General features: G+C 39.4%; 1 protein-coding gene and 2 long non-coding RNA genes across 4 annotated transcripts in view; 1 reads left to right on the top strand and 2 right to left on the bottom strand.

Moving 5' to 3' along the window:
- Nucleotides 1–14,683: 14,683 nt before the first annotated feature.
- Nucleotides 14,684–34,683, bottom strand: LOC121639139 (P2X purinoceptor 3-like). The gene is made up of 13 exons (XM_041984364.1): nt 34,674–34,683; nt 34,131–34,305; nt 33,342–33,477; nt 33,088–33,159; nt 32,273–32,339; nt 27,687–27,780; nt 27,093–27,170; nt 26,869–27,010; nt 17,757–17,893; nt 17,374–17,467; nt 17,148–17,213; nt 15,583–15,660; nt 14,684–14,809 (listed from the first exon to the last, which is right to left on the bottom strand). Exons 1-13 carry the CDS (start codon nt 34,681–34,683, stop codon nt 14,684–14,686), a joined length of 1,275 nt encoding a protein of 424 aa, XP_041840298.1.
- Nucleotides 34,684–68,304: 33,621 nt separating this feature from the next.
- LOC121638902 lies at nt 68,305–71,277 on the bottom strand. Its single transcript, XR_006010101.1, has 3 exons — nt 71,230–71,277; nt 69,477–69,592; nt 68,305–68,342 (listed from the first exon to the last, which is right to left on the bottom strand). It is a non-coding gene; the product is annotated as an uncharacterized LOC121638902 (long non-coding RNA).
- Nucleotides 71,278–71,480: 203 nt separating this feature from the next.
- The window catches only part of LOC121638903, a 1,807-nt gene continuing 1,198 nt past the window's right edge, over nt 71,481–72,089 (top strand). For both annotated transcript variants that reach the window (XR_006010103.1, XR_006010102.1), the window contains exons 1-2: nt 71,481–71,528; nt 72,084–72,089. The exon at nt 72,084–72,089 is cut by the window's right edge and continues 102 nt beyond it. This is a non-coding gene — a long non-coding RNA (uncharacterized LOC121638903). The remainder of the gene's footprint in view (nt 71,529–72,083) is intronic.

Below are 72,089 nucleotides of genomic sequence, written 5' to 3' on the forward strand. Positions count from 1 at the left end.
GCACTGACAAACGATAGTGTGCACTACAGAAGGTAGTGCTTAGTGTGCACTACGCACTACCTTTCAGTGCACTCACACTCTTTGAAGTCTGCTTAATGTTCATGAAACGGGACAACCTACCTAGCCAACAAGAATTTCCCATAGCAACAACACAGGATGTTGAATCACTTAAACTTCTGAAATTACTCATAGGATACTTCAGTGGATGCTGAACACTGACCGTTAAAAAAAAGAAAAAAGAAAAAAAGGTCTCAGGCTCTGTTGTTTTCCAGCCATTACACACATCATTAACCCCTTGAAAATCCACAAATATGAAATATTACCGAATTTTAACGTCACCATTTAACAGACATGCCTTTAAAGTACTTGGTTGTGTAATGTTTATATTAAAGTGTGGTAAAAAAAAAAACATTCTGTTTTTTTAACAAAACTTTATTAAAACTAAATACGTAATCTTTTGTGCTTGTTGCTGATTCGCCACCGTCTTGTGCGCATGGAATTCTGGGAGAAAAGAGGCTCCCTTCTCCCTTCTGAACTGACAACAAAAAGACTGAAGGGAGAAAACTTACTGCTTTGCTGCAAGAAATCTCACCACTATAGGGCTGCTTAACCATTGATAACAGAACACCATAGTAATGATGTTTCTTGATTTTCTGGCCATGCAATGATAAAGTTCAATAATGAAGCTGAAAACATTGTTTACATGTTTACGATGTTTGTCAATATCAGGACATTTAGATTGAATTCTGAAATAATTATAAATAAACAGGGAGTTCATAATTATCTGACTGCTGGTATTGATGAGGAAAGTAGGAATGTGCAGTAATTAAGAAAATTGAAGATGCAACAAATTGTGATGCATTGTGGAATTGAACTGAATCGTTGACAAGATTATTGTAATCCAGTTGTGAGACCAGTAAAGATTCACAGCCCTATGTAAAGCACAGGGTTGTTTCCGTCAATCACAGGAGCATCAGCAGCCATGGCAACAAAAAAGCATGATTCTCTCCTTTCTACTCTCTCATGTTTTTTTTTTGTTTTTTTTGTTTTTTTTTTTTACTGTTTACAGACCATATCCTCATCCTAACCGTCCCGTTCCTACCTGCACCTGTTGGTGGAAACAAGGCTTTAAGGGCAGTTTCTGCAGGCCAACTGAGTATTTAACAACTTCAGCAGCTCAATTGCATGCTGATCAAGATGCATTCTTCTTTGCATTACAACAAATGTGCTGTGCTGTTTTAAAAGTTGACAATGAAGGTGTGCAGTTTTTTTCTTCCAGTCCTGGTGAAGCCGGATCTGACGGGCTTTGTTAAGGGCAGACACTCCCACTCTAATGTTCATCGACTTATAAATGTTATTCAGTTTTCTCAAAATACTAATTGTATGGTTCTTATAATCTCATTGGATGCTAAAAAAAAGCATATGACCGGGTGGAATGGGGACATCTGTTTGAAGTTCTGGGTAGGTTTGTATGGAATCTGAATTTATTAATTGGATCAAACTACTGTATAGGACTCCAGCTGCTAGGGTATTGGTAAATGGTTCGGCATCAGAGGTTTTTCTTTTGGGTAAAGGGATGCACCAGGGGTGCCCCCTCTCTCCCCTATTGTTTGCACTGGCGTTAGAACCATTGGCAGAAACTATAAGAATTGACCCAGGGATTTGTGGGATATCCTTATTGAATAGTGAACAAAAAATATCTCTTTATGCGGATGATGTTTTTATGCGGATGATGTTTTACTATTTATCACAGAGCCAGATATATCTATTCCCAAACTGATACCCATTATTAATCAATTTGGCTTCTTGTCTGGATATAAAATAAATTTTGATAAATTCGAAGCTTTGATGCTTGCCGATGGGGGGAAATGGTCGGCTTCAGGTTTCACTTATCAGAGTGTCTGCAGATACAACAGAGCTATACAAGTTGAATTTTAAAATGACTATAGTCTCAATTAGGAAAGATCTTGATAAGTGGTCTGAACTCCATTTGTCTTGGATGGGCAGTATAAGTTTAATTAAAATGAATGTATTGCACAGAATATTATATCCTATATTAATGATGCCCCCCAGGATCACAAAAAAAAAATTTCTTAGAGATTGAGGGATACTTTTATAAATTTATATGGCATGGGAAGAAATCTAGGCTTAAAAAATGGACCTTACAGTTACCTTACAGGTATTTGCCTGGATTCACCATCAGAAGTGGCAGAAGTGTGCTGTCTTTAGGAACATGTAAATCACAGTTCGTTTTTTTTTTTTTTTTTTTTTTGTCCAAAATCAACCTTCTTTATATTGTACAACCACACTGCTTTGCTCTCACATGTTTCCTTGTTCATTTGATCAGCAGAGCTCCACAGATCGACACTGTGCTGTGTTAAACGACGTCATCAACCTGGAAACGTGTGATCATGTGATATCACGATATTACATTTTCTATCTGTGTTTTTGGTATTTTTACTGTATCTATGAATACAGTATGAATGTTATCAATGAATTTCTTTGAGGTTGGTAAATAAAACATTATACTCAACAAGATGCATGACTGGTACAAAACCAACATCTATTAACTGTTGCAAATATTTTATAAGCATTTTGATTCATTTACTCATTTATTATTCATTTACTCATTTAAGCATTCTTATTCATTTATTCATTTACATTTTATCCTTAGATTTTAGTAACATGCATTAGGCTTTGCTTTTAATAGAACTACAGCTTAATTGTTATCATTGCTTTGCAGGTTACAGATGCATTCACATAAACTCATATAAGGTTACTGAGTTCAATACTGAGAAAAGAGCTGAGAACTAGCGGCCTTGACAATGTTCTGGATGGCCAGTAGGGAGTAAATCGTAAATATTGTTGCATCTCTTTGCTTATCTATTCACTCCTAGCAGAACGGAATTTCCCAGTAACTTAGAAATCATTAAAAGAATAGCCTTTGTGTGAATATTGTGAGAAAATGTACAAGGGAGTCAGTAGAAAGGCAGAAAAAGATAGTGAAGCTGAGCATAGTATCTTTTTCCTTTCAGCTCTGACGCACCTCAGACGAAGGACCTGGAGGAATCAAATTCCCGGAAGAAGGAAGGACCACCTTGCAAAATACACATTCACATGAATGCTCACCACATGCACGCACATAGCCACAATGCTTTGTATCACTATAAATGAGGAGGATAATTTAGTTAGGCGGGTCTTTTGGCTGAACCGAAGGGTCCCGACACTTTGTGTATTAGTGATCAGAAGCTAAGCTAACAGGCCTCCTTCTCGAGAAGATATGTATTGTTTTCTTATTACTGGCTTAACAAAGAATTGTCAATTCTACTCAAACTCTGGTGTTTTTGCCTTCTTTTAAAAATGTGGATTTTTGAACACTCGTCCTTCTGATGATTGATTTACAGGTGGTGAACAAATCTTTTAAAGCCAACAAAGAATATTTTAAAACTTCAATTGGTGACCCACGACGTGATCCACTAAGAACGGCAACGGAGAGTATCCAGAGCAGGATTCGGGTTGTCTGAGTCTGGGCGCCCACCACAACAAAGGTAAGCAGTAACCTATTGTACTTAATGTACTGAATACTGCAGATTGATTTTAACCAAATTTATCAGACATCCTGAACCCTCACTCTGGTGAGTACAAAGCCAGTCTGTAGGAAAGCAATTCATTATATGGTAAAAAGTTAAAGGGTATTTCAGTCCCTTTAAGGATAGGGGTGCCAGTCCCCTACAAGTAAACAGGGTTTCAGTCCCTGTAAAAGTGAGGTGCCAGTCCTCACCGCAGGAGGTTACAGTCCTCCTGTGAGAAAAAAGGGTATTTCAGTCCCTTTAAGGATAGGGGTGCCAGTCCCCTACAAGTAAACAGGGTTTCAGTCCCTGTAAAAGTGAGGTGCCAGTCCTCACTGCAGGAGGTTTCAGTCCTCCTGTGAGTAAAAAGGGTTCCAGTCCCTTTCTAGTTTTGGGGTACCCCATTGTATGTTTTATGTTTGTCTAATGTCTTATGAATAATAATTTATAAATATAAATATAAATATTAAGATAAATATATCATTACAACAATAATAGTGGGGAAGAAAATATATATATATATATAAATAAATTGTATGTAGAGCAAACTGTGGTGGCTTTGATACACAGAACATAGAGCAACTGAAGATAATAACCTAAAAGTGTGGGATTGCACTGTCCTATTCTAGAACAGGACAGCAGCAGCTCAGAAGCTGTGGTGATTTTGCTTAAAGCATTGTGATATTTTTGCATTGTGAGTGTTTTCAGAAGTTTTTTGAGAAGCTGTGGTGATTTTGCTTAAAGCATTGTGATATCTTTGCATTGTGAGTGTTATTAGAGCTTTAGAGATTTTTCTGTGGTGATTTTTGCCTGCAGCGTTGTGGCATTTTTTTCATTGTGAGTGTATTCAAAGCTTTAGTGATTTTGCTATGGTAATTTTGCATGTGACATTGTGACATTTTTCCATTGAGAACTTCATTGCTTTTGCTATGCTGATTTTGCATGTGGCATTGTGATATTTCTGCATTGTGGGAGAATTGTATTGTGGGGAGGCTTTTAAACACAGAGCTTTAAGTGTTTTGAAAAAAAAAAAAAAAAAAAAAAAAAAAAAAAAACTCTCTGCTGTCTTCATTTAATTCCGGACAGTAGAGGATTAAGACAGCAGAACTTTTACTGGATAAATTTTTCTGCTCTGTGGGGGGAAACTGTATTGATTGTTGACTTCTGTTGTGTGGAGAATTAAAACCGGGTTTTGCGAATATCACACCGGACGCTGAGTGAACATTTTGACTGAAGCATCGCACTGGTGGAAACCTAGCGATGTTAACATAAGCCAGTGGTCTGGTGAAGTAGGTTGATCTGTGATCTCGCAGGTGCTGTGAAGGTAGCAAACCCGGGGACACGATCCATTCACATACATCAGAGTCCATATTTTATAACATGTCTATTTCAGCAGAGCAAGTCCCTCCTGCGGAGGGCAAGAAAGACAACTTTTTAACTCGTGTAAAAAATCAAGCCCAGTCAAGCATTGCAGGCAAAGAAAAAGAGTTTGATTCTTTTTGGTCAGATTGTGTGACTAAAATGCAGACAAGCCAGGTGAATGTGGTAAACCCTAACCCTCGGAAAGTTTTGATATGGTTAAAATGTGCAGGATCTGAGGCAGAAGGAGCTAAGGAGGTTGTTAAGAAAGACATGGAAAATGCGAGTAGGATTAATAAGGGTAAGAAGAAGAAAAAATTTGAAGAAGCAGAGAATTGGAGAGCTTTTATTCATCATATCTATATTACTGCAACAGCATTGTATGCACTTCAGCGACACCAGCGTAGCAGACACGGGGAGTCGAGCTTTTCTCCCTCCCGTCCTGGTCCACCTCCTTATCAGACCTCTCCAAGCCCTGCTCTTCAGGCGCCAATCCTTAATGTAAAAGGAGGATTTTTGGATTGTGAGGAGGCTCGGGCAGACTCTTTGACTTCTCATACTACCTTGTATCCATCACTGAGTCCTGCAGGACTTCTCCATTCTACATCAATGGAGCAGGATAAGAGGGACAGTTCTAGCAGAAGAAATGTTACTAGTCAGCTTATAGACCACCCTCAGGAGACTGAGAACACATCTTGCTCCCAAACTGAACCTCTTTCTGGTTCAGACGGAACATTTTCTATGACAGTGGCAGGAGTTTTGAGTGCCACTCCAGTAAAAGCCAGCACGAACCCCTTTCTGCAGCAGATGGAGGACATTTCTAGACAGAACCACCAACAGGTCACACATGACTCCACTTCTTTGTGGCATCCTTCTCGGAACCCCGCTCCCTCTGCCAGCATGGCCACTTCTGACTTGATTACTTTTAAAAGCACAGAAAACATTTCTTCAGTGGAACCGCAGAGCTCTCTCACCGAGCCCCAATTGGGCCCACCATACTTTCAGAACATGCCACAGCGACTTGGAGGAAATTTTCCTCTGATGCAACACCAAGCTGGAGGCTCAGTTTACAAGCCTTATTCTTTGACAGATATGCATTCTCTTACTTCTAAGTTACCTGCTCTCACTTCTGGGGGACTGATGTGGTGGAACAAAATGATTTCTCTTACTGCAGGGACTCAATTGGCTCTGGGAGATGTGCGAGGGATGGTTGCCTCTTGTACATCCACTCTGACTCTCAGAGAACTTGATTACTTGGCAGGAACTTTTACTCATCCTAATGACACCCCTTTGGGACCTTATGCTACTGCATGGTCAGCTGCACTTGACAGAACATTTCCCCCTCCTGTGGGTGATGTAGCTAAAATGACTTTCCAGAGAGATGACAAAGAGACACCAGAGGACTATGTACTGAGATGCATTACTACATACACTGACAGGGTGGGGCATCACCCCAGCCGTAGTGAGGTCCACTGTTCATTGTTTAAGCAAGCGTTTGAGTCTGGCCTCCCTATTGAGGTTAAGGACAAATTAGGGGACCAGCCTGACCTTTTCCCTTCAGAAGCTTTTGAGCGTTATTGCATGTTTGCTAAGCATCATCTTAATCAGTATGACAAAAAGCAGACGGAACAGCAGAATCACAAAGAGGAGATGGAGGTCTCAGTGTTGAAGCTTCAGTTAGCAAAACTCAGAGATGATGTAAACAGAGAGAAAAAAGGCAAGCAACAGATGGTAGCCACGCCCCCTACTCCACTTCAGGCCCCGGTGACTGTAGCTCCACAGGCCCCTCCCCCAGCTATGCAGCAGTCCTATTATCCTCCATACTCCGGCCCTCCTAGGGGGCGGGGAAATTTCAGGGGACGCGGTGGAAGGGGTGGCCCTAGGCGTGGTGGACGAGGAAGGGGTGGGCCAGGACAGCAGGGGTGTTTCAACTGTGGACAGTTCGACCACTGGCATAAGGAGTGTCCCTTCTCTCAGCCATTCCCACAGCAGGCACCCTATGCCTCTGCAGCTCCGCCCCCACCACCTCCTCCTGGAACTGGAGGGTGGATACCTCAGCAATAGGGATGCCCAGGAGGAGCCTATCCAGTCATGGGGGAGGAGGCAGAGCCCATGATGACCGTCAGAGTGGGTGGAAAGTTTGTGACTTGCTTGGTAGATTCAGGGGCAAAATGGTCCACGTTAACCTCTGTTTCACCTGAACTTTTATCCACTGATACTTTGGCACTCACTGGCTTCTCTGGGACTCTTCAATATCTGCCACTCACTGCTCCTCTACCCACCGAGGCAGCTGGATATCATTTTGAGCATCGCTATGTTTCCTCTCCACACTGCCCAGTCCCACTGATGGGCAGAGACATCCTCACTAAGCTGAGAGCAGAAATTCTTTGTTCTCCAGATGGAGTGACTGTCAGATTCCCTAATGGAAATATAGTGGACTGCAACTCTGGTCTCATTCATTCTGCCTCACATGGACAATGGCTTCTTTCCACCCCTCCTGCTTCTGCACCCAGCATGCAAACTGAACATGCACGTATATTCTGGCTTCTTTTGGATGACCTCACACCTTCACCACAGTCACTGCTCACCCTGTATGCTCAATGGTCCCCCTGGATCCATCACCATGCTCCCTACGGCCCCCCTCCTGACCCTCCTCACTGTACTATGTTATATGATCGCTGGGACACCAGCACTGATTATTATCACAGATGGACAGATGAGGCTGTGGGGACCTGGGACCTGTCTGGCTCTGGCATTGTTTTGGGCCCCCAAGGTGTGGCTGCTTTAATTGATTTAACCCCTGAACAGTTATCCTTTTATGAAATGTCTCCTTCTGCAGCACCTCATGTCACTCTGGCAGTCAGTCCTGCTCATTCTGCTAAAGATTTAGGCCCTATGTGTAAGCAGGCCTCAGATGCTTCTGACTGGGTAAACACTCAGCTGCCCCAGGTTTTGTTTTCTCCCTCCACTTCACTGTACAAAATCTGTTCCCTCACTCAGGACAAAGCCACACCTGAAACTCTTCTTTTGGACAGACAGCATGGCTGTGAAAAAACTGACCATCCACATAAAGATTTTCTTTGCTCCACTCTGCCCTCTTCCCTGTGGGCTAAGGGGCCTGGTGATGTGGGGACCCCTATGAAAGTGTCTCCTGTCACCTTCAACTATGAGTCCCCCAAACCTGTCTTTCGAGCTCAATATCCCATTTCTGAAAAAGCTATGGCTGGATTGAGACCTGTCATTGCTGATCTTAAAGCTAAACAGGTTATTTATCCTACCTCTTCTCCCTGGAACACTCCTATTCTTCCTGTCCCCAAACCAGGAACTGACATTTTCAGAATGGCACATGACCTCAGACTCATTAATCAGATAACCAAAACCAAACCACCTGCAGTCCCTAATCCTTATACCTGCCTGAACTCCATCACCTGCCAATTCCAGTTTTTCTCTGTCATTGATCTGAAGAATGCTTTCTTTCACATTCCTCTCCACCCATCAGTTCAACCTCTCTTTGCTTTCACCTTCGAAGGACAGCAATACACTTATCGTGTTCTTCCTCAGGGCTGGGTTCTGAGCCCTGGGATCTTTAACCAATGTCTCAGAACTTTTCTAGAGGACTTGGATATTCCTCCAGGTACCACTCTTTTACAGTACGTAGATGACCTCCTAGTGGCTGGAACGGATATGACAAGCTGTCTTAACCTCACCATGTCCCTGCTACAGAAACTGGCAGATGGTGGCTTCAAAGTTTCAAAAGATAAAATGCAGTTTTGCAGACCTGAAGTTCTGTTTTTAGGACGTCTTATTTCTGGCCAGAATCTGACTGTCTCTCCTGATCACAGAAATGCCATTCTTCATGCTAACAAACCTCTTACTGTTCAGGACATGCTTTCTTTTCTTGGCTTAGTGGGATATAGCAAAAATCATATCCCCTCATACACGGAGCGCACCAGTCCTCTCAGAGACATGGTCACAGAGGCTGGTCACCGTAATCTTAAAGCCACACTCTCATGGACTACTACAGCTGAGGAAGCCTTCATTTCCCTTAAACAGGATCTGGCCTCTGCGGCTGCATTGGCCAGACCTGACTACTCCTTACCTTTTCACTTGGACACCTCATTGTCAGGAAAACATGCTCATTCTGTCTTATATCAACTTCAGGAGGGATCACACAATATTCTTCGTTATGACAGTGTCACACTTGACCCCATGGAGGTCCGACAGCCAACTTGTGTCACCGCGACTGCAGCTGTCGCTGCTCTACTGGTGAAGTCTGCTCCTGTGGTTCAGTGTCATCCTCTCACTGTACACACTCCTCATGGAGTTAGAGCTTTGTTGGACTCTTCTGCTTTCACTCTCTCTCCTCTCAGACACACAAAAATTTCCCGCATTGTGTGTCAGCCCCATATCACCTTTGAGTCCACCCGTTCTAATGCTGCTGAGGCCTTCCCTGAAGGAGAACCACATGACTGTGTGCCCAGAGTTATCGCTCTTTCATCTTTTCGCCCTGGCCTGTATGCCACACCTCTTTCTGATCCTGATCTCTCACTCTTTACAGATGGTTGTTGTTTTAGGGGCGCACAGGGGGAGTTAAGGGCCGGATTTGCAGTGGTCCAAGATGTAAATACACAGAGAAAAGAAGGACAGTTTGAAACTGTCCTAGCTGAAATCATTACAGATGAACACAAGTCAGCACAAAAAGCTGAACTAAAAGCTATCATTGCAGCCTTAAAATATGCAAAACATAGAAGAGTGAATATTTTTTCAGATTCTGCTTACATTGTAAATGCTGTACATATGGAACTTCCACAGTGGGAAAAAGGTGGATATCTGACATCCACTCACAAACCAATTAAACATGCCAAACTCATGAAGGACTTGGCACAGGCTCTCTTAGAACCCACAGAAGTGGCAGTTGTTAAAGTCAGAGCGCACACGAAAAGCCAGGACAGGCAAGCCAGAGGAAACGCAGCGGCAGATAAAGCAGCAAAAGACGTCACTGGCTATTGACCACAGCTATTTCAGATGCTACTCTCAGACCAGGAGGGACTGAAGGAAATAGAAAAACAGGAATTGAGAGCATCATCAGAGATTATAAAAACTACTGTTTACTATTCATTTGATATTTAAATTTTTTCCTTTCTTAGACCTTTTTGGGAGCTAATGAAATTTAATATTTTTATATTCTAAAATTGTATTGTATTTTTATTATAAAGCAGCACTGTTTAAGCTTATAGGGCAAGTTCCTTATTTTATCCATTTTAGTTGTCTTTAGAAAAATAAATAAATAAATAATTATAAAGTACCCCCTTTCCAAGATGGTTCGCTGAACCACACAAAGCTATAAATGACAGGTCTTATTAGCTAAGAGGACAGGTCTTATTTCCATACATTCCTTAAATGACAGATAATGAACCTGGACACTGTTGTATTTACAGCAAAGGCATTAATTTAACACTCTGAACAGATGAGAAGTCATATTCTCACTGAAAACAATTAAGCAGATTTTAAAATCATATCAGACATACGTTTTATTTTAAGACAAAATTTGGAACCGAACCATGTTTGTTTTTTCTTTTCTTTTTTTCATAGCCGATTTTTAAGATGAAATTGATCTGTGGCTGTTGTTGTATTACACTAATCCATTCTCTCTGTGAGCGTTCTATTCAGGCTGCGGTTGACAAAAAAAATATTCTCCTCCACCACCTTATTCAGCTCAGTTTCCCCTTCTGGAGGTCCAGTCCCTGCTGGACTCTGATGACCCCCTGGATGGAGAAGTGTCAGGGGAGGACACAGAGGTTTGAGACCCCTTAACCATGTTTTCTGCAGCTGACTTCCTACTTAAAGGTACAAACAGTACTGTGTTGGTTGATGAGGGTTTGAAGCTCCGGGAGACAACGGATCTCTCGTACAGTTGCTATTTAAGGGTTAACCACACAGGAGGATGGTTTAGTGGACTGAAGGGTACCTTCAGTCCAACAGGGGGAGTTGTTGCAAATATTTTATAAGCATTTTGATTCATTTACTCATTTATTATTCATTTACTCATTTAAGCATTCTTATTTATTTATTCATTTACATTTTATCCTTAGATTTTAGTAACGTGCATTAGGCTTTGCTTTTAATAGAACTACAGCTTAATTGTCATCATTGCTTTGCAGGTTACAGATAGCTGGTGGTGCTTCTTTCAGTGCAGACTGGCTCTGAATTTTTGATGCTGCCTCTAGAGTTTCGCACCAGTTCCACAGTTCTATTGGATTTAAAAGCTAAGGAAGAGAGATAATCAATAAAGAGAAAAGCATAATATTTAAACTTCTATTACAGTTTCTGATCAGTGTACTGTTGTAGTTTAACAACATAAAACTCATATCTGAATCTGTGATGCTGCATCAGGCTCAAAAATATATATATAAAAAAGTCAAAAATAGTTTCTAAGATCATCAGTAGAAAATCCAAGTCTGAAGTCAAAAACCAGCAATGTGCAAGCAGGGTGCATTTATTGAATCAACATAAAAAATACAAACAACAAATGCATAAATAAAGTCAAGACTGATTTTACTCTGCTGCTGTTTTTATGCACTTCTTAGAGCCTTGCCCCCTCAGTTTTTATGCATCTTGCCCAACTTATGTTGCACCATTACTCCTAATCTAATCATGTTCCCAATCTAGTCACCACCTTAGGAGGAGGCACATCAGAATCCCTTTGTTCTCTTATCAAAGTCACCTTGGGCTCTACATGAGTGCTCAGTATTTGGCATGCATCCATTTTTACCATTCAGTGCAAATATACATATGCTGAGTTAAAACATACACATGCATATATTTGGTCATATGTTTTCCAGTGTGTCACCATAGAATGAGGTACAGTATGGTGTCATAACCCTTGATAATAAAGGCTCTTTTCGTCAGACACAGTAAATTACTTAATTGTTTACACAGGTGCTCCTTTCATGCCCCTTGTTTACCAGCTGTAACTCATCTTCTGTTGGGAGTCCTACTATGTCATCACATTTGATAGACATCAAATTCAATCTGGCAGGGTTTACTACTTTCCTCTGCTAAGCATCTAATTTTAGCTTACTGTCTGATCAGCATGGGGCTGAGCACGTGGTCATCTCCTCACTGTGTATGTGGTCATAATACAGCTGTTTGTGTCCATTCTTTGAAGTTGTCTGTGCACATCCTCTAAGGTTGTCTATGTCCATTCCTTAAAATGGTTTATGCTCATTCTATCGTACTGTATGTGCCTGTCCTACACCTTCCCACATGCTCATGGTGTCAGGACCTTTCTTTGTCTAATCTTCTGCTGGAACAGAGCCTGGTGGACGTCACAACACAACCACCCATCCACTCTACTATTATTTGTAACTTGCACTTCATCTCTCTTTGTTTCCTGATTTGTGTTTACAACTAGTCTGCTATCACACTGTAAGGAGGTTTTGTGGCTCTTTTTTGGTTTTGTGAACTTATGTTTGTTTTATATATCTGCAGCTGGGTGTGGGAAAGCCAGCAAATGTCCTGAATAAGGCTCTGTGGTTTTTCTCAGAACGCTAATACAGAGTAGTATTATAAAGAATGTCATCCGAGTTCTTTTGGTTTTTCCTTTCAGAGTACAGAGTAAATATTATACTACAGTACCTGCCTCTAAATGTTGATTTCTTTGTTGAATGTAATGTATATGTTGCGCGAGCTTTATTTGTTTGAATAGTTTTTTGTTTGTTTTGTTTTTTATGTGAGGGTATCAGTGTATAAATTGCACTTTTTGTGCTGCGTCATGGGCTGGTTGTCATTAAAACCACATAAAAGCTTTGCTGTCTTTTGTATGGGCCACTATACATAAAGGTTGTGCCATTTTTATTATTTCACACTGTTTCAAGACGGCTAGAAAATCCTGAGCTACAGTCACATGCCAAAGAAATCGCCATGCAAAATCACCCATGCTTTTCTCTGTAGTGTAACCTACATTTAAAATGCCTTTGTGTTTGTCTGGTTCTGTTTTCAACTGACACAACAGAAGATATATTTTCTTTTGATACAGATAAAAACTTGGATTTCACTGTACTGAAAGACAGCTGAAAGGGAAAACGTGAGAACACTGGGCCTCATTTACCAACCGTTCTGACAAACAAATTTGTACTGAAGTCATATTTATACAAACTTTTTGTGAAGATTGTGGCATTTACAAAAATCTATGAATCTACAAACACACAGGAGTACTCTTACAAACATTTGAATGCCGACATGTTTGAACAAAATCAACACACCTGACTCAAATCAATGGTTAATCAGCAGACTGCGCAAGTCTAAGGGGCTTGACCCAAGGGGGCGACCAACAAAAGCATCAGGCGAAACTCATTGCCACCCTCGTGAAACCGAACACACGGGACGTGATAAATTGTAGTGACGGATCGGATCACTTTTACTCCAAGAAATTTGATTGGTTATGATATTGGAGGGAATTTTGACCTTTTCAAACCAGTCCATGACAGAAAAGACATGAAGGATGAAGAGTCAAAAGATTTTTCTCAAACTGACAGAAATCATGCTACTGTATAAAAAAAAGACAACCCTGGGTTCATCCTATTTTACAAAAAAGCAAACATCATATTGAATATAGTCCTATGATGGCGGAGTCAAATCTGATCCATATAAATTCAGAACCTACGTTCGGACAAATTCAATCTGGCGCCACGCGGCTACCTTTTATTTACATCTCTATAAACTCTGCGTGAAGTATGGTAAACTACAAGAAAGTCAGATATAACAAAATCTGCTCCATTATGTTCAAAGTGTTTGCAGACTGCACTGTCTAGCTTGCTCTTAGCTCACTGGTCAGTCAAAGAAGCCCCTCGCTGTTTGATTGTGGTGCCATGCAACAGCGACAAAAATTGAACATTTTTTTATTGTCTTGTGTCGAAACCCCCATGTGCACGTCTACGCGAACGAGTGCAACATTTCACATGCACACCTGGCTGGAGGAGAGCAACAATTTTCACCTCATTGTGCAAGTTTCATAGAAAATTAATGGAGAAGGAGCGACATCGCCTCCCGTGTGTCGAGCCCATAAGTCTGAATCAGGTGTGTTGCAACAGGAAAATCCTAAAACCTACAAGACACCAGTCCTTGAGGACCAGGCTGAAGATCACTGCCTTAGTACCTGGTTAATAACACCAAGTATTGGACTCACCTGAAGGTTTCATTTCATCAGATGCGCACACTCCAACAGCGCACATTCCACAGCAGATGTTAATCTCCTTTCCAAACTGTAGAAGATACAGTAGGCTATGTAGGCTACGTGCACTCATGGAACCAAACTGAAGGCTCGCTGTTCAAGTTCAGGAGTAATTTATCAGGCGGATTGTACATAAAGCTGCTTTTATATGATTTATATGTCTGTCTATTTCATAATCACCTGTAAAAATATAGCGTGTAAGGGCAATCAGGTTTCAGTGCACATTTTTATTATTTGTTTTCATTCATTGTTTTAGCATTCTCTTTACTTTTCTTCGTCTATCTCACCGCTGTCTTTGTGTGTTTGCACAAATCCCGATAGTCTTGACCTTGTATGGGGATTTCAGGGGCTCTTACCTGCAAAGCAGGGCCATTCACTGATCAAAGAGAAAAGGAACCAATAATTTCACAATCTAGAAACACATCAGTGAATCTAACAGCGCTTTTCTTAGTACAATTTATGGACAAATTTATGAAGATTCATAATAAGATATTGGTGAATGAGGCCCATTGTTCCCGTTGCTTCAGCAGTGTTTTTCATTTTCAATAGAAAATGCTCCTGAGTCGCTGGATTTAAGCGTTGTCTGTCGGAGTGACAGCTGGGAACGATAAAAGCTGTTGCTCTGGGATTCAAGGGGGCTGTCCGACACCTGCAATGTGCACAAAAGAGAGAGGGAGAGAGCTCTTTTTCAACATCCTAATTACAGTTTTAACACTTAGAAAACAAACTACTATAGATCATTTTTTATGTTTTCCTATAGACAACCTGCCAGGATAAAACAGAGATAGGTCCTGCCACTGCAGCACCGTGAGAAGGGAAAAACTCCCACTAGGGAGGCTATTCTCATCATTTCTATTCAAATTTGCAACCCAGTCCAGTTATGTGCAGAATTATGTAGGTGACTTTGCAGTTGTGAGGCATCATCCTAGTTCCCTGTAGTGAGGAAACTGGGATGATGTGGAAATCATCATCATGTATCAAACATAAACAACATATTGGATATGATTGTGGATTTTAGGATAAGTATGAATCCTATTTTCACTCTAGGAGAAGAGATTGGGTCAGTGCAACACTACAGAAACCTGGATGTTCACCCTGACATTGGATTGGACACAGACACTGTTTAACAAAAAGAACAAATAAGACTCTACATCTTCAAGAAAGCTTAGGGGCTTTAACATTTGTAGCATGATATTTTATATCCTCTGTCTATCTGTGGTGGAGATGGCAACTCTCATTGTAACGATCTGTTGGGGGACGTAGCATCAAAGATGTATATTTGATCCAGTGAAGTCTTGTAGGCGATTATTACAAATATTAGACAAATGTGGTCTGTATTGTGGCTATTAAATAAGTACAGTAAACTCAAGACTTAAAGAATGAAAGATAAAATGGGAGACATAACAGAATGTGGAATTTTACCTCTTCGAATTTCTTGGCCTTGTACTGCTCTGCACCTTTCAGGAAGTTCAGTAGTATGATGTCACAAAGAACTGTGCCCTTTATCATAAAAACAACAATAATAATATTAAAACTTCTAGCTCATAAAGCATTCATTAAAGTGGAGAGAAAACACAACATCAAAGTCCAATATTTTCTTAAACTCCAATGGCCAGAGGTTAAATTGGACTGAGGCTGAGCTCTGGTGCATAAGCCAGTGCTTCATCATGAGATCTTCAATGATAAACTTTCCTCATGGATCCAATTTTTGTTCTAAACAATCAAAAGAATACTTTTAACATTTCAGACAATGAAACTCATTTATGTTTGTTTCGATGTTGAATACCAGAAACCAAGAACTCAGCAGGGAAGTCAACTCTGGTCCCTGTTGGGCCAGTGTCCTGTAGGTTTGAGATGTTCCCTGCTCCGACATAGCTGATTAAAAATCAAATGGATCCAATAGCTTGATGCCACGTTTTAAAAGACTCTTTCATTTGAATTATGTATATTGAAGCAGAGAAACATCTTAAACCTGCAAGACAGTGGTCTTTGAGGACCACAGATGTCCATCCCTGTCTCAGATCATATGCAGATTATTTACTTTTTTTGTTTTGTTGTTTTGCTTTGTTTCGCCTTTTTTTTTCTTGTTTTTTAGCAAGTAAGCGACGTCATCACCTGTCAGTGGGCCTGAGTCAGTTTTAGGCAACAGGAAAATAATTGCAATGTGATTCTAATGAAAAGTGGAGCTTTAACGAGTAACTGCATCACATCTGTGTAAAATTTCTCTGAAACTTTTTGTTGAGTCAACTTTCCCCACATCTAAGAACGACATTGCTAATCTGTCTTAAAAGTTAACATTGAACTTAACTTTGTATGAGTCTCATTTACTGTTCAGTTTGATATTAGAAGATGTGAATTTCCAGTGGTAAAAATTAGAGAAGCAAAGAGGAAGATGACAGAGATCTTCAAAAGGTGAACAGTTGCAGACATCCGTTAGACTGTGAACTAACTGATCTTTAAGAATAAGTTAACAAGGCTAGAGCCCTTGCCCTTAAATCATTGTGTATTTTGATATTAATGCACTTTTTTCTGTGTCATTAGAAATGAGTTTATTAACATAAAAGTACAAGACTGAACAACCAAAATGTCACTGCTGTCCCTAGCTTTCCTTTCTCAATGTCAGTTTTACTTATGCAGAGTTGACCAGAACAGAGCAAATTATGAGGAAATAAAGGAGAGAAAAAGATTTTTTATGTCCGAATAACTAAAATGTTTTCTGCCATAAAAAATAAACTACTTTGATTAAAAGTAAAAAGGTTATCCTATTTTATGTAAGCTAAATTGTTACTGTATGAAATAGTCTGCAAATGATAGTTAATGTGCCCCCAAGAATTCACTCAGACACAATATAAGTATTTTACACTATTAATACTTAATTTGTGGCTGTGTGAATTCTGTTAATCAACTTTCATTATATTATTAGATTGTGATAAACAAACTACTCAATGAAAAATAACTGGTTTGCCAAATCTACCAGTAAAACTCACCACTCCCACTGATGTAAACGCTGCCACCATGTTTATGAGTGTAGGGATCATATTAAACTTTCCAGCCTACAAAAGAGGACCAACAGTTGAAAGGTCAGAGTCAAGGTTTCATTCACAAATACTTTGTGATTAAATGTTTTCTGAAGTTTTTATTCTCTTAACTTTCTTGGGCTGTATAAGTGGCCCAAACCCAGACTTTGACATGTATTAAAATGTATATACTCACATTTCCATTGACCAGAACATCAAACCTAATGGCGTAGGCTTTGACCAAAGTCCGGTAGTCTGTCCCATTTTCCATCTTATAATATTTGGCGAACCTGCTCAGACAAATCCATCACACTGTTCTTTGAAACTAAACAAGAAAAATGTATCTCAGAGAGTCAGTAAATGAGTGTTTGGTGGATTATTTGTTTGCTGTAGCAATGCTTGTCAGCAATAAATTTGATACTGTTGGAAAGTGGTGTAAAGAAATGAGCAGCAGAGTTGATTAAGTGGGTCATGTTAATGAGAAACGTGCCAAATCTTCACTGCCAAACAACTGATTCTGATATTGACTCTTGTTGCTAGTAATCAGGTTCCTCATTGGCACAGTCTGGTCAGAAATACCTGAAATTGTAGCCAGGTGAGACGGTACTCTTCTGTGACATGCCGTCCAGTCGGGTGAATGAGTATGAAGGATTACACTGGTCATCTGACTTGTCCAGATCACACATCCAGCCAATCTTTATTCCAATCACTCCTCCCTGACAGAGGAATCGGGCAGAGATATAGATTATTGAGCTTTACTTTAAGACCTGCATGTGTATGCAAAATTTATGTTCTGGTTTAAATGTTTAGGCTAAAGAAGTATTTGATCTAATTTTAACCTGAGTATACAATCTCACTGCAACTCTTAATACTGCCAAGGTGGAGGTCATGCAAACGGAGGATGAAGATGGGTGCTAGGTAAGCTGTTTTTAGGGGGCAACACAGTGAGAAAATCTGCGAAAGTTCGGTAGTGTTTTTGGTATAGAGCGTTTTGGTGCAGAGATTTTGGTTTTGGTTTTTATGTTCTTGTCATGTTTAGTTCCGTTTTGCTTTCTGTTTCCTGTGATTAGTGCACCTGGTTTGATTTGGCTAACTCACTTCACCTGGTTCTTCTTAGTTCACCTCTGTGTATATATACACCTTGGTTAATTTATTCTCTGTCAGCTCATTGTATGTCTTCATCTCATGTTGCTGTCTTGATTCCATTGCATTTCCCCAGTTTCAGCTTTGTAAGACATTTGGTTCTGTTTTTTTCATTAAAACCTTATTCCTGTCTGCCTCCTGCCACATCAGCCTGCGTTTGCGTCCTTACCTCTGCATTAACCCCTGACAAGTGCGGCTTTAAATCTGAGTACAGAGAAATAATGATGGAGAAAGACTATGGAAAATGCAGCATTTCAGTTTTATGAAATGCTTCATTCTCAATATCCATCCATCCGCCTGTCATTCTCCCGCTCCATCCTCCCCTCACTGGTGAACAAGACCCAGAGATACTTGAACTCTTCTACTTGGGGCAGAACCTCATTCCTGACTTGGAGAAAACGCTCCACCCTTATTTGGCTGAGGACCATGATCTTGGATTTGGAAGTGCTGATTCTCATCCCAGCAGCTTCACACTCGGCTGCAAATTGCTCCAGCAAGAGCTGGAAATCATAGCTCGATGAAGCCAACAGATTCAGATCATCTTTAAAAAGCAAAGACCCAATCCTGAGGCCACCAAACAGGATCCCCTCAACACCTCGGCTGCCCCTATTCTGTCCACAAATTTTATTGAATAGAATCAGTGACAAAGGGCAGCCTTGGTAGAGTCAAACCGTCACTGGAAATTAATCTGATTTACTGCCGGCAAAGCTGACCAAGCCCTGACAACAGTCGTACAGGGACTGGACAGCTCGTACAAGGGGTCCAGCACTCTGTACTCCCAGAGCGCCCCCATCAGGAGTCTCCGGGGGACAAGGTCAGTTTAAACCACCTCTGTAACTTCAGCCCCAGGATAGGACAGCCCACACCAGGCTCCCCCAACTCTGCTTCCTTGGAAGATGTGTGTGATTAAAGAGGTCTTCAAAGTATTCCTTCCACTGACCAAAAACGTCCCAAGTCGAGTTCAAGATCTCCCCATTCCCCTCTGTAAATAGTGTTGATACTACTATTATTGCTTTCCCCTCCTGAGCCATCAAATGGTGGACCAGAATCTCCTCAAAGCTATCTGGAGGTCATTCTCCATGGCCTCTCCAAACTCCACCCATGCCCTGATAGGCCCATAGTGCAAAAAGATTCAATAGGACTCTTTCTTCAGCTTGACAGCATATCTCAGTGATGTTGTCCGCCATGTGGGGAGCATAACCCGCAAAACACATTTGCGTCTGCCAGGCCTGACTGGCATCCTCCCCCACCATCTAAGCCAACTAACCACCAGGTGGTGATCAGTTGACAGCTCTGCCCCTCTCTTTACTTGAGTGTCAAAGACCAGTTGACACTCAAAGTCCAATGATATGACTACAAAGTTGAGCATCCCACTGCAGCTTAGAGTGTGCTGGTGCCAAGTGCACATGTGGACACTCTTGTACCCGAATATGGTGTTAGTTATGGACAATCCATCACAAACATAGAGGTCCAACAACAAAACCTCCTCAATCCCACTAACACGTCTTTCAATGAGGAAGAAGAGTCAAGGGACCCTGGCGTTGGCTGTCCTATCTCTGGGGCTGAGGTCGCTGAGGTGGTTAAAAAGCTCCTCAGTGACAGGGCCCCCGGGGTGGATGAGGTTCGCCCAGAGTTCCTTAGGGCTCTGCATTCTGTAGGGTCTAGTTGGCTGACACGCCTCTGCAGCATCGCATGGACATCGGGGACAGTTCCTCTGGACTGGCAGACTGGGTGATGGTCTTCCTCTTCAAAAACAGGGACCAGAGGGTGTGCCCAACTACAGAGGATCACATTCCTCAGCCTCCCTGGTTATTTCTATTCAGGGGGTCCGGAGAGGGGGTTCTTGGATTGAGGGGGAGCACTGTGTTTTTTTTTTTTTATCTCAGGCTTGGAACAGTGGACCAGCTTTACATCCTCTTTAGGTCTTAGAGGGGCTTGAGATTTTGCTCAACCAGTCTACATGTGCTTTGTGGACTTGAAGAAGGCATTCGACCATGTCCCCCAGGGACTCCTGTGGAGTATGAAGTGCTGCATCCCCTTGTATGAGCTATCCGGTCCCTGTAGAACTGGTGCCGGGTTGGAGTGAGGGTTGGACTCTGCTATGGCTGCCTCAGATTCTGTCTGTCTGTTTGTATGGAAAGAATTTTAAGGCGCAGCCAAGAGGTTAAGGTGATCCAGTTTGGTAGCCTCAGGATTTGGTCTCTGCTCTTTGCGGATGATGTGTTTCTGTTTGCTTCATCAGGCCATGATCTTCAGCACTCGCAGGAGCGATTCGCAACCGAGTGTGAAGCAGCTGGGATGAAAATTAGCACCTCCAAATCTGAGACCATGGTCCTCAGCCAGAAAAGGGTGGAGTGCTTTCTCCGGGTCAGGAGCTCCAAGGACCTTATCACAAATGAGGGAAGGATGGAGTGGAAGATCGATAGGCGGATTGGTGCAGCATCTGCAGTCATACGGACTCTACATTTGTCTGTCATAGTAAAAAAGGAGCTCAGCCAAAAGGCAAAGCTCTCAAATTACCAGTTGATCTACGTTCCTACCATCACCCATGGTTATAAGCTGTGGGTAGTGACCGAAGGAACGAGACTGCAAATACAAGTGGCCAAAATGAGTTTTCTCTGCAGGGTGGCTTTCCCTTGGAGATAGGTGAGAAGCTCGGTGACCTGGGAGGTGCTCACTGCTCCTCCACATTGATAGAAGCCAGATGAGGTGGCTCGGGCATCTGGTCAGGGTGCTTCCTGGACGCTTCCCTGGTGCAGTGTTCCGGGTATGCCTCACTGGGAGGAGACCCAGGGGAAGTCCCAGGACATGCTGGATGGACTATGCACTGTTAGGAATTGATGTAATTTTTACAGTAAATCTTACAACAGTGTATTGTATTTGTGTTTTTACTGTAAATGGCAATGCATCATGGGAAATCTATGGACAGTCCTGTATTATTATTGTAACAGCGCAGTTTTACAGAGATTTTACAGCTATCGCGTTGCATCATGGGATCGTTGCGTTCCGAATTTTGAATTTAGGCGGCTACGAAGCAAACATTCTGGAACGAAGGTAACGTAACGTTATGTTTATTTTTATATAAAAGACATGACGTTTTTAGTTCTGTTTATCTGAGTGGGTGGTGACAGTTTCGGCTGCTTTGATTAGGGGACATTTGCTATTGTGTTCAGTGCAGATATACATTCTGGTAGCTAGCCTTGACTGTGAGCTAATCTTAAACCACAGAGTAGAAGGAATATCTAGATCGACCAAACCACTGTCGTGACTCGTTACCCTGCCAGCGTACCTAGACCTCACCCACCCCACACCTCACTGGATGGAGATTCGTAAGTTAGCCACTCTGAACTCTAGTCATTATACACACACAGCCCGGAGATTCCCGGCCACCTATACACTTCGTTTAATCTATCCTGATTCAGCATTCATAGCAAAAGCAGTCGGAAATATGTTATTTATTTGCAGTGGGTAAAAATAATTAAGCTAAAAACTACTGACTCGGCTTGCCTTATAGCTGAAACTAATCCGAACACGGCTTAGACTGAATGTAACTGTGGTGAGTAGGGAGGCAAACGTTTACAGCATGCATAGTTTTCTCCAAATAATGTTGACAGATGTAAAAATAATGTCATAGATGTTAAAATATGTCATAATGTTAAATTATTTTCCCTCCACAGCACACTTGCAATTTCCAGTGATACGCAGCCACGCCTGAAGCTGAAGACACACACAGCCTTTCAGTAAGTTGTTCAATTTGAAACTTAACTGCGCATGTTAAATCTTTTAAAACAGTTGGTTTTCAACTTAAGTCGTTCGCTGAAAGTCCGGTGTTCTGTGGTAAAATTGTCATTGCGCTCTTGACTTCTGAGAAGAATGTCATGTTGGTTCCTTTCAGTGTTTAGCTGTTAGTTTAAAGAGGTAGCTTGCATGTGTCTTCTTATAACGTAAGTTTATATCAAGAAAAGAATAACATTATTGTATATATTTCGATCTTAAGTTTTGTCCGTTTCATTTTGCAAAAGATTCAACTAAATCAGCCACGTGTTGTACAGGTTAGCTCAACCAGCAACACCAGCTAGTAAGCTTCACACAGCAACAGTGCAAAATGTTGCGTTGCAAGTTTAGCACGTGTGGAAAGGATTTCAATAAAGTTTGTGAGTTTACTCAGCACATTAAGTTGCATTGTAATAGTGCTAATTACAGATATCAGTGTGGTGCGCCTGATTGCTCCAGACAGTATGTTAAAATTACTGTTCTTAAAGCTCACATATACAGAGACCACAAAGCAGATGTGTCCTTGAGTAGTGCTGGTCAGCGACCATGTACTCCTTTACAATGTGACTTTTGTGCAGTAAGGTGTGAAACATCATCTTTACTAGTCAGTCACTTAAAATCACATTTGCGCGAAGGGTTACACATTGCGTGCCCATTTAGAGGATGTGACAGAAAGTTCTCTGTTTTGTCGAGTTTTGCATCCCATCTTTCTAAGAAACATCGCAAAGACTGCGTTGAACATGTAGAAAACCCCTCTTTGCCAGTGAATCATTGAGTCAGTGTGAACAATGTAACATTAATTATTCTGATGAGGAGCAAGAAGAGCCTGTTGCAGTTGACGAATCCCTCTTTCTTCAGAATCTCACGCTTTTCTATCTAAAACTTCAGGCAAAACTGCTATTACCGGCTACTACAATACAAACTATTATTGAGGGATATCAAGATGTCCATGATGCCAGCCTGACAAATCTGCTTTATACCTTGAGTGAGAAACTAACTGTCCTTGGAATCCCAGAGACCACAATTAACAACATTGTGGATGAAATGAGAAAAGACGATCTCCTCACAGCCAGTAACAGTGGGCATTTGAGCACAGACAAGAAAAGAAAGACAGCTTTTAAGAAACATTTTAATTATGTTGAGCCAGTGCCTCAGTTATTAGGTATCAATGAAAAAGGTAAGGAAGCATTTGCCCAGTATGTGCCTATTAAAGAAACATTGGCTGCACTTTTTAAAAGCAAGTCCATGCAGGAGCAGTATACAGCCACACATTCCCAATCAGCATCAGAGGGTATTTTCCAGGACGTAAATGACGGAAAGGGAGCTCAGTGCAACCCTTTATTTAAAGAGGAGCCATCTTCTCTTGGTCTTATCCTTTATCAGGATGCATTTGAAGTGGTTAATCCACTTGGTTCTTCTAAAAAAAAACACAAGATTCTAGCGGTTTACCTCACTCTAACAGATATTTTGCCTCATAACAGATCGTCCATAGATCACATGCAGCTGGTACTCTTGTGTAAGGAGCAGGACTTCAAATATTTTGGGATGGACAAGGTGTTTGAGCCCCTCATTAAAGACCTGAAAGCTCTTGAGGAGACTGGCATCGAGATAAGTAATGGGAAAATTGTCAGAGGTCGACTGTGTGCTATTTCGGGTGACAATTTAGGGTCTCACAGTATTGGTGGATTTGTTGAGAACTTTAGTGTAAGCCATTACTTCTGCAGGTACTGTGATATAAAAAGATCAAATTTTGAGAGTTCTCCATTACTTTGTGGCAACAAGCGTACAGAACAATCTTTTCTGAATAATCTACAAAAATTACAAAACAGTGATGCAAATTCTGAATGTGGTATCAAGTCAGATTCTCCTTTTAACCAAGTGTCCTACTTTCATGTTTGCCAGCCTGGATTGCCCCCATGTCTTGGCCATGATCTGTTTGAAGGCATTGTTTCCAGTGACCTTAGTTTGTTGATTGGTCATCTAGTTGAGGAGAAACATTTCAGCTATACACAGCTCAACAGGTGCAAAGATCAGTTCAACTATCAGGGAAATGATGCCCAGGACAAACCAGCCGATGTTTCACCTGGTAGCAAAAGGCTCAGTGGACATGCAGTCCAGAACTGGTGCTTCCTGCGTTTGCTCCCTCTCCTAATAGGAGATCGGATTAGAAATCCATGTGAAAATGCTGCCTGGCAACTTGTGCTGCAGCTCAGAGAAATTGTAGAGCTCATTTGTGCACCAGTGATCACTACAGATCAGGTTGCTTATCTTAAAATACTTATTGAGGAGTATGTCTACTTTCGAAGAGAGCTCTTTCCCAGTGAGCCCCTGAAGCCCAAACACCACTATTTAGTTCACTATCCAGAGTTCATTACCCACTTTGGTCCCCTAATTCGCCTTTGGACTCTCAGATTTGAGAGCAAACACACATTCTTCAAAAGATGTGCTAGGAAGTTACAGAATTTCAAGAACATCTGCAAAACAGTCGCAGAGAGACACCAGCTCTTCCAGGCATACTTGAGTGCCGGTGAAATGTTTCAGCCAAATGTGTTACTGGATAAAGAAATGACATTCTATCTAAATGACTACAGTGAAAAAATCAGAGAGGCTGTTGTTGGTTTGCATTTTGAATCTAAAGATACAGTAGCATCTCACGCAGTGACAGTGAAGGGCACATCATATAAAAAGGATATGTTTATTTTGCTGGGGAAAACTGAAGAGGAGTTGGAGGTTGGCAAGATAGAGCTGGTCATTGTGCACCACGGCTCCATGTCCTTTGTCTCAGAAAAATATTGTTTTGTTAAGTTGAGGGACATTGGGGTCTACAGTGTTTTGGGGCCACCCCAAGAGCAGTTTGTTTGTGTGAGGCATGATGATCTACTGGATTATTATCCTTTGCCAGCCTACAAAATGCATGACATTACAATGATCTGTCTCCATCACTCATTTGCAGAGACATATGGCTGCAGCACAGGAGGAGCTCAGGAGGGCTGTCCTGGCAGTACTTCCAGACCTCCCTCCAGACACACTAAATACATTGATGGCAGGCCTGGAAGAACTTGGTGTGGAGAACAAGGAAGACATGAGCCTTCTAAGTGAAGAGAATCTTCTGCCCTTTCTCCGTGTGTTACAATCTGTCCTGCCACTACTCCAGCACTCCCCTGTCCTGCCACTCCTCCATTCACTCCACACCTGTTCCTCATCCTCATCAGTAATCTAGTCAACCTGCCACACCTGTCTTCCTTTGTTCCCCAGTCCTTTATATACCCCACCAGTTCAGTCACTCCTTGTCGGACCTTAAACCACACACCTCAAGGACTCACTCCCGTTCCGTCTCCAGATTCCTCACGTCCCTGTCGGTAATTGTATGTGTATCTGCAATATTCCATTCTGTTAATAAATCTGTTAAACGTCCCCTTGGCTTCCTGGAGTCCATGTGTAACACCAATGCAAATGATTTACAAACATAAACTGATATTAAGTTTTGTCATCCTATGTAAAAAGAATCTGCCCAAAACAAAAAGGATTTTTATGGTTGTAAAAAAAATTAGCATTTGTTCAAAAACATTAGAAATTCTTTGGCAAACATCCAGTCCACAGACGAGAAGCACAGGTCTGTGTGCATGTTTTCCACAAATGCAAATCTTCTTTACAACCTGCAGATCCTTTCTTAACATTTACTAACTTGATTTTTGTGGGCAGATTCTTTTTGCAGGATGACAAAACTTGATTTACACACAAACTGAAATAATTTGCAATCATTCATTTACAGCTGCAAAATATTTGAGTTATCGTTGAGCCCATACATCTGAACTGTTCTTTGTGTCCCTATGCTTTTGCTGATAATTTTCAGAAGTGTGTTTCATGTTTTAATGCAATGTCTTTCATTTTAATGTTCAAATAATCAGTTAATGAGGAACTAGTATTAATGATCTGGTTTTTCCTGTTCCGTCTTCTCCTATTTTTGGATTGAAATGTTTGAAAAGTTTGTATTTTTGTATTGAAATGTTTGAAAAGTTTGTATTTTTGGATTGAAATGTTTGAAAAGTTTGTATTTTTGTATTGAAATGTTTGAAAAGTTTGTATTTTTGGATTGAAATGTTTGAAAAGTTTGTATTTTTGGATTGAAATGTTGAATTAAATAAATGTGCATTGTGCACTTGATTTTCTCTTAAATATGAAGAGAATAAAAAAAAAACACTTACAGCATTTAATTGTAATATTCAAAATATTCTGTCCTGTGAAATTACAGGAAATCCCTAAAATTACAGGAAAATCTTGGCTACTGAGTTGCCGTAAATATAACTTTTTGCTGTAATATTTACAGTATTTCGTCCTGTAAAATTACAGGAAGTTCTAGTAATTTTACATTATTATATTGTAATTAATCACAGTTGGGTGTTGTATTAGTTACAGTACATTGTTGTAATTGTTTCACAGTAACAGTCCTGTATAGTGTTTACAGTAAATTTACGGCAACTATTAGCCAGGAATTTCCTGTAAAATTACAAGAACTTTCTAACAGTGTGTGTTTTAGCTGGTATTTAGCTGGTGCTTTGGTATCCCCACAGATGAGCTGGCAAATGTGGTCGGGGAGAGGGAAGTCTTGACTTCCCTGCTTATGCAGCTGACACCGCGACCCGACACCAGATAAGTGGAAGAAAATGGATGGATTGATGGATGGATGGATAAATGGATGGATGGATATTTATTATACATATACCCCCATTTTGACTGTTACTATCTGAAATACAGATTTCATTTAAGGTGTTACCTTGTTTGCTAGCGTGGTGAAGTTCTGTTGTGCGTAGCGGACAACATCTCCCACTCTGAAAATGGGGCAGTAGGTGTTTTTGACCATGTCAAAGTTACACGATTTAATGTAAGTTTCATTCATTGAAGGAAGGAAGTTCCCTCTGGAAACACAAACATCTATTTGTCAGACTTTATTACCACAGTCATCATCACTATCATGTTAACACAAAAAAAGTTCAGTACTTGGTATAGTTGAAAGTCGGAAAGCGGATGCTGTTCTTAATGAAGATTGTGAAATTCTCCACTTCCATCATTGGTTTACTGAGAAGAGTAGAAAACAAAAGAGAAGACCACTTCAGCTTTCTTTTTAAGTTTCTTGTTTTCGTTTTTTTTTCTATCCTCATAAATGCAACTAAAATACTAAATTGGGAACACAAAGATTTAAAGTGAATATTTCAGCATACTTCGAACACATTGTTAGTCCATCACAGGGTTTAAACAGTTGTTCATCTCCTAAATTTGAATTGAAACTATATCTTTGATACATGATTATCTTATCTAATTTGATTATTTTATCATTATATTGTCATGTTTCATTCCTTCTGATATCCTGCTGAACAGAAAGTTGAACTTAAACAAATAATCGTTATTTAAGACTATTATTTCTAATTCAGACAACAACAAAAAAATACTACAACTACCAGTTATAACTTATGTCTGGGATTGCATTTGCAACACTATGTGAAAACGTGGATGCCATGAGAGTTAATATGTGATTCAAATCATTGTACACTTCAACTACAGTAAATCTTTGGAAAAAGCAGATACCCATCTTACGTTTTGATGGTGTCAATCTCAGCAGGACACCACCCTTTAATCTCACACATTTTAAGAGTAGAATTGAAAGGGACACACTTCCCGGTGAGAATTCCTGGACAGGAATACAAAGAGGTTTAATAAGGAACCAAATAAAGAAATAAATTTACAAGTTTCAGAAATAAATAACGTTTTTCACACATTAACATACATTCTCCATCCAAAACAAAAGTCACACACACTACTGTTATGTTAGACCTTATTTAGGTTTTGGTGATATTTGAAGTCGACTAGTTAGCCCTTTCAAAAACGATTAGTCAGTTAGTCGATTAGTCTTGACATCATCATGATGTCATCAATGGAATGGGACAAATGCTTCATCTCCAAATGGAAACTAAAACGTGTATAAGATGTTATTTGTATACTGCGTGTGTTCCATAAACAAGATTTTTTTTTTTTTACATTGTTATATATTTAACATTGTGTGGGCTCTAGTGTCCTTTGTTGTTCAGCAGGTAGATGAGAACATGGGTCAGGAAGACAATGTGATCAAACCTTGGTTGGCTGCTTTATGTAGGCTAGCAGCTGCTATACTACATGAGCAAAACATCATGCCCACAGGAGTGTTTAGCAACAACAAAACAGTTATTGTCCTCGTCTTTCCATGTGGTCTTTTTGCTCATGTGAGTGTTCGTAACCGTGCTGCTCTGGTCTGTTGCCTCCACTATTAGTTGCTAAACTTTCCGCCTCCACACCAACATCGGGAGGCGGGGGAGAGGTGACTGCTCCTGGGTAAAACTGCAGCTAGCTTCAGGCTTAGCTCCCTTCACTTTACCCAGCAGTGGCAAAGCAGACACGGAACTCTGCTTTAACTAGCAGAGCTGTGTGGTGTTTGTTGCTAAAGCTTGTACCAAAACATTCACCGCTAAACAGGAAGTTTCTCACAGTGACTTTCTCTGCTCCAACTTCCCCCTCCGCTCCCTACGCTCTGACTCTGGCGCTGCACATCCCTCTTCTCCAGCTCTACCATTGTTAAAGGCACTGTTCTTTAAATACAGCAATGTAAACAGCACAATGTCTCTGCACAATGAGAAATAACTCCTCCAAACAAAACATCAACTTTTAAAAAAAGCTGTCGACTTTGTGCATTGTTTCAACTAGTCAGTTAGTTGACTAGCCGTGCACATCCCAGTTATTTATCCTTGATTACGGCAGCATTCTCTGCGACACCATCTCAATTACAGATGTGATTTGTGGCTCTTTAAAGAGAGCCAGATCTTGAGGAGCCGTTCCAAAGAGCCATTCAATAGGCTGGTTTATTTTTTTTTATTTATTTTGTTGTTTTGTTTTGTTTTGGTTTGGTTTTTTTTTAGAAATAAATAAGGGGTAACTTATTTTTTATCAAGGAAATAATAACTAGTGGGAATTATAAGGTAAGATTTGGATCAGGAGAATAATTCAAACTTATCAGTATATACTGTGCTGGTGGGAATTATTCTGAAATATTGGTCATAATTTAATTTGGCTTTTGTTGTTTATGTGATGATTCCATAAGGTGGCTCCATATCTCCATGCTTTTACAATTCTATTCTACATTTTAGTCATTTTACAGACACTTTTCTCCAAAGTGAATTACATCTGAGAGTAGGAACAACACAAGCAAGAATCCAAACAAGATGGGGCATCATAATTAAGTGTTAGTCAGACTGCTGTGAGTTGAGTTGGACCCAGGTGCTAGAGGCAGTGATTTTTTTTTTTTTTTTTACTTTTCTGTAATAGTCCTTTGTTTTAATACAAGATCAGGATTTCATCACACAGTGTCATCTTGGGCATAAGTGCACACAGCTCAGTCAGTCCTGAGTTGAGCCAAAGAGCTGGACAAATCTTTCTATCTCATTCATTGAATAGAAGAGTTAAGCTAAGTGTGGAAATGCTCCTTAAACAGGTGAGTCTTTAGCTTGCTCTTAAAAGTGGATAAGGACTCTGCAGATTGGCCGGAGTTTGGTAGATCGATTCACCACCAGGAAACAACAGAGGAAAAGAGTCTAGCTACTGATTTTGCGCCATATTGTGGTGGGAGCACTAGCCGTCTCTCGCTGGCAGAGCGTAACTGTTGAGATGGAGTGTAGCTCTGGATTAAGGAGTGAAGTTAGACAGGAGCCGTTTGGGTTATTGTTTTGTAAGGGCTTCAAACAGTGGCCTTTTCTGTGTGGAGTTTGAATGTTCTCTCCATGTTTACATGGGTTCTCTTCTGATCACACTAAATTCTCCCTAGGAGTCAGTGTGAGTAGTTGTTTTGGCCCTGCGATGGACAGGTGACCTGTCCAGGGTGTACCCTGCCTCTCACCTGTTAATTATCGGGATAAGCTCCACCTTCCCTGGGATCCTTAATTAGACTAAGCGGTTTAGAAAATGAATGAATGAATAGGATAAACCTGAACAACATCATTCCAACTTTTATTAAGTGTTTTGGATAGGCCTCACAGCATCTGTTTATGAACAATACTTTGTCCATAGAATCAAATCCTGTGAATGGAGTATGTTGAGCATCAGACTCCCACGATGGCACACATGTCAGATGAAGGCAGCATGGAGAATCTGTATGGTTCGCAAAGTCCAACCACTGCACAAAGTCCCAGCCCATTCCAAAGATTGTCAGTGGGGTTCAGGTCTGGATTGCGGTGGCCAATCCATGTGTGATGTGTAATTGCTCCCTAAAACACTCTTTCACAGTCTGAGCCCCATGTCATCTTGGAATATGGCCGTGGCATCAGGAAAGATGGAATAATCATCATAGACTGCCTCCACAGGCTTGTACAGTAGACACTAGACACGAGGCTGCATCACTCCATCCCCCTCTCTTCTTACATCGATGCTCCCGTTACTGTGGAACAGGGTGAATCTGGACAGTGTTATCCCTGAACAAGCTTAGTGAATGATTGTTCATGAACTCGTTCATATTTTGGGTGAACGTGAACTGAACGTTCTGTATTTCTGCCTGATGAACGTTATTATGAGCGTGCTCATTCTGGTGTTTGTGAACGGTGTTCTCTCACAGCTGACCTTTGTTCATGCTAGATTTCCATGGAGCCTTCCAGGCAAAATCCCGGCTAAACACATGGCAAACACCAGCCACCACAGAGTCACACCGCGCATGCGTCTTCAAATTGCAAAACATGGAGGTAAACTCCAATGAAGGCAGCAGCAGCAACTCTGCTTCAATGATCACTACAGCATCTTCATATGATAACTTAAATAATTTTTTGGAAAGGCCAGTGATGATCCAGGAGGGAGAAGTCTTGCCTCTTTGTGTAAACTTTGCCCACCGGGTGTGAAGAAGCAACTCTGGACATCAACAACGTCAACAGGAAACCTGAAACGGCATGTTGAAATAAAGCACCCAGCTAGGTATGTGAACTAAATGTCCCCTAAAACAATCTAAAGACGTGACAACAGCATGCTAAAGCAGATCCTCTATCAGCCATAACTAAATAACGGCATCCTGTAGCAGAAGCTCTGTTTTCTTCATCTCCAGCTGGAAAACCTTCTGCAGCATGTTGTCAGAGACCTGTAGCCTTTGAGGAAAGCTTTCAGACATATGGTCTACTTGTCTTTCTTTATTTTCTTTTTTACTTCTACATTTAGGCTGAATTTTGCATTTTTATGACCCAAGTTCTAGAACTTTTCTTTGGACAAACAAGTTAGAAAAAAACCTTCACAAAAGATTGAAAATTGACTTAATGAAATGATAAGTAATGTTTAAATGTTTTGCAGTTCGAGGTACATCCTTTGTTTCCTACCTCAGCCTGGTTTCTACCTCAGATAGTTTAAAAATTTTTCATTAAAAAAGACCATTCAAAGAAAGTTTTTCCTCATGTTTTTATACTGTAGGAGTGAAAGCTGCAGCTGCTATGAGTGTGGACTGAATGGGTGGCAGCAACGGGAAAATGCCAGTATTCTGAGGGTAATAGCTCGCAGCAACATATTGGGAAAAAGAACTATGAACTAGTTCATTTTTAGACCTGTGAACTTAGTTAAAAATTTTGAATTATGAACTATGAACTGAGCTAGTTCATTTTAAAATGCGTGAACTGAACTTTGAACTAGTTCATGTAGAAATTGTACCACTGTATCTGATTTTAAGTGATAACCGATCACCATCATTCAGGATATTTCTCTGACCACATTTCTTCCTGGAAGACAGTTGTTCCCCACCATCCTTCCAGTTTTTAATAATTAATTAGACAGTTCTTAATCCAGTTTTAGTGGTTTCTGCATCTCCTTAGATGTTTTCTTTGCTTTACACCAATTATCAGACCCTTCTGAAACAGATTAACTTCTCTTTGTGTCTTCCCACATGGTTGTTTAAGAAATGAGAAGATACTCATTGGATTAGTTGGGACTAAATAACTTGATACAGCTGAAATGTCATCATCCATGCGGGAATTTTCCAGTGGAAGTCTCTTACTTGTTATTCTTAATTAAATCCATGTTGTGGCTTCTTTTTTCGATGGGCAGTGTATATGAACATTAGTGTAATTATATTTTTATAATTAAACAAATTGCAGTAGAACTAAAACAAGTTTTAAAAAGACAAAAGGTTTTACCGTTTGATGCTGGTTTGTTCAGGAACTTTGCACAGTTCCTGTCATCTGTGCAGGTGTACTTCTCACTCTGGGAAGAACAGAATCAAATAAAAACCATTAAAATCTTGAATAGTTATTATTTTAATACTGGATGTTTAACAAATAAAATGGTTTTGCACTACAGCACATTTATTGTCCAGCCACTGAATGTAATCACTTCCCACCACTGTCCCAGACTGCTGTCACATTTCTGAGTAATTGTATGGCCTGATACACATCACTGAGAATATTAGTGTTTTTATATGGTAACATTTATGTAAATACTTAGATGCTCTTATTAATGTTCTTTTTATAATTTTAAGAGATAAATCTTATGGCACAAGGCCAGTTTAGCACTTTAGGACACAGAATGAGCATTGCTAACACTTTGCTGGTCTTTGGACTCATAGGAACTCAGTCTGCTTTTTTACTGGTTTACATTACTTCTGTTCTTAAAGGGCTGTGATCCCCTTGGAATTCTGAATAATTTTCATCTACCCTTTTAGGCGATTGGTAAAATGATCTCTGTTTCCGGCCCGTGATGGACTGGTGGGTTTATCTCGCCTGATAACAGCTGGGTCAGGCTCCAGCTCTGCCCCAACCCTAAATTGGATTAAGTGGGTGTAGAAAATAGATAAATGAATCTCTCTTTCAAAACCTTGCTCCATAAATCAAACTGGGACAAGCCCCGCTTTCTGCCCCCTGATTGCAGAGTCATCTCTGGGATGTCACAGCGCAGAAACCCTTATAATAACCAGCGGCGCGGACAATTGTTGTGATCTGAGACGTTTACTGACCTCAGGACAGTATCCTTGGACCTGGTTCTCTGTTGTGATCAGTTTAGTGATGATGCAGAAGACGGAAGCTCCCTGCAGAAAAACACACACACATAACACATTTATTTACAACTGTCTTGTACATTTGAATGTATATCCAGCCATCCATCCATCCATCCAGCCATCCATCCATCCATCCAGCCATCCATCCATCCATCCAGCCATCCATCCATCCATCCAGCCATCCATCCATCCATCCATCCATCTATCCGTACCTGTGTAGGAGTGACATAGTCTGCAACATCCATGACTTTGTCATTGTAGATTCCAAAACCTTTGACCTTGGTCATCACTGAGGACTCAATAGCTGTGTCTCTGACCTGGTAGGCCTTCTCACTGAGAAACACCCACCTAAAATGCAGAAAATGTGACACTGAGCTAAAAAGTCACTTTTCGGCCTCAACAGACCTTAAAACATGACAAAAATTGAAATTATTCATTTAATATTTTTTGCTCTTGGAAGATTTCTGGTCTGGTCTGTACTCAGCTGTTCATTCTAAAGTCATGTGATTTAATTAAGGTTTTAAAAATAAACCATCTTCATTCCATGTCGACATCCATGTGTGTTTATGCCCAAACTGAATAAAAAAATAACTGAATGAAGACACGACTAAAGACATTTTTTATCTCGTACATATAAAGAAATGCTGCAATGCAAGGAAATAGTTTCTCATTGCTGAAAGCAGGCATGCATTGCATGAGGGAAAATACCCTTTGATAGTTTATTGAACTGAAGCTCTTGTCTCTGTAGTTTAAATCAATACAGCTACAACTAACAGACTATCACTGAGGGAAATATTACAGTTGAATTAAACTTCTGATCAAATATCAAGTCGTAGATGTTTATCACTTAATAAGTATATAATGGAGTGTATTTGTGGTGATAAGTTATGTTACATTATTTTCTAAGCAATTTTTACCTGATATTGAAGCAATTATAAATGTATAAGTGATGTTTAAATCACCAGAGTAACGTCAATGCTGTGAATCAAACATACACTTACCCTACAAAATAAGCAATGATGAGAAGTTGGACAACACGGTTGATGATGCCGATGGTCCAGCTCTTCACGACCACTGACTTAGTGGTTTCATAAGTGAAAAAGTCTTTTACACATGACCACATTTTAGCAGCATGTGGGTGTGAGAAAATACAGAAAATACCTTTTTGTTGATTCCCTTTATAAGAATAAACTGATAAGACTGTGTTTGGTTTCTAGATAGAAAGGCTGGAACTTCTGCCGCCTGCGTCTTGTTTATCTCTGAAGTAATTAATAGACTGAGGTCCCACAAAGAAGAAGCAGATAAAAGATCAGCTGGTATTTTAGGCTACAGAGAGCAGTAGCCAGATTTCCACCAGCGATTTCTCCTCTGAGCTCTGAATATTCCTGCAGCTGCTTCCAGTCTTCAGTTTTCCTCCCGTTACTTCATGATGACCAACTTGTAAGTATTCAGTTTCTGTCTATGTCCTTGTGTTGTCAGTTATTTTTTCAGCCTCTTCTTCCCTCCCTGTCCTGGTTTCAGTTATCTCTGACTCTGTGATTTACCGTCATGCATGTGATTGCCTCCTCAGAGTGTTCCTCCTCCCTCCCATGTAATGCACTGAGAATTTATACAGACTATTCTGTGTGCAGATCAGTGCCAGCATTATTGTAAAATGTACTTTTTAACTGTTTACATTTTGTGTTCACTTTGATCTCCTCATTTTCTTTGGATTCTCAATCAATTTTTGGATGTACAACTTCCTTTGGCAGCATTGTAGTAATTGCTTAGTTTCCAGTTTTTCCTCTTACAGGATAAAACAATTCAAGTTTTTCTCTTGGGTTTATCCCACTGAAGCGTAGCACAAGTACTTCAAGAACTAAGAACTGTGATTGCATCAAATAATTTACAATCTCACAAAGGTGATCTCCAAAAACTCCAAAAAATCTGAATGTTTTAATCTTGATCTGTCACATTCGTTAAGCAGATTTGGAAGGGCCTACATATAAATAAGGCAAGGCAAGGCAAGGCAGTTTATTTGTATAGCACATTTCATGTACAGGACAATTCAAAGTGCTTTACATAAAACAAAGATATTACAGATTATTTAGATTAGTAAAAGGCATCAACACATAATTAACACATAATCACAATAAAATAATAAATTACATTAAAATGATTAAAAGCAAGATAAGTTAAAAAAGTTACCGTGCAGATTTCATGCATAGGCGCATGAAAAAAGAAAAGTTTTTAACCTGGATTTAAAAATGTCTACATTTGGGGAAAGTTTAATCTCCACTGGCAGTTTGTTCCATTTGTTTGCAGCATAACAGCTAAATGCTGCTTCTCCATGTTTAGTCTGAACTCTGGTCTAGACTAGTTGACCAGAGTCTTTGGATCTAAGAGCTCTGCTAGGTTTATATTCTCTGAACATATCACAGATGTATTCTGGGCCTAAACCATTCTGGGATTTGTAAACAAGCAGAACGGTTTTAAAATCTATTCTGTGACTGACAGGAAGCCAGTGTAAAGATTTCAAAACTGGTGTGACATGTTCAGATCTCTTAGTTCTGGTTAAAACTCTAGCAGCAGCGTTCTGGATGAGCTGCAGATGTTTAATGCTCTTTTTAGGAAGTCCTGTTAAAAGACCATTACAGTAATCCAGTCTACTGGAGATGAATGCATGGATGAGTTTCTCCTGGTCTTTCTGGGAGACTAAACTTTTAATTCTGTTGATGTTTCTGAGCTGGTAAAAAGCAGTCTTAGTGACAGCTTTGATATGGCTGCTGAAAGTCAGATCTGAGTCTATCAACACTCCCAGGTTACGAACTTGGTTGCTAATTTTAAGAGCCCGAGTCTCCAGGTGTTTGCCAATGCTGACCCTCTTCTCTTTGCTACCAAACAGAATAATCTCAGTTTTGTCTTCATTTAATTGTAGGAAATTCTCCCTCATCCAGGTGTTTATTTGCTCCAGACACTGACACATTAAGTCTATTGGACTGCAGTCATCTGGTGACAGAGACACATAAAGTTGTGTATCATCTGCATAACTTTGATAACTAATGCTATAGTTTTGTAATATTTTACCCAAAGGGAGCATATACAAGTTGAACAGAAGAGGTCCAAGGACTGACCCCTGGGGGACTCCACAAGTCATGGCCACTCGCTCAGATTCATAGCTGCCGATCGTAACAAAATAACTCCGGCCTTCTAAATAGGACCTGAACCAGTTAAGGACGGCTCCAGAAAGTCCAACCCAGTTTTCCAGCCTGTGCAACAGGATTCTGTGATCTACAGTATCAAACGCAGCACTGAGATCCAACAGAACCAGGACTGATACTTGACCAGAATTGGTATTCAACCTAATGTCATTTAACACTTTGACCAGAGCTGTTTCAGTGCTGTGATGAGGTCGGAAGCCGGACTGAAATTTATCAAGATTTCCACTTTCATTTAAAAAGTCATGAAGCTGGTGAAATACAACTTTTTCAATAATCTTGGAAATAAAAGAGAGGTTAGAGACAGGTCTATAGTTGTTCATTATAGAGGCGTCTAGAGTCCTTTTCTTTAGGAGTGGCTTAATAGCAGCTATCTTTAGTGACTTGGGAAAAATGCCTGATGCCAGGCATAGAATATACATTAGTAATGCATGCTTTTGTACTTACGTTTATACTTTTCATCAACTACAGTCCATCATTACATCTTCTTACTCAAAGAGTACTTTCACATTATTTTTTTTTCCAGAGGTGCGTATGTAAGGCAGCAGCAGCAGTTCATCCACTTATGAAGATGAAGAGGTGCTTCACTTAAAAAAATAACATGGAGATTTATGGTTAATGGTTTATGGTTCCTGAATGCTGCTTAGATAAATTCATAGTGAGCTGTAGAAACTATACTATTATAAGGAATAGTAGGAATATGTAACATTAAAGGCAATTTCACCATTTCATTTGGTTTAAAGTTCAGTTCTCACGAGTTAAAATTAATATTTCACATTCAGAGTTCACCATTTCAGTTCTGAACTGGACTGGAGAGAGAAAATAAATTATGTTGTTGTGTTTTGTTGTTTAAAGATTATAGATTAAATATAATTATGTATAATGTAAAATATTATAATACCATGTTGCCACAACAGTTCATACTAGCCAACAGAAAAATGGTTAAATTGTTAAGTGTCGAGTTTCCTCCTCAGCCAAATGGATCTGCAACTGATCCAGATCTAAAGTTAAATGTGCAACAGTGATACACAAATGCAACCCATTTAGGTCCATTAATTATTTTGTCACTGTCCACTGGCGCCACTGTCGACCCTTTATGTGTCACTCTGTAGTTTTACCATCAAGACATATCCAATGATAATTCAGTATCCTTACACAGAAAAAAAAAACATTCTGATTTTATATCACAGCTGTGCAGAAGAGCCTTTTAAATGACTTCAGATTTCCTGACGCAGTTAGTTTAATGCAGCTGAGTACCTCTGCATGCGGCAAACCACAGCGAAGTGGAGCAGAAGTCATTTTGTGTAAAAGGCTACTATTAGCACCACAGATCATTCTCCACATCCTTATACCCCAGTCAAACCATATTCAGGAGATAATATTACACACTAATCCACTTAAGCTGTCTTCAGTCTAATACCATCCAGACTCACTGAATGCCTCCATTAAACTTCAGTCACTTATGATGCTCACCATAATGGATGAGAACCAGAAAGATGTTTTTCTTCTTTCTGGAGGTGAAGCAAAAAAATAAAAAATAAAAAATAAAACAGTCAGCTGAGGGTTGAACAATAACTGAAAAGAAGCTAGTGGGGGTAAACTGGATAGAAAAGAGAAGGAGGAAGCAGCTGGAAAACTGGACTTGAAAGACTGGAAAAGAAAATGGAAAGATGGAAAGAGGAGTGGAGGGAAAGGGAACGATGGCAACCAGAGACCTACCTAGGGTTTAGGAAATACTGACGTCCACCACCAGAGTCCAGAAAAAAATGAAGAGTTTTTCTTTTTAAATGGAAGCAACTTATCCTTTCTCTTGTGTCCTTTTGTCTCTGTCTTCCATCTATTCTGTCCTCTTCTTCCTGTCCTCTTCTTCCCTCTGTACTTCCTGTGTCATCCCGTCTCTCCCACCAAAAACATTTATAATAAAGTTATCTACATCTTCTGTAGTTTGTCTTTATTTCTGAATTCATTTAGACTTTATCCACAAAAATATTTGGCTAAAAGCAAACAATTATGCAATTGTGACACAGATTAGAAACACCTGTCTGGATGCTCTGTCAGTATGTGTGTGTGTGTGTGTGTGTGTGTGTGTATGTCTATATATATATATATATATATATATATATATATATATATGTATATATATACATATATATATGCGTGTGTATGTATATATGTATAGTATATGTGTTTGTGTGTATATAGAAAAGTGATCGCTGCAGTTTAAGTTTTTGCATTTTTCTCTTGAGTTGCAGAACTGGACTGTATATTTATTAATGGATGATTGAAGCATTATGAAGCTTTTGAGACCTCTTCCTCATTATACCGAAAACTTTACAGCTTGAAAGCCAGGCCCACCAGTGCCATCTAGTGGTCAACTGCAGTTATAGCAGCGACAAACCTTAAAATGATTCATTAGTGTTTCTTTTATTTCAGTTTCAACACTGAAGCAATAAATTATTAAACAGCTTTGTCTTGTTAGTGTGTTAAGCTATTAAATTATTTCAGGATTTACCAGAAAAATAAGCTGGATTTTAGCAGGGCTGGTCTCACCTGAGGTGTGCAGTTTTTCTGTTTTTTCCAAACACCGACTCCAATAAGCATGAGACACTGAAACCAGATTTAAAAATATGCTTAAACATGACAGTGAAACAGTCAAGATAATATGAGGGTAACTAAGGAAATATTACAGGCTGTGATCTCAATTAGTGGGGTAGAAACAGCAAAGAGCTTCCCATTGAGTGATTCCTGCATGGATGATGACGTTTCAGCTTCAACAAGCAGGGAGCAGCTTCTCAGTGGTCAGAAAAACATCCTGAATGATGATCGTGATCTTTAGACATTTGGTGAGATCAGATGGAAGATAAACATCGCTCTGAGTTCTGCTGTTTAACAGTGAATCGGTCATTGGGACTGAACAGCTGTGTAGCTATAAGAAAACCACTGATCAGTGAGGCTAACCGGGGAAAAAAGCTTTAATTTGCTAGGGAGCTAAAAGACTGGACTCTGGAGCCACGGAACAAGGTCATGTGGTCTGATGAGTCCAGATTCACCCTGTTCCAGAGTGATGGAGCATCAGGGTAAGAAGAGAAGCAGATGAAGTGATGCAGCCATCATGTCTAGTGCTACTGTACAAGCCTGTGGGGGCAGTCTATGATCTGGGATTGCTGCAGTTGGTCAGGTCTATGTTCAGCAACATTATGTGTCCTAATAATGAGGTCAGCTGATATACTGAATGAGCAGGTTCCTCCATCTTCCCTGATGGCTCAGTGCCAGGATTCATGGGGCTCAGATTGTGAAAAAAGTGGTTCAGGGAACAGGAGACATCATTTTCACACATGGATTGGAGTCCATGGAGTCCAGAGTCCAGACCTGAACCCCACAGAGAATCTTTGGGATGTGCTGGTTTAACTCTCCCATCATCAGTACAAGATCTTTGAGGAAAATGAAGGAGGGAACACTGAGTATACCACGTCTTATAACCAATGAAATGGCACCAAATATTCAAATCAGTCACTTCTGGGGTCAGTTGTACCAACGAAGCCTCAAATATCTTCAGTCATGTGACCATGACGTCTGCTTCAGAGCCTCAGCGTTCACCTTGTTACAGGTCCAGTTCTGCGTTAAACTCTTCAGACCTGTTTTTAATTTTCTCACATTTTTCCTGTAGACCTTTAATTAATTTCCCTGTTTCTTCAGGACTACCTTCACATTGTGGACTCCTTGAACATCCCCACGCCGGACTCTCAGTACCTGCTGGAGCTGATCAGAGACAGATACTGGGGCCAGTCGGTGCTGATGGTGGATGTGTAAGTTTCCTCCTCAGCAGCTGCAGACGCCCTGCGCTGCCCTCTGGTCTGACGCTGGTGATTCTCATTGCTTACAGGTGTGAAGAGTTTCCTGAAAACATCCGTCAGGCCACAGCAAGCTTAAAGACGGTGAACATCATTCCTGCCATCGGTAAGTTTTTCTGTCACTCCGATGCTCAGGTAGTTTCTATATTTAGCTGTATAAGTAAATGATGTTTTTAAATGTTAACTTGTAACTTTGTTTTCTCCGTCAGGTCTGAATGTTCACAGCATCCTGAAACACGAAGCCGTCATCCTCACCTTGGAAACCGTCAAGTTTCTGGAGGAGAAGCTGCTGTGGCATGACCAGCGTTACTCGCCTCTGTACCCGTTCAGACTGCCGTACTCTGACTTCCCCTGAGAGCAAATGACTTGGAATAAACTCACTGACATCGAGGAGGTGGTTTTTCCTTTGTTTTTATTATGTTTAACAACAAAAAGTCAATAAATTACATCCTTTTTGTTGCTATGGGAAATTCTTGTTGGCTAGGTAGGCCGTCCCACTTCACCAACGTTAAGCAGCCTACGTAGGCTACACACTTCAAAGTGCGCACACCCTGAACTGGGACACACGTCAGACACAACCTGACAGAGTCGCTCCTGATCAGGAGGAGAAGAGGAAAGAGCTGGAATGTCGAGGAAAACATGAAGAAAGTTCCTGATCAGCAGGAATATGGATGAGTGATGGTCACTGACCTTCTCCGCTGCGCTGCTCAGGATGACGTTCTGGAAGAGACAGACATGTTTCAGTGAAGTGACACTGTGGGCCAATCACGGGTGAGGATTGAAGTGACATCATCACTGTGGGCCAATCACGGGTGAGGGTGCATGCAGACCTTCCCTTTGCAGCTCTCCATCAGACTCACGGCGTTGGCGATGGTGTAGCGTCTCATGGTGGTGTCTCTGATGGCGGCCAAGTACGACACCTCGAAGACCACGCCTCTGTCCACGGCCTGGACACACACACACACACACACACAGGTCTGCTTGGAATGCCTTGTCTCTATCGTCATGGAAACTAAAGATCTATAACCTATGGATCAGGACTATGGATCAGGACTGGATCAGGACTATGGACCAGGACTATGGATCAGGACTGGATCAGGACTGAGTCAGGACTCTGGATCAGGACTGGACCAGGACTGGATCAGGACTATGGACCAGGACTGAGTCAGGACTGGATCAGGACTGTTACAGGACTGGATCAGGACTGTGGATCAGGACTATGGACCAGGACTGAGTCAGGACTGGATCAGGACACCTGGACCAGGACTGTGGATCAGGACTGGATCAGGACTTTCAAAAGACTTTCAAAAAAATGTTTGATGCAAAGTTTTAATAGAAATAAGTGAAAAAGAAGCAGCAGGAGTTCAAGGCCTGGTGGTAGGAATCCGGTCGTTGTCTAAGTCGCTCCTTGCGCTACTTCTCTGTAGGTGGGATGTAGGTGTTGGTCCTGTTAACTCTTGGCTTGGTCTGAAATGATATAAAAACAACTTTAGCTGCTTTTCCAAATCACTGGGTCAGGTTTGTATGCGTCATGAAGATCATCACCTGGTCCGCTCTCTTTTCACTCGCTTTCATACTTCATACCAGCGGTTCTGGCTCTTGGACCTACCGTCAGTGTGTTAGAAGTCGATCTGTGACTTTTATCTGAAAACTGTCTGCAGAGCATGAAGCCCAACGATTAAGAAGACATCTTGGGACTCCCATTAAAAATTAAAAGTTACTGGTACCACAAGCAGGAAATAAAACTAAAAATCAGGCATACTGGCTCTGAACTAAACGTGGTGATGAATAAAGTTATTAGTGCAGATTCCTCCCGCCTTTTTATTTTAAAATAAAAAGATAAGGGCTGTAACGTGTTAACTGTTGTAACTAATTTATGTAATTAACTGCGTTAAAATGTACATCACATTTAACACGCGCATGGCATGACAAGCCCCAAACATCCGTCATCTCCGTTAATACGCCGAATGAAAGCTGAATGAATTATTGCAACAGGAAGGCAAAACCTCCAGCAGAACCCGTCTCAGAGAGGACGGCCATCTGCCTCGACCGGTTGGGTGGAGACGACAGGAAACAGACCATCAGACTCTGCAACGTTTAGCCAGGAAGAGCTGCTGTGGGCTCAGGTTGTGTGTATATTACATACATAGATGTGATTCTGTAGCTTTAAGAACTGTTTGGACTCAGCAACACTTCTAAAAACTATTGATAGTGAACACATCACTGCAACCACAAAAAAGAAAAACAAAAACCTAATGGACCAGTCTCGATTAAGATGGATGGAGCTGAAGGAGAAAACAAAGCAGCTGGACCTGATACCAGACAAAACTGGACTCATGATCTTGTACCAGACTGAGGAAAAACTGGTTAAAGCAGCTAACAGGTGCAGTACTTACAGGTGGCGACTGGTAGGCAAGTTTCTGCTGAGGAGAAAGAAGACAGAAAGCATGTTTCAGACACATGTTACATCAATGTTTTCATCACCTGTTCAGGTCAGATGATTCATGTCTGAATCAGGACCACACATTTAACCGAGCGAAGCTTCGTTTTTACCTCAGATCATGTCTTAGAATTCTGATCATTGAGCCAAGCTCACGGTAGCATGTAAAACAGCTGCTGTCATGGACTCCAGATAATTACATAAGATGGAGCAAAAGCTGCAGCTCAGGCAGTTTTTAACTGTTTCTCTAGTTCCTTTGTTTCAGAGGCTGAGAGGAAAAAAAAAGATGGCTGCAGCTGAGGAGGAGCCGCTGTCAGGTGGAGGGAAACACAGAAAAGCTCCTGATGGTTGCTTGGAGGGAAAAATGCTGTCGGTCTGTAAAGCTTTTTACTGAACGACATGTTCATACCGTTACCCTCAGCACGCTGCAGCTTCATGGAGCAGCCTTGGAGAAAAACCTTTACAGCTGACACGTCAGAATTGTTGTTTATCAGGTTTACAAAAAAGAACAAAAGGAATAAAATGACGGCACCTAAACATGAACAAAGAGTCCGAGTCAGCCATTTTTTAAACAGATTGCACTGCAGACGTGTTTTCTTGCCTTAATCTCCGAGCGGAGAGCTCTCCTCTCCTTCTCTCCAGGAGTTTTAAACTTATCCCAGAATACCTTATGCTCAAAATACCTGCAGGGACAAAAAATAAGCACAATAAATTAAACCAATGAATCAAGTTAAAGGTCCAGCAGATGACGGTACAGAGCCACTGATTTAGGTTCCACGTAAGAACACCACTTCAGCAGATGGATCTGAGGGTTTGATCCTCCTCTGGTGCTCCTGAGGACAGGTTAAGGTTCTCTTAATGGTTTTTAAATGTCTTAATGGTCTTGGGCCTTCTTATCTTTCAGATTTGCTTTTACCTTATGAACCCTCGTGGCCCCTGAGGTCTTCCGGTGCTGGCCCCATCGAGCTCATTCAGGTCTGTGCTAAACAAGCTTTTCCAAATCTAAATCCTTCATTACTGGGTTTCAAACTTACCTGGCCACGACATCAGTCTTTTTGGCCGGCTGAGTAGTCCCTGGTTGGATGACTGAAACACAAATTTGTTTGATGAATTAGAGACGGGAATGAATGAAAACAGCAGGAGTACTGACCAATGAGAGGTCAGCAATGCCGTCAGAGCAAACCGCATCACAAGTCATTTTAACCAACAAACAGCCTGCAGCACAACCACAAGCTTTCTGTGGACTTACGGGATTTGTTTTTTGGCCTTACATCCCCGTCTTTCTGAGACAGAGTCTGTGCAAAAGAAAATGACAGGCAGTTATTGATAATTACTTTAATAATCAGCACAACTAATATCTGCCACAGATACAACAATGTTTACAGGTTGTGAGAAAAAAAAGAAGTGACCTGATACCAGACAAAACTGGACTCATGATCTTGTACCAGACTGAGGAAAAACTGGTTAAAGCAGCTAACAGGTGCAGTACTTACAGGTGGCGACTGGTAGGCAAGTTTCTCCTGAGGAGAAAGAAGACAGAAAGCATGTTTCAGACACATGTTACATCAATGTTTTCATCACCTGTTCAGGTCAGATGATTCATGTCTGAATCAGGACCACACATTTAACCGAGCGAAGCTTCGTTTTTACCTCAGATCATGTCTTAGAATTCTGATCATTGAGCCAAGCTCACGGTAGCATGTAAAACAGCTGCTGTCATGGACTCCAGATAATTACATAAGATGGAGCAAAAGCTGCAGCTCAGGCAGTTTTTAACTGTTTCTCTAGTTCCTTTGTTTCAGAGGCTGAGAGGAAAAAAAAGATGGCTGCAGCTGAGGAGGAGCCGCTGTCAGGTGGAGGGAAACACAGAAAAGCTCCTGATGGTTGCTTGGAGGGAAAATGCTGTCGGTCTGTAAAGCTTTTTACTGAACGACATGTTCATACCGTTACCCTCAGCACGCTGCAGCTTCATGGAGCAGCCTTGGAGAAAAACCTTTACAGCTGACACGTCAGAATTGTTGTTTATCGGTTTACAAAAAAGAACAAAAGGAATAAAATGACGGCACCTAAACATGAACAAAGAGTCCGAGTCAGCCATTTTTTAAACAGATTGCACTGCAGACGTGTTTTCTTGCCTTAATCTCCGAGCGGAGAGCTCTCCTCTCCTTCTCTCCAGGAGTTTTAAACTTATCCCAGAATACCTTATGCTCAAAATACCTGCAGGGACAAAAAATAAGCACAATAAATTAAACCAATGAATCAAGTTAAAGGTCCAGCAGATGACGGTACAGAGCCACTGATTTAGGTTCCACGTAAGAACACCACTTCAGCAGATGGATCTGAGGGTTTGATCCTCCTCTGGTGCTCCTGAGGACAGGTTAAGGTTCTCTTAATGGTTTTTAAATGTCTTAATGGTCTTGGGCCTTCTTATCTTTCAGATTTGCTTTTACCTTATGAACCCTCGTGGCCCCTGAGGTCTTCCGGTGCTGGCCCCATCGAGCTCATTCAGGTCTGTGCTAAACAAGCTTTTCCAAATCTAAATCCTTCATTACTGGGTTTCAAACTTACCTGGCCACGACATCAGTCTTTTTGGCCGGCTGAGTAGTCCCTGGTTGGATGACTGAAACACAAATTTGTTTGATGAATTAGAGACGGGAATGAATGAAAACAGCAGGAGTACTGACCAATGAAAGGTCAGCAATGCCGTCAGAGCAAACCGCATCACAAGTCATTTTAACCAACAAACAGCCTGCAGCACAACCACAAGCTTTCTGTGGACTTACGGGATTTGTTTTTTGGCCTTACATCCCCGTCTTTCTGAGACAGAGTCTGTGCAAAAGAAAATGACAGGCAGTTATTGATAATTACTTTAATAATCAGCACAACTAATATCTGCCACAGATACAACAATGTTTACAGGTTGTGAGAAAAAAAAGAAGTGACCTGATACCAGACAAAACTGGACTCATGATCTTGTACCAGACTGAGGAAAAACTGGTTAAAGCAGCTAACAGGTGCAGTACTTACAGGTGGCGACTGGTAGGCAAGTTTCTCCTGAGGAGAAAGAAGACAGAAAGCATGTTTCAGACACATGTTACATCAATGTTTTCATCACCTGTTCAGGTCAGATGATTCATGTCTGAATCAGGACCACACATTTAACCGAGCGAAGCTTCGTTTTTACCTCAGATCATGTCTTAGAATTCTGATCATTGAGCCAAGCTCACGGTAGCATGTAAAACAGCTGCTGTCATGGACTCCAGATAATTACATAAGATGGAGCAAAAGCTGCAGCTCAGGCAGTTTTTAACTGTTTCTCTAGTTCCTTTGTTTCAGAGGCTGAGAGGAAAAAAAAAGATGGCTGCAGCTGAGGAGGAGCCGCTGTCAGGTGGAGGGAAACACAGAAAAGCTCCTGATGGTTGCTTGGAGGGAAAATGCTGTCGGTCTGTAAAGCTTTTTACTGAACGACATGTTCATACCGTTACCCTCAGCACGCTGCAGCTTCATGGAGCAGCCTTGGAGAAAAACCTTTACAGCTGACACGTCAGAATTGTTGTTTATCGGTTTACAAAAAAGAACAAAAGGAATAAAATGACGGCACCTAAACATGAACAAAGAGTCCGAGTCAGCCATTTTTTAAACAGATTGCACTGCAGACGTGTTTTCTTGCCTTAATCTCCGAGCGGAGAGCTCTCCTCTCCTTCTCTCCAGGAGTTTTAAACTTATCCCAGAATACCTTATGCTCAAAATACCTGCAGGGACAAAAAAATAAGCACAATAAATTAAACCAATGAATCAAGTTAAAGGTCCAGCAGATGACGGTACAGAGCCACTGATTTAGGTTCCACGTAAGAACACCACTTCAGCAGATGGATCTGAGGGTTTGATCCTCCTCTGGTGCTCCTGAGGACAGGTTAAGGTTCTCTTAATGGTTTTTAAATGTCTTAATGGTCTTGGACCTTCTTATCTTTCAGATTTGCTTTTACCTTATGAACCCTCGTGGCCCCTGAGGTCTTCCGGTACTGGCCCCATCGAGCTCATTCAGGTCTGTGCTAAACAAGCTTTTCCAAATCTAAATCCTTCATTACTGGGTTTCAAACTTACCTGGCCACGACATCAGTCTTTTTGGCCGGCTGAGTAGTCCCTGGTTGGATGACTGAAACACAAATTTGTTTGATGAATTAGAGACGGGAATGAATGAAAACAGCAGGAGTACTGACCAATGAGAGGTCAGCAATGCCGTCAGAGCAAACCGCATCACAAGTCATTTTAACCAACAAACAGCCTGCAGCACAACCACAAGCTTTCTGTGGACTTACAGGATTTGTTTTTTGGCCTTACATCCCCGTCTTTCTGAGACAGAGTCTGTGCAAAAGAAAATGACAGGCAGTTATTGATAATTACTTTAATAATCAGCACAACTAATATCTGCCACAGATACAACAATGTTTACAGGCTGTGAGAAAAAAAAGAAGTGAAATCTACCGACCTGTATCCAACTTACCTTTTTTAAGTAAAATGACAGAAAGAAGGGTTTTTATTCAATTACATGAGTTTTTGAATAAACACAAGATTTTAGAAAAATATCAGTCTGGTTTTAGGACAAACCACAGTACCGAGACGGCCCTTTTAAAAATTGTTAATGACCTTAGATTAATTTAGACTCACAGAAACTTTCTGTTCTGGTTCTACTGGATCTTAGTGCCGCCTTCGATACCACTGATCACCAGATTTCACTAAACCTACAGCTACTTCAGAACTCGGCGGCACGAGTTCTGACGAGGACCAGAGGACGGGAACACATGAAACACCAGTTTTAAAATCACTGCATTGGCTGCCTGTGTGTTTCAGGATTGATTTTAAGGTTCTTCTAGTAGTTTATAAATGTCTTAATGGTCTTGGGCCTTCTTGGAGGTGGGGGCGGCCTTCTTTGTGTTGCACTTTGTGTTGCCTTTAGCATGAAAAGGCCTTTATAAATAAAGTTTGATTTGATTTAAAGTTTGATCTTGGGGACAGAAAGCTGAATGAATTATTGCAACAGGAAGGCAAAACCTCCAGCAGAACCCGTCTCAGAGAGGACGGCCATCTGCCTCGACCGGTTTGGTGGAGATGACAGGAAACAGACCATCAGACTCTGCAACGTTTAGCCAGGAAGAGCTGCTGTGGACTCAGGTTGTGTGTATATTACATACATAGATGTGATTCTGTAGCTTTAAGAACTGTTTGGACTCAGCAACACTTCTAAAAACTATTGATAGTGAACACATCACTGCAACCACAAAAAAGAAAAAGAAAAACCTTTTAATGGACCAGTCTCGATTAAGATGGATGGAGCTGAAGGAGAAAACAAAGCAGCTGGACCTGATACCAGACAAAACTGGACTCATGATCTTGTACCAGACTGAGGAAAAACTGGTTAAAGCAGCTAACAGGTGGAGTACTTACAGGTGGCGACTGGCAGGCAAGTTTCTGCTGATCTTCTGTTTTGTTGGGTTGAGTCATTACTGGTCGGATGACAAACACAAATTTGTTTGATGAATTAGAGACGGGAATGAATTAAAACAGCAGGAGTACTGATCTTAGAATGCTTAAAACAAGTTATCATAGCAACCATGAAGGACTCTGACATTTCCATTTAAGCAGATTTTTTTTCTGTTAACCCTCCGTTTTATTGATACTCAATAAAAAAGAATGCCAGCACCCCGGGAGTGGAGACACAATAATCACTGAGAAAAATATCCCCAAAAAGTTGCATCCAACGTCCCATGTTGGGCACATAGTTATGGTCAGGGTAAGCATCAACACTTAATCTCCGGTCTAAAATTCTGAAATTTAGGTTGTTGCAGATGGAGAATATATCAGCAAGTGTGTTTTCATAATAATAATATCAATATTCTCATATATTGCTCTATACAAATAATTTTACTGATCTTTTGATGTAGGACAAGGCAGCAGAGGCTGCTGCTGAACGTTCAGAAGAAAATGAAGCACTTGTCAAGTTCATTGTGGATCAAAAGGGTGCAGAAGAAACACTGCAGGTAAGCCTTTTTCTTTTTGTTTATCACATAACGCTTAATCATTATGTGATCACCTCCAGCAAGAAAACAGTACGGTTAAGTTTGAGTACATTTATTTTTCAGGCCGTCGTGTCTGGTGAGAAACAGCCCCACTTTGAATTTACACAAAAGTGGGTTCCAATATTGTTTGATGACCAACAGTTGGACAGGATAGTTAAGTACCTGACAGGCTTCCTTCATAACTGTGAAAAAATCTCAGATGAAGTCTCCACCATGCTGTTTTATGACAAGCTTAAATACATCTTTGTTGTGATGTTGCCAGAGGTAAGTCAATAGGTGCCTTTTTAAATGTAGAGGTATGAGCATAATAACATTGACAATAATATGGATGCATAATCGGGATATGATACCTGTAACAAAGGTGACAGTAAAGGCCTTGGAAGAAATAAGGAACATGACAACAAAAGACGCAGTGGCAGAGGTTGATCATGGACCACTGGATGAGAGGTTAGTGAAACATTTAAATGTCCTTTAAAAAATAGCCCAAAATCTCTGTCAAAAGATATGATTTCTTTTTCTAGTGAAATGGAGGCCATGGAGATGGCAATAAGGAATGACATGGAGAGGTGCGGACTTGTGTAAAAACGTTTCAATAAAGGTTTCGCACCTGTGTTTGTCAGATTCAGTAGGCAATGTAGAATAATCTAGGACAGGTTTGCCCTGCCTCAGTGTGATATTATAACATCTGGACCAGGTCTTATGGGTAAAAACGGCAGAAAAATGAGTGAAATCTGCTTTTATTGCATTTTCACAAATCAGAGAAAGGTTTCACAAATCACAAACTATATTTTTCAGATTCAGTAGGCTCTGTAGAATAATCTAGGACAGGTTTGGCCTGACTCAGTGTGAAATTATAACATCTGGACCAGGTATAGTGTGTAAAACGGCAGAAAAATGAGTGAAATCTGCCTTTACTGCATTTTCACAAATCAGAGAAAGGTTTCACAAATCAGAGAAAGGTTTCACAAATCAGAAACTATGGTTTTCAGATTCTGTAGGCTCTGTAGAATAATCTAAGACAGGTTTGACCTGACTCAGTGTGATATTATAACATCTGGACCAGGTATAGTGTGTAAAACGGCAGAAAAATGAGTGAAACCTGCTTTTATTGCATTTTCACAAATCAGAGAAAGGTTTCACAAATCACAAACTATGTTTTTCAGATTTAGTAGACTCTGTAGAATAATCTAGGACAGGTTTGACCTGAATCAGTGTGATATTATAACATCTGGACCAGGTATAGTGTGTAAAAACGGCAGAAAGATGAGTGAAATCTGCATTTATTGCATTTTCACAAATCAGAGAAAGTTTTCACAAATCACAAACTATGTTTTTCAGATTCTGTAGGCTCTGTAGAATAATCTAAGACAGGTTTGACCTGACTCAGTGTGATATTATAACATCTGGACCAGGTATAGTGTGTAAAACGGCAGAAAAATGAGTGAAATCTGCTTTTATTGCATTTTCACAAATCAGAGAAATGTTTCACAAATCACAAACTATGTTTTTCAGATTCTGTAGGCTCTGTAGAATAATCTAAGACAGGTTTGACCTGACTCAGTGTGATATTATAACATCTGGACCAGGTATAGTGTGTAAAAACGGCAGAAAGATGAGTGAAATCTGCATTTATTGCATTTTCACAAATCAGAGAAAGTTTTCACAAATCACAAACTATGTTTTTCAGATTCTGTAGGCTCTGTAGAATAATCTAAGACAGGTTTGACCTGACTCAGTGTGATATTATAACATCTTGACCAGGTATAGTGTGTAAAAACGGCAGAAAAATGAGTAAAATCTGCTTTTATTGCATTTTCACAAATCAGAGAAAGGTTTCACAAATCACAAACTATGTTTTTCAGATTCTGTAGGCTATGTAGAATAATCTAAGACAGGTTTGACCTGAATCAGTGTGAAATTATAACATCTGGACCAGGTCTTATGGGTAAAAATGGCAGAAAAATGAGTAAAATCTGCTTTTATTGCATTTTCACAAATCAGAGAAAGGTTTCACAAATCAGAAACTATGTTTTTCAGATTCAGTAGACTCTGTAGAATAATCTAAGACAGGTTTGACCTGACTCAGCGTGATATTATAACATCTGGACCAGGTATAGTGTGTAAAAACGGCAGAAAAATGAGTGAAATCTGCTTTTATTACATTTTCACAAATCAGAGAAAGGTTTCACAAATCAGAAACTATGTTTTTCAGATTCAGTAGACTCTGTAGAATAATCTAAGACAGGTTTGACCTGACTCAGCGTGATATTATAACATCTGGACCAGGTATAGTGTGTAAAAACGGCAGAAAAATGAGTGAAATCTGCCTTTACTGCATTTTTACAAATCAGAGAAAGGTTTCACAAATCACAAACTATGTTTTTCAGATTCTGTAGGCTCTGTAGAATAATCTAAGACAGGTTTGACCTGAATCAGTGTGAAATTATAACATCTGGACCAGGTATAGTGTGTAAAAATGGCAGAAAAATGAGTGAAATCTGCTTTTATTGCATTTTCACAAATCAGAGAAAGGTTTCACAAATCACAAACTATGTTTTTCAGATTCAGTAGGCTCTGTAGAATAATCTAGGACAGGTTTGACCTGAATCAGTGTGAAATTATAACATCTGGACCAGGTCTTATGGGTAAAAATGGCAGAAAAATGAGTGAAATCTGCCTTTATTGCATTTTCACAAATCAGAGAAAGGTTTCACAAATCACAAACTATGTTTTTCAGATTCAGTAGACTCTGTAGAATAATCTAGGACAGGTTTGACCTGAATCAGTGTGAAATTATAACATCTGGACCAGGTCTTATGGGTAAAAATGGCAGAAAAATGAGTGAAATCTGCATTTATTGCATTTTCACAAATCAGAGAAAGGTTTCACAAATCACAAACTATGTTTTTCAGATTCAGTAGGCTCTGTAGAATAATCTAAGACAGATTTGACCTGACTCAGTGTGATATTATAACATCTGGACCAGGTATAGTGTGTAAAAACGGCAGAAAAATGAGTGAAATCTGCCTTTACTGCATTTTTACAAATCAGAGAAAGGTTTCACAAATCACAAACTATGTGTTTCAGATTCTGTAGGCTCTGTAGAATAATCTAAGACAGGTTTCACCTGACTCAGTGTGATATTATAACATCTGGACCAGGTATAGTGTGTAAAACGGCAGAAAAATGACTGAAATCTGTCTTTATTGCATTTTCACAAATCAGAGAAAGGTTTCACAAATGACAAACTATGTTTTTCAGATTCAGTAGACCCTGTAGAATAATCTAAGACAGGTTTGACCTGACTCAGTGTGATATTATAACATCTGGACCAGGTTTAGTGTGTAAAACGGCAGAAAAATGACTGAAATCTGTCTTTATTGCATTTTCACAAATCAGAGAAAGGTTTCACAAATCACAAAATATGTTTTTCAGATTCACTAGACTCTGTAGAATAATCTAAGACAGGTTTGACCTGACTCAGTGTGATATTATAACATCTGGACCAGGTCTTATGGGTAAAAATGGCAGAAAAATGAGTGAAATCTGTCTTTATTGCATTTTTACAATTCAGAGAAAGGTTTCACAAATCACAAACTATGTTTTTCAGATTCAGTAGACTCTGTAGAATAATCTAAGACAGGTTTGACCTGACTCAGTGTGATATTATAACATCTGGACCAGGTATAGTGTGTAAAAACGGCAGAAAAATGAGTGAAATCTGCCTTTATTGCATTTTCACAAATCAGAGAAAGGTTTCACAAATCACAAACTATGTTTTTCAGATTCAGTAGGCTCTGTAGAATAATCTAAGACAGGTTTGGCCTGACTCAGTGTGATATTATAACATCTGGACCAGGTATAGTGTGTAAAAACGACAAAAAGATGAGTGAAATCTGCCTTTATTGCATTTTCACAAATCAGAGAAAGGTTTCACGAATCAGAAACTATGTTTTTCAGATTCTGTAGGCTCTGTAGAATAATCTAAGACAGGTTTGGCCTGACTCAGTGTGATATTATAACATCTGGACCAGGTCTTATGGGTAAAAATGGCAGAAAAATGAGTGAAATCTGTCTTTATTGCACTTTCACAAATCAGAGAAAGGTTTCACAAATCACAAACTATGTTTTTCAGATTCAGTAGGCTCTGTAGAATAATCTAAGACAGGTTTGGCCTGACTCAGTGTGATATTATAACATCTTGACCAGGTATAGTGTGTAAAAACGGCAGAAAAATGAGTGAAATCTGCCTTTACTGCATTTTTACAAATCAGAGAAAGGTTTCACAAATCACAAACTATGTTTTTCAGATTCTGTAGGCTCTGTAGAATAATCTAAGACAGGTTTGACCTGAGTCAGTGTGATATTATAACATCTTGACCAGGTATAGTGTGTAAAAATGGCAGAGAAATGAGTGAAATCTGCTTTTATTGCATTTTCACAAATCAGAGAAAGGTTTCACAAATCACAAACTATGTTTTTCAGATTCAGTAGACTCCGTAGAATAATCTAGGACAGGTTTGGCCTGACTCAGTGTGATATTATAACATCTGGACCAGGTCTTATGGGTAAAAATGGCAGAAAAATGAGTGAAATCTGCATTTATTGCATTTTCACAAATCAGAGAAAGGTTTCACAAATCAGAAACTATGTTTTTCAGATTCAGTAGACTCTGTAGAATAATCTAAGACAGATTTGACCTGACTCAGTGTGATATTATAACATCTGGACCAGGTATAGTGTGTAAAAACGGCAGAGAAATGAGTGAAATCTGCCTTTACTGCATTTTTACAAATCAGAGAAAGGTTTCACAAATCACAAACTATGTTTTTCAGATTCAGTAGACTCTGTAGAATAATCTAAGACAGGTTTGACCTGACTCAGTGTGATATTATAACATCTGGACCAGGTATAGTGTGTAAAAATGGCAGAAAAATGAGTGAAATCTGCCTTTATTGCATTTTCACAAATCAGAGAAAGGTTTCACAAATCACAAACTATGTTTTTCAGATTCAGTAGACTCTGTAGAATAATCTAAGACAGGTTTGACCTGACTCAGTGTGATATTATAACATCTGGACCAGGTATAGTGTGTAAAAACGGCAGAAAAATGAGTGAAATCTGCCTTTATTGCATTTTCACAAATCAGAGAAAGGTTTCACAAATCACAAACTATGTTTTTCAGATTCTGTAGGCTCTGTAGAATAATCTAAGACAGGTTTGGCCTGACTCAGTGTGATATTATAACATCTGGACCAGGTCTTATGGGTAAAAATGGCAGAAAAATGAGTGAAATCTGTCTTTATTGCATTTTCACAAATCAGAGAAATGTTTCACAAATCACAAACTATGTTTTTCAGATTCAGTAGGCTCTGTAGAATAATCTAAGACAGGCTTGGCCTGACTCAGTGTGATATTATAACATCTGGACCAGGTCTTATGGGTAAAAATGGCAGAAAAATGAGTGAAATCTGCCTTTATTGCATTTTCACAAATCAGAGAAAGGTTTCACAAATCACAAACTATGTTTTTCAGATTCAGTAGGCTCTGTAGAATAATCTAAGACAGGTTTGACCTGACTCAGTGTGATATTATAACATCTGGACCAGGTATAGTGTGTAAAAACGGCAGAAAAATGACTGAAATCTGCTTTTATTGCATTTTCACAAATCAGAGAAAGGTTTCACAAATCACAAACTATGTTTTTCAGATTCAGTAGGCTCTGTAGAATAATCTAGGACAGGTTTGACCTGAATCAGTGTGAAATTATAACATCTGGACCAGGTCTTATGGGTAAAAATGGCAGAAAAATGAGTGAAATCTGCCTTTATTGCATTTTCACAAATCAGAGAAAGGTTTCACAAATCAGAAACTATGTTTTTCAGATTCAGTAGACTCTGTAGAATAATCTAAGACAGATTTGACCTGACTCAGTGTGATATTATAACATCTGGACCAGGTATAGTGTGTAAAAACGGCAGAAAAGTGAGTGAAATCTGCTTTTATTGCATTTTCACAAATCAGAGAAAGGTTTCACAAATCACAAACTATGTTTTTCAGATTCTGTAGGCTCTGTAGAATAATCTAAGACAGGTTTGGCCTGACTCAGTGTGATATTATAACATCTGGACCAGGTATAGTGTGTAAAAATGGCAGAAAAATGAGTGAAATCTGCTTTTATTGCATTTTCACAAATCAGAGAAAGGTTTCACAAATCACAAACTATGTTTTTCAGATTCAGTAGGCTCTGTAGAATAATCTAAGACAGGTTTGACCTGACTCAGTGTGATATTATAACATCTGGACCAGGTATAGTGTGTAAAACGGCAGAAAAATGACTGAAATCTGTCTTTATTGCATTTTCACAAATCAGAGAAAGGTTTCACAAATCACAAACTATGTTTTTCAGATTCTGTAGGCTCTGTAGAATAATCAAAGACAGGTTTGACCTGACTCAGTGTGATATTATAACATCTGGACCAGGTCTTATGGGTAAAAATGGCAGAAAAATGAGTGAAATCTGTCTTTATTGCATTTTCACAAATCAGAGAAAGGTTTCACAAATCACAAACTATGTTTTTCAGATTAAGTAGACTCTGTAGAATAATCTAAGACAGGTTTGACCTGACTCAGTGTGATATTATAACATCTGGACCAGGTATAGTGTGTAAAAACGGCAGAAAAATGAGTGAAATCTGCCTTTATTGCATTTTCACAAATCAGAGAAAGGTTTCACAAATCACAAACTATGTTTTTCAGATTCAGTAGACTCTGTAGAATAATCTAAGACAGGTTTGACCTGACTCAGTGTGATATTATAACATCTGGACCAGGTATAGTGTGTAAAAACGGCAGAAAAATGAGTGAAATCTGCCTTTACTGCATTTTTACAAATCAGAGAAAGGTTTCACAAATGACAAACTATGTTTTTCAGATTCAGTAGACTCTGTAGAATAATCTAAGACAGGTTTGACCTGACTCAGTGTGATATTATAACATCTGGACCAGGTATAGTGTGTAAAAACGACAAAAAGATGAGTGAAATCTGCCTTTATTGCATTTTCACAAATCAGAGAAAGGTTTCACGAATCAGAAACTATGTTTTTCAGATTCTGTAGGCTCTGTAGAATAATCTAAGACAGGTTTGGCCTGACTCAGTGTGATATTATAACATCTGGACCAGGTCTTATGGGTAAAAATGGCAGAAAAATGAGTGAAATCTGTCTTTATTGCACTTTCACAAATCAGAGAAAGGTTTCACAAATCACAAACTATGTTTTTCAGATTCAGTAGGCTCTGTAGAATAATCTAAGACAGGTTTGGCCTGACTCAGTGTGATATTATAACATCTTGACCAGGTATAGTGTGTAAAAACGGCAGAAAAATGAGTGAAATCTGCCTTTACTGCATTTTTACAAATCAGAGAAAGGTTTCACAAATCACAAACTATGTTTTTCAGATTCTGTAGGCTCTGTAGAATAATCTAAGACAGGTTTGACCTGAGTCAGTGTGATATTATAACATCTTGACCAGGTATAGTGTGTAAAAATGGCAGAGAAATGAGTGAAATCTGCTTTTATTGCATTTTCACAAATCAGAGAAAGGTTTCACAAATCACAAACTATGTTTTTCAGATTCAGTAGACTCCGTAGAATAATCTAGGACAGGTTTGGCCTGACTCAGTGTGATATTATAACATCTGGACCAGGTCTTATGGGTAAAAATGGCAGAAAAATGAGTGAAATCTGCATTTATTGCATTTTCACAAATCAGAGAAAGGTTTCACAAATCAGAAACTATGTTTTTCAGATTCAGTAGACTCTGTAGAATAATCTAAGACAGATTTGACCTGACTCAGTGTGATATTATAACATCTGGACCAGGTATAGTGTGTAAAAACGGCAGAGAAATGAGTGAAATCTGCCTTTACTGCATTTTTACAAATCAGAGAAAGGTTTCACAAATCACAAACTATGTTTTTCAGATTCAGTAGACTCTGTAGAATAATCTAAGACAGGTTTGACCTGACTCAGTGTGATATTATAACATCTGGACCAGGTATAGTGTGTAAAAATGGCAGAAAAATGAGTGAAATCTGCCTTTATTGCATTTTCACAAATCAGAGAAAGGTTTCACAAATCACAAACTATGTTTTTCAGATTCAGTAGACTCTGTAGAATAATCTAAGACAGGTTTGACCTGACTCAGTGTGATATTATAACATCTGGACCAGGTATAGTGTGTAAAAACGGCAGAAAAATGAGTGAAATCTGCCTTTATTGCATTTTCACAAATCAGAGAAAGGTTTCACAAATCACAAACTATGTTTTTCAGATTCTGTAGGCTCTGTAGAATAATCTAAGACAGGTTTGGCCTGACTCAGTGTGATATTATAACATCTGGACCAGGTCTTATGGGTAAAAATGGCAGAAAAATGAGTGAAATCTGTCTTTATTGCATTTTCACAAATCAGAGAAATGTTTCACAAATCACAAACTATGTTTTTCAGATTCAGTAGGCTCTGTAGAATAATCTAAGACAGGCTTGACCTGACTCAGTGTGATATTATAACATCTGGACCAGGTCTTATGGGTTAAAAATGGCAGAAAAATGAGTGAAATCTGCCTTTATTGCATTTTCACAAATCAGAGAAAGGTTTCACAAATCACAAACTATGTTTTTCAGATTCAGTAGGCTCTGTAGAATAATCTAAGACAGGTTTGACCTGACTCAGTGTGATATTATAACATCTGGACCAGGTATAGTGTGTAAAAACGGCAGAAAAATGAGTGAAATCTGCCTTTATTGCATTTTCACAAATCAGAGAAAGGTTTCACAAATCACAAACTATGTGTTTCAGATTCTGTAGGCTCTGTAGAATAATCTAAGACAGGTTTGACCTGAATCAGTGTGAAATTATAACATCTGGACCAGGTCTTATGGGTAAAAATGGCAGAAAAATGAGTGAAATCTGCCTTTATTGCATTTTCACAAATCAGAGAAAGGTTTCACAAATCAGAAACTATGTTTTTCAGATTCAGTAGACTCTGTAGAATAATCTAAGACAGATTTGACCTGACTCAGTGTGATATTATAACATCTGGACCAGGTATAGTGTGTAAAAAACGGCAGAAAAGTGAGTGAAATCTGCTTTTATTGCATTTTCACAAATCAGAGAAAGGTTTCACAAATCACAAACTATGTTTTTCAGATTCTGTAGGCTCTGTAGAATAATCTAAGACAGGTTTGGCCTGACTCAGTGTGATATTATAACATCTGGACCAGGTATAGTGTGTAAAAATGGCAGAAAAATGAGTGAAATCTGCTTTTATTGCATTTTCACAAATCAGAGAAAGGTTTCACAAATCACAAACTATGTTTTTCAGATTCTGTAGGCTCTGTAGAATAATCTAAGACAGGTTTGGCCTGACTCAGTGTGATATTATAACATCTGGACCAGGTATAGTGTGTAAAAATGGCAGAAAAATGAGTGAAATCTGCTTTTATTGCATTTTCACAAATCAGAGAAAGGTTTCACAAATCACAAACTATGTTTTTCAAATTCAGTAGGCTCTGTAGAATAATCTAAGACAGGTTTGACCTGACTCAGTGTGATATTATAACATCTGGACCAGGTATAGTGTGTAAAACGGCAGAAAAATGACTGAAATCTGTCTTTATTGCATTTTCACAAATCAGAGAAAGGTTTCACAAATCACAAACTATGTTTTTCAGATTCTGTAGGCTCTGTAGAATAATCTAAGTCAGGTTTGACCTGACTCAGTGTGATATTATAACATCTGGACCAGGTCTTATGGGTAAAAATGGCAGAAAAATGAGTGAAATCTGCCTTTATTGCATTTTCACAAATCAGAGAAAGGTTTCACAAATCACAAACTATGTTTTTCAGATTAAGTAGACTCTGTAGAATAATCTAAGACAGGTTTGACCTGACTCAGTGTGATATTATAACATCTGGACCAGGTATAGTGTGTAAAAACGGCAGAAAAATGAGTGAAATCTGCCTTTATTGCATTTTCACAAATCAGAGAAAGGTTTCACAAATCACAAACTATGTTTTTTCAGATTCAGTAGACTCTGTAGAATAATCTAAGACAGGTTTGACCTGACTCAGTGTGATATTATAACATCTGGACCAGGTATAGTGTGTAAAAACGGCAGAAAAATGAGTGAAATCTGCCTTTACTGCATTTTTACAAATCAGAGAAAGGTTTCACAAATGACAAACTATGTTTTTCAGATTCAGTAGACTCTGTAGAATAATCTAAGACAGGTTTGACCTGACTCAGTGTGATATTATAACATCTGGACCAGGTATAGTGTGTAAAAATGGCAGAAAAATGAGTGAAATCTGCTTTTATTGCATTTTCACAAATCAGAGAAAGGTTTTACAAATCACAAACTATGTTTTTCAGATTCTGTAGGCTCTGTAGAATAATCTAAGACAGGTTTGACCTGACTCAGTGTGATATTATAACATCTTGACCAGGTATAGTGTGTAAAAATGGCAGAAAAATGAGTGAAATCTGTCTTTATTGCATTTTCACAAATCAGAGAAAGGTTTCACAAATCACAAACTATGTTTTTCAGATTCTGTAGGCTCTGTAGAATAATCTAAGACAGGTTTGACCTGACTCAGTGTGATATTATAACATCTGGACCAGGTATAGTGTGTAAAAACGGCAGAAAAATGAGTGAAATCTGCCTTTATTGCATTTTCACAAATCAGAGAAAGGTTTCACGAATCAGAAACTATGTTTTTCAGATTCTGTAGGCTCTGTAGAATAATCTAAGACAGGTTTGGCCTGACTCAGTGTGATATTATAACATCTGGACCAGGTCTTATGGGTAAAAATGGCAGAAAAATGAGTGAAATCTGTCTTTATTGCATTTTCACAAATCAGAGAAATGTTTCACAAATCACAAACTATGTTTTTCAGATTCAGTAGACTCTGTAGAATAATCTAAGACAGGCTTGGCCTGACTCAGTGTGATATTATAACATCTGGACCAGGTATAGTGTGTAAAAACGGCAGAAAAATGAGTGAAATCTGCCTTTATTGCATTTTCACAAATCAGAGAAAGGTTTCACAAATCAGAAACTATGTTTTTCAGATTCTGTAGACTCTGTAGAATAATCTAAGACAGGTTTGGCCTGACTCAGTGTGATATTATAACATCTTGACCAGGTATAGTGTGTAAAAATGGCAGAAAAATGAGTGAAATCTGCTTTTATTGCATTTTCACAAATCAGAGAAAGGTTTCACAAATCAGAAACTATGTTTTTCAGATTCTGTAGGCTCTGTAGAATAATCTAAGACAGGTTTGACCTGACTCAGTGTGATATTATAACATCTGGACAAGGTATAGTGTGTAAAAACGGCAGAAAAATGAGTGAAATCTGCTTTTATTGCATTTTCACAAATCAGAGAAAGGTTTCACAAATCACAAACTATGTTTTTCAGATTCAGTAGACTCTGTAGAATAATCTAAGACAGGTTTGACCTGACTCAGTGTGATATTATAACATCTGGACCAGGTATAGTGTGTAGAAACGGCAGAAAAATGAGTGAAATCTGCCTTTATTGCATTTTCACAAATCAGAGAAAGGTTTCACAAATCAGAAACTATGTTTTTCAGATTCAGTAGACTCTGTAGAATAATCTAGGACAGGTTTGACCTGAATCAGTGTGAAATTATAACATCTGGACCAGGTCTTATGGGTAAAAATGGCAGAAAAATGAGTGAAATCTGCCTTTATTGCATTTTCACAAATCAGAGAAAGGTTTCACAAATCACAAACTATGTTTTTCAGATTCAGTAGACTCTGTAGAATAATCTAAGACAGATTTGACCTGACTCAGTGTGATATTATAACATCTTGACCAGGTATAGTGTGTAAAAACGGCAGAAAAATGAGTGAAATCTGCTTTTATTGCATTTTCACAAATCAGAGAAAGGTTTCACAAATCAGAAACTATGTTTTTCAGATTCAGTAGGCTCTGTAGAATAATCTAAGACAGGTTTGACCTGACTCAGTGTGATATTATAACATCTGGACCAGGTATAGTGTGTAGAAACGGCAGAAAAATGAGTGAAATCTGCCTTTATTGCATTTTCACAAATCAGAGAAAGGTTTCACAAATCACAAACTATGTTTTTCAGATTCTGTAGGCTCTGTAGAATAATCTAAGACAGGTTTGGCCTGACTCAGTGTGATATTATAACATCTGGACCAGGTCTTATGGGTAAAAATGGCAGAAAAATGAGTGAAATCTGTCTTTATTGCATTTTCACAAATCAGAGAAATGTTTCACAAATCACAAGCTATGTTTTTCAGATTCAGTAGGCTCTGTAGAATAATCTAAGACAGGTTTGGCCTGACTCAGTGTGATATTATAACATCTGGACCAGGTATAGTGTGTAAAAATGGCAGAAAAATGAGTGAAATCTGCTTTTATTGCATTTTCACAAATCAGAGAAAGGTTTCACAAATCAGAAACTATGTTTTTCAGATTCAGTAGGCTCTGTAGAATAATCTAAGACAGGTTTGACCTGACTCAGTGTGATATTATAACATCTGGACAAGGTATGGTGTGTAAAAACGGCAGAAAAATGAGTGAAATCTGCTTTTATTGCATTTTCACAAATCAGAGAAAGGTTTCACAAATCACAAACTATGTTTTTCAGATTCAGTAGACTCTGTAGAATAATCTAAGACAGGTTTGACCTGACTCAGTGTGATATTATAACATCTGGACCAGGTATAGTGTGTAGAAACGGCAGAAAAATGAGTGAAATCTGCCTTTATTGCATTTTCACAAATCAGAGAAAGGTTTCACAAATCAGAAACTATGTTTTTCAGATTCAGTAGACTCTGTAGAATAATCTAGGACAGGTTTGACCTGAATCAGTGTGAAATTATAACATCTGGACCAGGTCTTATGGGTAAAAATGGCAGAAAAATGAGTGAAATCTGCCTTTATTGCATTTTCACAAATCAGAGAAAGGTTTCACAAATCACAAACTATGTTTTTCAGATTCTGTAGGCTCTGTAGAATAATCTAAGACAGGTTTGACCTGACTCAGTGTGATATTATAACATCTTGACCAGGTATAGTGTGTAAAAACGGCAGAAAAATGAGTGAAATCTGCTTTTATTGCATTTTCACAAATCAGAGAAAGGTTTCACAAATCAGAAACTATGTTTTTCAGATTCAGTAGACTCTGTAGAATAATCTAGGACAGGTTTGACCTGAATCAGTGTGAAATTATAACATCTGGACCAGGTCTTATGGGTAAAAATGGCAGAAAAATGAGTGAAATCTGCCTTTATTGCATTTTCACAAATCAGAGAAAGGTTTCACAAATCACAAACTATGTTTTTCAGATTCTGTAGGCTCTGTAGAATAATCTAAGACAGGTTTGACCTGAATCAGTGTGATATTATAACATCTGGACCAGGTATAGTGTGTAAAAACGGCAGAAAAAGGAGTGAAATCTGCCTTTTCTGCATTTTCACAAATCAGAGAAAGGTTTCACAAATCAGAAACTATTTTTTTCAGATTCAGTAGGCTCTGTAGAATAATCTAAGACAGGTTTGACCTGACTCAGTGTGATATTATAACATCTGGACCAGGTATAGTGTGTAAAAACGGCAGAAAAAGGAGTGAAATCTGCCTTTTCTGCATTTTCACAAATCAGAGAAAGGTTTCACAAATCAGAAACTATGTTTTTCAGATTCAGTAGGCTCTGTAGAATAATCTAGGACAGGTTTGACGGCATTGAGTATCAATAAAACGGAGGGTTAACAGAGAAATACAGTCACTCGCGTTCTGACTTAAGGGTCCCTTAAAATTTCCCTTAACTAGCGAATCGGAGGCTAGCCGAGGTTCAGCCTCGTCTGATATGGCACTGAACATAGACGTTTTACGTATCTAATCTTACCTGAATTCAAGATGTTCCTTGCTAAGAGGACGGTTGGAGGAAAACTGTTTTTGTAAACAGGGACGCTGTTAAGGAACACAGTAACCAGGGCAATAGCCGTTTGAAAACGGCGCCTGACTACGTCAACAACTAACATCTGGGTTTTTTTCTTCTTCTTCTTTGTTTAACTTTATTGACGTTAGTTCATACACTAACTACCGCCGTCTATCGGACTGGAGGACACAAAACACAACAACTTTTGTTCAGCATTTAAAAATTGAAACTCATCTAGAATAAAATTGTCATGTGATCACTTTTAATAAAATAAAATAAAATAAATTTAATCTGATATTATGATATGTCAGTAAATTTCATGCTTTTGTATCATAATTTACAAATGATTGTTCATCTAATATACAGTATCATGTCTATGTAATCATTAAGCAAATTTTGTATTTTTATTAATTTTTTTTATGATTTTTTCTGCCCAGTTGGCAGACATAGATTACTGCATTCATGTTTGCAGCTACTGTCTTAAAAGTGGATAAAGTTTGTTCATTTTGGAGATGAGATAAATTAGTTTCTGCTACTTACCTGAATGAAAACAGAACAAGTTTTACCTGTGGATAATGAGATGTTGTTGAAATCCTTAACAAAGTCTGGTGAGCTATAAGCATGCCCCAAGTTTAGAAAAAGTAAAGAAAAAAAATTATATTTAATGATTATAATGCAATAAAAAAAACAATAATTAAGTGACAGTCAAGGTTGGGTTTTATTAATTTATTTCTTTTTGTCTTCCAGCTTTTAAAGACAGAAGTATCCCACACCATTGCCAGTACAGAGAACTCCTCCTCCTTGGATCAGCTTCTCAAGGATAATCAGGGCTCTCTTACAACGTCTCCTTCCAGCAGGCAGTGGGGCTTCAGTCGGGGGGACACTGGCAGGTGGACTGTCTGAGAGCCCTGCTTAATCTGGGAAAAGGGAATTTTAGCATCTTCCAGGGTCAGTGGGAAGACCATGGCTCCATCCAGGACCTGTCAGGAGTCTTTGTTGGTTCTTTTATTGCAGATCTTGCTGATTTGCTCGGCTCAGGTAAAAGATAAGTGTAGTTTTCCTTCCCTCTGTGGATCTTTTTGGGGTTTTATTTCCTCGGCAGCATTATAATAGAACATTTAATGAGTGTGAGGTTAATATTTAGCTTTGATTTATAGTTTTATCAGTGTTCTTTTGTGTTATATTTTATATTCCTGTTGTTCAGCTTGTCTGAGCTGCTCAGAAATAAGCTGAAGTGAATCAGCCTCGTCGTTCTTATTTTTCCTGGTATGATACCTGTGAAAACTACATGTAGTTAGAGCCTTTTAAGTAATTTATTAAATCCAATATTTTTAATATCCTGCTTTAGAAGTGCTATAAGCTGCGTGACTGTTAGAAACAAATGGAATTCAGGCAGAATTAGCATTTTTTTCACCAACTTAATTAAAAAGTGTTTTTGACTGTTTTGGATGTTCATCTAAAAAGCTGCTTTGGCAGCACACGCAGCTGGCAGCAATAAACTCCAGACAGCAGCAGTAATCTGAACACATGCTGTTATTAGGGACCTGATGGATTGTAATGAGAAACCAGCCTTGCTTACATGACCTTGGTCTTGACATCTTGCAGACAATGGCTCTCTGTGTGAACAGCCCCTCACATCAGCAGCAGCAGCATGATGTTCAGAGATGGATTTCAGAGGAAAAAAAAGTTAAAAACTTATTTTTGTGCTTGTTTTAAAGAGGGGCCCGGTAGAACCCAGAGGCCCCCCAGGACCTCCCGGCCCAGGCGGCGTGCCAGGAGTGGATGGAATTGATGTGAGTCTGCATGATGTTCTCTCTTCTTCAGAGCTTGTTTTTAGGTGTGTTTCATCCAATCGCAGAGGTCCTGTGGTTAAACCATCTCTGTGAACTGCAAACAGTAACATGACTGCATCAGCACTCAACACACTTATTGAAAACCATTTGTTGTGTGTTTGGTTTCTGTAACCCATCACCAGAGAGATGACAGGGAATAAGAGGATGCGTCACCGTAACTGCTTGACCACCAGAACATCCGTTAGCTTTTGGTTGGCCTGAAAGATCTACAGGAGACAGTCTGAACCAGAAGTTTAGAAACATCTGGCTGCATCAAGCATTCATTTTGTTTTGTGAAGAAACCTGAAAGAAATATCTTAAACACTGAAACAAACCAGTGTTTCCATGACTACTGCTGTCATTTCAACATCCTTTAAATGTGTCTGCAGGGGATCGGGGAGAAGACTCCACAGTGGTTGGAGGACTGCCCAGAGGAAAATTTTACTGCTGAAAACTTGCTCTTCTATAGCTCGGGAGACAAACGGGTGATTCTCATCTCAGCCTCAGTTTAGTTTCTATTTTGTCTAAAATGTTTCTCATATGTTTCTCCTAAAATCCACTAGGAGAAATAGGTGAGACAGAATAATTAGAGGGAGTCATACTTGAGACTTGAAGGAGACGCCTTGCTAGTTTCAGTTCAGTGTTTTTAATGGCTCCTTTATTTCTCCTTAGAAAAAGAAAATGAGCAATACTGGAGCTACTATGGAGCAACATGCGAGTCTCTCGTTCACTCTCGTTGTGCGTGCACGCACACACACATACACACACACACACACACATACACACACCTCAGGCACTAATATCAGGACACTTCAATCATATGACTCTTTTCTCCCACCTGACTGGATTCACCATTTTTAACAACACAGATGATCCACTTAATAACATCTTGATGGGCCAAAGAAACAATAGTGGTGAACAGAACTCTCTTCACTGCAGGACAGAGGGATACACAAGATCTACCCAAAGACATCGTGCTTTATAATTCAATAGCAAATGGCAGAAAAGCTGACATAATAAAGAAATCTGAATCTTCATCTTTATTAAATTCCAACAGTCATTGAACTTGAAAACTGAGTACTGCTGAGTACTTTGAGTACTTTAAGTAGTTGTAATGTTAACAACAGAGTTAAAGACAGACTGCAAAAGCTGTTCTAACATTGCCATTGTAAAAATCTGAACTATACTCTTTTTAGCAAAATTGTGTTTTTAAGTGTTCAACAGTGTTTTAAACAGTGTCAGCAACACTTCATAACATCTGACATTGAACAACTAAAGAGTCTTTAATGCCACCATGCAGCATTTGCAAAAAATGGCTTTTTGAACATGGGTTTCAAATGTCTCTCAGTATGCCACATCCAATAATTTACAGTGTTGTGGCCCTCATGCGGCATTTGTTTATAAAGGCTTTTTTGACCTTACTTTTCTCAACCGCTGTCCAACCATCCAGTGTACTACAGCGCATGATGTAAGCTGCATGAATAAATGAAAGAAAAGAAAGGACAAATTACAAATTTTATAATCTAACAGCAGTTACCAAAACAGTCATATAGTCATTCATATATCACAAAATTCACATTGTAATTTCTCTAAGGTTCACACATGAGGAAATTCAGCAAAACTGTGAGTACAATGAAACAATCACAGCATTTTTTATTTTACTTTTATTAATCCCAGCTGGGAAATTCTTTTTCTGCATTTAACCCGTCCTAGTTGTCAGGAGCAGTGAGCTGTCGGATTCCAGCACCCGGGAGGCAGTTGGGGGTTAAGGGCCTTGCTCAGGGACCTACAGTGGTTTTAGCTTAGTTGCCAGTCTGGGGACTTATCTTAATTATTATAAATATCACTCATGACACCATGAAGACCATCTTTTGAAATATGAAAAATTAAATTAGTTATCATGGCATATAACCAGTGATTCTAATTTAAAATCATGTAAAAGTGGTATAGCCATCTGTGCTAAAATGGAAAAAAGATTAAGGATCTAATTTCTTTTGTGGTTCATTGAAATACACATTTTGTTTAAAAAATAAGGTCCAAAGTAATCCTCTGTGGGTGCGACTTTGGCTACCTATATTGGGTTCCCACACATTTTTACTTATGAATTTCTACAACTTTTCCATATCATTTCCATAAATTGTTAACTACCAAATCAGTAACACACTTACTTAGAATCCCATTGACTTTGAACTTATCCAGGACTGTCTTCCCATCTGGAACTTTTCCATGTTTCCCAAATGCAACAGCATTTCGACACTCCTCTGCAGTAAAGAATTCATCTAACAGACGATGGAATAAATGAAGGCAGTCCTTCTTTGCTTCTGCGTGGATTGCACCCAGGTGAGTAGAGGACAAATAGCGGCCACTTCCTGGATACAGCTCTTGCTTCCCAGATCTGTTTTTTGGAGCCCCAAAACCAGCCTGAGGTTGGATCTGTTCCACTTTGTCCAGAAAACTTTTTAATGCCTCCAGATGCTCACCACCTGTGACAGAAAATATGTATTACCTCACAGGGACACAGCAGCAACCATAAAGTCAAGAAAAGGAAGAGACAATTTGAAAAAAAAATCCAAAGATTTCATGATGGGCTAAGATTTTTACCAAAGTGTTTAAAGCTTTTAAGTTTTAGCATATGCACCCAATATCTTCCAATGTCCAAAATAACAAAATTTAATAAAACTTTACAAAAATCAATATCAAAACATAATTACAATTTTATGTTGAACAGTTAAAGACACTTGATTATTGCCCACATTATTTGCATTATAACTCTTTTTACAGAGCTTGTGTGTACAGTACTGAACAGCAATTAGGTACCTTAAAGGAAACATTAATTACAAAAGAGAGACAAAATGTACTTACTTATACTACACAGCACATCCTGCAGTTTGTCTTTTTCCTCCACTAACTTTTCCACTTCTGCCTTGCATACCCCACATGGCTTCCATGACCCTTCTTCTGTTGATTCCGGTGAACGGAAACATGGTTCTCCACATTCTGGAATTGGATCACGCTCGATGATTATAGTATCTGCAGATGAGCTTGAAGAAGTCTCGTGTTCAGATGTACTAGTCTGGCTCTGGTTTCCAAGAACAGCATGTTTTTTTTGTGTATTAGAGCTGTGCAACATTTTGATAAAGCTTTCTTTGGCTGTAGGTGCTGGTGGTTGTCTTTGCTGATCCAAATCTGCCAAAACAGGCTGCTGCTGTGTTAAAGGTGTGGGCAGTGGCGTGTGAGGTTGGCGATGCTGTGAATGCTGCGAAAGGCAGGAACTAAGTGGGATTGGAGACAGTGTGGAAGAATACTGGTGGTGTGACTGGATAGGTGAATTCTGGTAATATTGAGGTGTATGTAGTGATGACTGGGAAACTGGTAGTTGGTACTGTGGCCAGGCAGTTACTTGCTGGCGCTGTGGCTGGAAAGGTGGAGATGACTCGGTAGGTGGAGGCTGGTACACTGTCCAGGTAGTTGGAGGCTGCACAACATTGTGGTCCACAGTATTTGGGTGATCCTGTGTAGAGGTGGACTGGCCTGCTTGAGGTAGGGATGGAAGGTTGTAGAATCTTTGAGCAGCTGCAGCTGTTTTCTTCATGTCCTTCTTTGTAGCCTTCTTGGTATCCATCGTTTTGTCAGCTGTTCCAGTGAAGTCTACTGTGGCTTTGTAAAACTTGTTATCAGACCACCTTGCAAGTACTTCTTCTCCTGGTTTCAGATCTTTGAGGCAAGCAATGGGTTATCGTCTTTGTTTAGTACATCACAGACATTAAAAATTTTTGCTGTGTATCCATCTTCAAATGTCAAAAATACAAAAAGTCCTGAAAAAAAACACACAGTATAAAAAAAAAGAAAAAAAGAAGAGATTTTGAGTAAACCAGTACACTCTGTCTTATTTAAACATGCTACTATATCTTAAAAGTCTCATTTCTGATCATCTTTGCATAGCTAAAAATATCTCTTCACTTTAGTATTCAACTAGGGTTAACTTTATTTTTTTTTACATTTGCTTCACTCATGCAATACTTTTTGATTTATGGACTATGTATTCTTTCTTTTCACTTTGTTTTTATTCTTTCATTATTTAATGATCATGCATTTCATTTTATTTTATTTTTGACGCATTGTCTATGAAACACTTGGTACTGAAATTCAGGTGTTAGGTGTTAATTAATATTTAATTAGTTGGACTATTATTATTCATGTGTTCAGCAAGGAAACTATGGAGCCAATTCACCAGAAGTACAGAAAATAAATAGGCTGTAACTGAGTACATTTGTATGGGCCAGATCCTGTTTCTGGTTGTTTTTTTTAACAATTTATTGTTGGGAGGGAATTTTTTGGTATTATTGTCATTGATTGTTCTGACTTTCTTTAAAAAATGTCATGCCTTTTTTTTTTTTTTTTTTTGCTGTGGTATCGAAAATAGTATAGAGTATTTTCCTGGGTATCAGTACCCACAGATGGAAGGAGATCACTACTGCCGTATTTTTGTTTGCTGCTCGAACTTGAAGGAATAATAAAAAGTTTTTTATTCGCATTTATTTACCATCACGTCTTGCTTGGAAAAAAGTTTCAAAAATAAAAGAAATATTTAGTAAATACTGCCTTTTTTTTTATTCAGTATATCATTTCAAACTGCATTTCCACATAGCAATTTTATATTAACTATTCATCAATTGAAATTACCAAAAATTTCTATATCGTGATGTATATTGTTATCAGGATATAAAATGAGCTATATCGGGATATGAGATTTTGGTTATATCACCCAGTCCTAATCCTGCATATCAACTTTGTTCCTCAAGCTGACAATATATTGATAATAAAAATCCCAGAGATAAGACACCAGAGACGGTCGAAGACTTTGGTCATTATAGCGTCCAAAGTAAGTTAAAAATAACAATCACTTTAAAAAGTAGCTAAGATGTGTAGTACAATAATAACTCAATTACCATGTTGGTCATCTCTGGGTGAGCCGGGATCTGGTTCATAAAAACTAAGCTTCTTCGGTGGGTTTCGCGCTCTTTTGGGCATCTCTTTTTTATTAATTCTTGCTGGGGTGTTCATTCTGTGAAAGAAATAAAAGTACAACATATTGTATTTATTTAAACGGGTCTCACTGCATGAGACCACAAACTTTTCCTATCATTTACAATTTAGGTAACTCCAAAAATGTCTAGGGCCTGCTGTTTGTAGAAGTAATAATCCCAAAGTTAATCCTTACACATAAAGAGTGTGTCTCAAACCGCGCACTTACGTGAGTGCACTGGAAGGTAGTGCGTAGTGCGCACTAAGCACTACCTTCTGTAGTGCACACTATCGTGGGTAAGTCCTGATCCAAATTGAGCACTAACGTTTTGCACTTACCGGTAGTGACGTACCAGCTTAGCAGCGCCGCTCTGTTAATATACCTTTTTTTTTTCTTCCAAAATCCAAAATCACGTCAACATACGTGTTTGCATGTCATACTTTTATGCTAAAACAGCTTTTAAATAAGCAAAGATATCTTAACTGAATTAAAGTAGCCTACTTTACATTATACATTTGTTTTCATTGGTGTTTACACTGATACCGTTCACGTCTGCAACAGGAAACCGATTATACTAGAAATCATCATTTAAAATATGAAATGCAGTAATGAAGACGCTAAAACAAGGATGCAGAAAACATTTTATTTAAACTTTTAATTAAATCATTTCTCTCTTGCCGCCTCCTCTTCTCCACAGCAGCGTCCTAGCCCGCAGGTGGTAAATGCCTCAGTGCCACTGCTGGCTCGGTAGTTTGATGCCACAGTGACCTACGGTGAACACAGAATGGAAGTTTATATAAATGCAAACATGATTATGTACTTTATGGGTACTTTGTACATCACTTTAGATAAGCGTCTGCAATCAGCTACTGCTTCGTCAGCGGTACCATCGAAACGGGCGGGTTCTCTAAACCAGCGGTGTTTCCTAATCAGTTTTCAGATCAAGGACCATTTCGTTTACGCCAGAGACCCCGCAGTGCTTAATTTGGAGGTTCAGCAATCATGAATAAACATACGGAACCTATAGCATTAATCATTTTTAACACTTATAGCCCATCTAGATCCGCGAAATCGGGTATAAAACTGCTAACATTAACGTTGCTAACTCTACTGCAGCCTCCAACAAATGATCAGATCCATAACTGTCATCAGGGATAGAAGAGATACGAAGCATGCTGCAGTATATTTTAGAATTATAATCAAATATCTTCATACTTACAACAGTAGAAAACAGCCTCCGCCTGCTTCGGTACCGCTGAGTCGGTGGCTGCAAGCTCTGAAAAACTGGTTGAAAGTCCCTCCCCTTCCGCTTCGTCAGCAAGATGGCGTCCGTTTAGTGCGTGTAGTGTCCATCGTTTCGCACTAGATTTTTGGCCGAGTTTAGGGTAGCATCCGGGTACTTTCAGTGCACTTAGTTTTTACTGAAATTTCTGTGTCAGCGCACTAAGCACTTAAATGTAGTGTCCGAAGTATAGAAGTGCGCGGTTTGGGACACACCCAAAGACTTTTACTGCAGTTAGCTGACGTTAGCTAACCTTAACACATGCATGGCATCCCTAGCTAGCTTAACTATTTGCCACATATGGCGACCAGTTTCTTCAAAGTGTATCAGAAACAGCATAAACATTCGCCATCTAAATTTTACCCAAATTGCGTTTGACAATGATGTTGCTTACCTTCTTTTTTCAGCTGCAACGATATCTTGCTCCATGCCTCTTGCCAGCAGCTCCATACGTTAACATAACGTAACCGTACAACCTAACGTCGGTAAATCAGCACCTCCCACCCCCACGTTGTGTATTAACCAATGGCAATGCAGCATTTGTGACTGACGGCTCTCTCCTCTAATGCTGACTTTGGAGCAGCATCAGCTACAGGGTTCAAAGTTTACAGTGTTTTTGCGCCAAATGCAGCTCGTTACAGAAAACAAGGATGCAGCATCTATAAGCCATGAGTGGATACAGTTACATTTTTAGTAAGTGAATAAATTTCCTTAATAATTTTCTTTATAAATTGTTTTAATTTTAGTTAGCTTTATAAATGTGCAATACATTTTCAGTTAGTTCCTAAATTTTGCAAAGCCTTGGCTTTTAATTTAATTTCAGTTAACTGAAATTATTTTTACACCTCCGTTATTTCAATATCATGTTACTTAGTTTTCATTAATTATAAAAACCTTAAGATACCCTAATAATAAAAAGGTTGTAAGGGTAAGCGATTATTGCATGCCAGCTAGAGTTCTTCCATTGTGCGTTTGGTACCTACCAGCTTCTAAATGTCACAACCATGATTGTTTTCATTATGATTATGATTTAGTCAACTTTATGTTATTCAATTTAACTTTAATAGGAAAGGTTGCACATGTGTATAATTAAAACATGTATATAATGTATAACCCGCCGATGCAAACACTAACTCATCCCAGTTTGAACAGCTATGAGACTAATGTATTAGCCAGTCCACCACCTTTATAAAGTAAGAGAAACTACTAGAGGATATGTGCTTATTTCTACTGTTAAAATTATTTCAGGCAAGC

This window comes from Melanotaenia boesemani, chromosome 4, assembly GCF_017639745.1.
Source record: "Melanotaenia boesemani isolate fMelBoe1 chromosome 4, fMelBoe1.pri, whole genome shotgun sequence".
Classification (NCBI taxonomy): domain Eukaryota; kingdom Metazoa; phylum Chordata; class Actinopteri; order Atheriniformes; family Melanotaeniidae; genus Melanotaenia; species Melanotaenia boesemani.

Bases quoted from the DNA above. Each gene is read 5' to 3' on its own strand.
- LOC121639139 (XM_041984364.1), bottom strand. The intron at 27,781-32,272 runs GTAAAACCTTTT...ATTCCTGTCCAG, and splicing joins GAACAAACCAGCATCAAACG to GAATTCTCACCGGGAAGTGT. The intron at 27,171-27,686 runs GTAAGATGGGTA...TACTCTTCTCAG, and splicing joins GAGATTGACACCATCAAAAC to TAAACCAATGATGGAAGTGG.